A 69,927-nucleotide genomic window follows, 5' to 3' on the forward strand; every position below is an offset into this window, starting at 1 on the left:
TCGAATACTAGGATTATATATTAGTAAAAAAATGGAACCATGTGATGGCATCCAAAGCTTAGCTAGGGCATATGGGGAATATAAAAGTAAGAAAAAGAAAAGAAAAAGTTGGAAGAGTATGATCTGCTTGCAATATTGCATGGGTGTTAGGAAAGTTTTAAAAGAGTGGTCATCATGACTCTTTGCTTTTGGCTTTTTGGCTTCTCTAAAAATAAAAATAAAAAAGAACTCCCACCTTCCCACACACTCACTAACCAATTTATGAGCTTTACTAGATGCTTGCCTTGACCACCATATATATCTCTCCAACTATTTTGCCTTTCCTTCTTTTTTAACCTTTTTGTTTGTTTGTTTATACATTGTGGGGAAGGAATGGAAAAATGGGAAAACTAATTACCCTCTCTGTCCCAATTTATGTGACACATTTCGTTTTTCGAGAGTCAAACAGTTTGAGTTTAACCGGAATTTGCGCATGAAATCTTTATTTTTATAATTAAAATTTATATATTTGTCAACTACGTAAAAAATATTATAAGTCACAATAATTGACAATTTAAATATATAAAAGATATATGAAAAATTTAGAATAAAAATAGATTTATTTGAATCTCATAATCCGAAATGTGTCACATAAATTGGGACGGATTTTTTTTTTATAGAGAATCTACATCTTATAAATGAAGTTTCGCTCCAATTGGTATCATTAGATTATAAATCATGATAGTTTGTTTCACGTAGTAACTTTGTGTATTTTTTAAAATAAAAAATATGAACATATGAAAATAAAAATAAAGAGAAAACTTTATGGTTGGTTTGATATTGGTTGCAATCCATTAGTACTTCATAGTCAGCTTTAGAAGAACGCATTGTTTCCTTCCCACATATATTTCTTTTTGTGTTTTACTATATACCAAAACCCTAAAGCAAGCACTCATTTTCTTGTTAATAAAAGCTACGTATATTGTAGGCCCCTTGATACCAACATAACATCCCTATAGCTTAATAGCTCCTTAGCTTCTTCATTGGATGGGTCATTTCTAAAGGAAAATAAATAAAGATACATCACTTTAATGTCTCTCTTCAACTTCAAGACTCATCATTTCGTTTCAGTTTGTTTGTCTTAATTTTCTTTTAATCCCATTCCAAAAAGAACGTTTTCTACATAATATGTTTAAGACCATGTAATTAAAAATTCAAAATCTTATTTTTTAAAACTTTTTCTATGTTAATTAAAATCAGACAAATAAATTGAAACGGAGTGAATAGTAGGTTATTTGGGTGGCCAAATTTGAATTGTGGATTGAGTTTGGGATTACTCCATTTGCATGGTGCCGTCTTTTCTTTAATCTCCACTACTTTCTCCAAATTATCATACATAGTCAACTATGATATATATGTCTTTTTTGCTTTGTTTCTTTTTGTCTCAATCTCTTCCTCTAGTGTTATTGTAAACTTGATCACCAATATTAAGTCTTTTTAAAATTAGTTTTCTGTTCAAAACATGTGATTTTTTTCTTCTTTTGTCTCATTTATTAACTCTCATTTTTTCAAGAATTGTGACAAGTAAAAAGTGGAATGAGAAGAAAACAGAAGCAAGTTGATTTTGCTGAAATTTGATCCGTGATGATCTCCTATAACTAGTTAGGATTTGAACAAGAAAAAAATACCCTACAAATTCCATTATTTTATTTATCATAATCTATACTTTTTCGTTTCAACTTATGTGGTGTAGTTGACACGAAATTTTACAACTATGGAAAAACTCTGCAACGTTTCAAAACTATCTTTAAAATAAATAATTTTTCAAATAGTAGAGTACACATTTGCAGACTTTTTGATAAATAAATGAAACCCAACTTGAGTAAAATGTTGATAGTGCCATTAAATATTTACTTAATAAGGAGACAATTTTTTTAAAAAATTGGCTAAAAAAAGTATATCACATGAATTGAGACCGAGATCATATTATATTTTATCAGTCTCCTTTGGAAAGACCACATTTTAAAATAAGTTGAGTAATGAGACATAAAATCGATCTACCTGCAAAAGATAATTATGAAGGATTGAATCAATTTCTTACGAGTTACCTCCATCTTTAAAGTCAAAATTAATAATAATAATTTGGTTATGCTCTTCAATTGTCGAGTGAATTGACCGACCTTCTTCTTGGACACAAATTTAATGGTCTACCACAAGGACCAAAATATGTTCCTTTTCCACGTAAACGTTACCATTAACACAATTTTTTTATAGATCTATAGGTCAACATTCCCTATCTTAGATGAAGCATAATTGATCCATTATATTCCACATTATTATTCTTTCTTCTCCTAATAAATTGCCACCGTTTTCTGTTGATTTGATTGTTTAGTTGACACGTTGAGCATTAGAAAGTGACTTTAAATCCGACCTTAGTATTCATTCCGTTCCAACCTATGTGGCACCATTCGACTCTATAAGGTTTCGAAGAAAATGTGCAAACTAATACCTTGAGTAATCTTACATCAAAATAAGAGAGAAAATACATAATGCATATGCCTTTAGGCTCAACATGTGTGACTATTGGGCCAAAGCGGATAATAGGTACCAATCTTGAACTATAACAATTATAATATTAGAATCGGACTCTCGTTATATGATGGTAGGTTGAATTTTAGAGGTACCTAAACAAAGGGAATATGTAACATCCGTGTTGCATGGAATGCAGGTTAGGAAGTACTAACGTAACAGACTTATAAGTTGACAAGCTGAAAGAGTGTGCATAACACCTCCGCCTAATCCATCAGAAAAGGGATACAAATAAGGAAAAATTACATAAATCCACAACTTAAGATATCATAATCTCTGAAATTTCCTGCTAAATCCCTCTCGAATACATCCCTTCCATTAAGTAATGTATCATTTGCAATGTATCGAACCAGCCAAGAAAGGTATCCGAGAGCAATGGATAAGATGTAATTAGCCCCCAAATATATGAAATTTCTGTGCTTTATACAAAAAATAGAGTGCCACATGAAACATAATACAATTTCTGGAGCCCAATAAGGTGTAACCCAAGGGATATATCCATAAAATTTATTGGGCCAAAATGAACAATTCGTACCATGAAGAACAAATGTCTCGTCCATAAATTAGTATCAATGGCAGTTTTGTTGCTCCCCAAGCAATCTATATTCGATTGTAAAATGCCTTTTACACATTAACAATTTCAGCCTAAAAGACATGTTTAGAAATTAGCTTATAGAACAAACATACTCAAATCATTCAATGCAACTGACAAAAGTTGTCACTTCAATATTTTCATACATGACTTGGAAAAATGTTAAATCTTGCCATTTCCATTATTAAGATGTCGCGGCACCTGTAATTATATCAACAAATTAAGCAAAGACTGAATAAATCAAGATATAAACCTAATAATTTTTGCGACATTTCTAGAATACGAAACAAATATACACTCAAGAGTGTATCAAAATGATGCAATGATTCTAATATCACAATGGGGAGCTACTCAACACTGATATCCTCAAACATCATGTGGATTGCTGGATTCTTTCCCTGTTGTGTCACCCTAAAGTGCTGAAACTACAATAAACGTCACTTCCTCAATCTAGGAATCGGGTATATGAAACAGTAGAAACTTGTTGAGTTGCAATGCAACCAGAATTTTTTCGTGTGGAACTTAACTTACCTTCACAATCAAACCTCATATGTCGGATGTTGCTCTACAGTACTGATTATGTCACCTTGTGCTTGCTCCTCAGTTAAGAAAACAGCCATGAAGTATCTTTTTTTTCTTTGCAGGGAATTGTTATTAGGTTCATCAAACTCCATAAAGTGGTAACAACATTTTCACAAAAGAGTATGCCAATGCCCCCGTAAATATGTAGCTGTCCACCCTGTCCAGTATTCCTCCTGCAAAAAATGCATTAGTTTGCTCAAGAAAGACCCAAGAGATTTGCCGGGAGGCTAAGATAACAATGCTAAAGGATAATCATTTCGAATTGGGTAAGTATTTCATAAGTGTTAGAATAGAAATAGGTTTACACAATCCTATTAGAATAGGAATAGGTTTATACAATCCTATTTAGAATAGGATTATGAATAGGAATACAAATAGAAATAGGAATAGTAAATAGTATCCTACTTGGTAAAGGATTGTATTCTAGTGTCTATAAATAGGGTCTCAATGTAATAATGTAGACACAACAATAATTCAATAATATTTTTTTCCTATATTTCTCACTGGTATCAGAGCCTCTACGATCTTGGTAGAAAATCAAAGAGTTTCCGCTGCCAGCGGGTGGCTATTACCCATATATACTGCCTGTCCGGCCAATGATTATGTTAGCAAAAGTTGGGTCACCGTGTATCTTTCTGATGACTATTTTTTCATATCTAATTTGTGTAACACCTTGCCATCATTCCGGTGACTACTTTCTTATATCTAATTTGTGTAGCACCGTGCCATCATTCCGGTGACTACTTTTTCATATTTAATTTGTGTAGCACCGTGCGATCTTTCCGATGACTACTTTTTCATATTTGATTTGCGTAGCACCGCACCATCTTTCTGGTGACTACTTTTCATATTTAATTTGTGTAGCACCTTGCTATCCTTCCGGTGACTACCTTTTTTTGCATATCTTATTTGCGTAACACCGTGCATCTCTCCGTACTACTTTTCATATTTAATTTGTGTAGTACCGTGAATTTTTTCGAACTACTTTCTTATATCTGAGTTGCATAGCATCATGTGTCTTTTCAATGACTCGTCAGATTTGATTTGCATAGTTCCATTCGTCTTTCCGGTGACTCCTCAAATCTGATTTGCGTAGGGTTGTGCCATCATTCCAACCCTACTTGTATAATTTTTCAGGTCATGCCATCATTCCAATCCTACCATATTATTTCTCCTTTTCAACGGGGTTGTTCCATCAATTCAAACTATCCTATACAATTTCTATTTTCTAGTTGGGTCGTGACATCATTCCGACCCTACCCATATGATATTATTTTGTTAGATTGTGACTACTTTTAGCCATCAAATCTAATACTCTGGTGTATAAACATGTTCCGATCAATTTTTCGGTGACTTTCTTCTCTAATATCGACTAGATTTTGAGCACTTACAACGACCGCTACATTATGAAGAAGTCTATGGGAGTTTAGTAGCCTTGTATGTTGATTACGTAAGTACTCAATGGTCTGAACAGTCTTTGCAAGTTTGGTTTGGGAAGTTCAACACTGTAATTTTATCACTCTGTGTTTTATCGACATTATGCATCAAATTCAGTATTTCATGAGAAGATTAAGCACATTGAGATTGACTGACATTATGCATCAAATCAAATCCAGTATTTAGTGAGAAGACAAACACATTAAGATTGACTGTCAGTTTTGTGAAGTCGACTGATCAACTTGCAGATATCTCACCAGGACCCTCATTGGTCCTCGTATTAATTACATATGTAACAAGCTAGGTACATGAATTGTATGCACTAGCTTGAGGGGGAGTGTTAGAATATGAATAGGTTTATACAATCCTATTAGAATAGAAATAGGTTTACACAATCCTATTAGAATAGGAATAGGTTTACACAATCCTATTTAGAATAGGAATAGGAATACAAATAGAAATTAGAATAGTAAATAGTATTCTACTTGGTAAAGGATTGTATTCTAGTGTCTATAAATAGGGTCTCAATGTAATAATGTAAACACAACAACAATTCAATAATATTCTTTTCCTATATTTTTCACAATAAGAATCTAGTATAGCTCTACCCAAGGTCATATCAGATAGGATTTGAGAAAGGTAAGAAAGCGAAAAAAACCCTACAGGAAGTAGTAGGTTTACAATGATTGTACATCCCGGGATTGTTATGCTCAAGTTTGACAACTCAACATATGGCATCAATTTTTGGAGTTTTAAACTACTCTTCGGCCATGCCAACCCAAAAAGTTTTAGTTACTGGTTCCATAAGATAACAATGACACCATTCAGAAAATCATTAATTTCCTTGCCATTTTTAGTCCTGTTCATATCAAACAACAGCAGCTCAATGTCTTTATAAATAAGGCATCCGTCTTAGGCCCCCAAATTTGAGGGCCCCCATTTTTTAGCAATAATAGAATTATTAAAAGTATTTTTTAACAAAAAAATTTATATTGCGTCTTTCTTTTAGTTCATTTCAAAACATTAAAGAATGTTTCTTTTTATTTTGTGAATCATATATATATATATATATAAAAGAGAACCCTAAGCCCGCCTACGTAGCGCCACCACAAACCATGATTCCTTTTTAAATTTATATATTTACAAAACTAGCCTTCCCCTTACATGAAAAGTTGCGACTTTAATGAAAAGTTGCGACTTATATGAAAAGTTGCGACTTCTATGAAGAGTTGTGACTTTTATGAAAAGTTGTGTCTTTTATGAAAGGTTATGACCTTTCCAAAGGGTTGTAACTTTTCCAAAGAGTTCTGACATTTCCAATAAGGCACAATAAACATTTGTTCACGCTACCCTTTGTTGTCTAGCTATAAATAGAGGGATTTACTCTCATTTTAAAACAACAAAAATTCTGAACTTCTTCTTCCTCTTCTATACAATTAATTATTCCTGTACAATTTTTTCCTTTCTATTTCACCCTATTTTTACAGATCCTGGTATGTTTTTTTACGGTCATTAATTTATGCTTATGTTATTAATTGTTGTTTTGAGTACATGTTTTAAACTTTGTTGTTTATGTTTCTGCAAATTATTGTTTAAGTATTTGTTAGTACAGATTAAACAACACATGTTAATTGAGTATTCACACAAGTTTTCTCTACTGAAATTGTTGAAGGAACAATAAAAAAATTCCTTAAAGATCTATACTATTATCTCTTGAAGACAAAATTCAAATTTGGTATGCCATTGTAAGGACAAAAAGACCTTAAAAACTTTATCGCACCTTGATGTGCGAAGTGAACCAGGAAAAGAAGACAAGAATTAATAAACTTTTGAAATGGGTTCAACGATGTGCCGAATGACCTATAGAGGAATATGACTAGACTGGAGCCTCTTTTAATCCCAAAGACATAGATAACTACACAATAAATTAATTGCTCATATTCAATATGAAGTATGGACAGATTCTCAAGTTTACTGCAAGTTGTAAAAACTTTCTTGAAGTAATAGATGTGTTTTTCGACACTGTGATTGGAATAGAGGTATAGTTTCAAATTGAACTTTATCACTCTGGTATGTTGATTTTTAAAAAACACCCAAACAAACTAAATAATTTGTGTAATCTTTTTCCCTTTCAAGTATATATAATAAGTTGAATTGTTGTCCAATATGATACATTCTCCCTTTAATTTTTCATTTTAATAATTACTTATGATACATTTAAATGGGGAACTTTAAAATGATATATGTAAAGCAAAAGGTAGAGCTGAATTTTCTACACGTTAGAATTAGAATATTTGTTCATTTTTTCATCCTTTTAAAATTTATTTATCCCTTTACCAACGATTTTTTATTTATTAGAAAATTTAATATCTCCAGTATAGTTGATGTTCATTTGAATCCCCAAAAATATCAAGTACTAACACTTCCTGGGCAAAAAAGATAAATTATAAAATCAAATTAAAGATGATTGATTGAAGAATAAATGATAAGATATTATAATTATCATCTTCCTTTACATTATGAATGTTTGTTATATGTAATCTTGTATGTAAGATAATAGTGTTTTAGTTTTAATGACTCATAGGTTTTAAGTATTATTTCATAAATTCAGTGATATTAAATTCCCGCGCGAAGCGCGGGAGATTTTACTAGTTTTAAAAAAAAAAACACAAAAAACTATGCCTCCCATTTGTTTTTGGCTTTAGGCCAAAAATTAACTTGAGCTGCCACTGATAACAAATTAAATGAAAGTTGATAAATGAAGAATATCAATACTCCGTTCACGACACATTAATACATCAGAGATTCTTAGATGCAAGGATCAAAGAGGAAGTTCCTGGAGTTAGACTTTGAGAAGGCATGGAACACCGTCAGTTGGGGATTTCTGAATAAATTCATAAAGGATATGGTTTTAGAAGGAAACTGAATTGAATTAAAATTTGCAATTCTGAAGTCAAGTTTTGTGGGCTTATTATACGTGTCCAAAGGGATCCTTTCATTCTTAGAGGAATTTGAGGCAGAGTAACCTTATATTCTCATTTCTATTTGTTAGTAATGGAAGGACTAAGCTGAATGCAGAATACGGCAAAAAGGCCTTACTGGTTCAACAATCTTCAACTTGAAATTATCAGTGGTACACCAGTTACAATGACCCACATGTTATACGCTGATGACACACTTACCTTATGAGGCTAATGAAGAGGAGTTGAGGAATGTCAAAGTATTACTGTTATAAACATTAACCTGAGCAAAAAAATCTCTATAGTTTAAGATATGCCTACAGTCAGTACTTCAAGTAGGCTCTAGGTAGAGATTCAAAGTTCTTTAATTGATCTCCTCAATTACTTTAAGGCATTGGAGTAAAGCCACATTACTTTTTCTTTTGACATTTATAGTAAAGCCATGTTACTTACTAGGTGAATTCATCTTTTTTTGCTGAACATTTTGGCGTAACATGGCTGATATAATGATAGAGATCCAGTGTCTTTCCGTAGTTCGTTGAAAGTATTATAGTAATTGATTTTTGGTAACTGTAATTACGCACCCCAACGTCTCCTTTTCGCTGGGCAGTTTCTTCAATCAAATAACCTTATAAAATAGGTACAAGAAAAAGCAGGTGAACTTACCTAAACTGTAATTATACTGCATATTTTCTCAAATTCATGCATATTAACCAATTCATTCTGAATAGAGATGTATTACAGCAAGTACCTGATGTACTTCATAGTAGTGAGGCTAGAAGTCACCTTAAGATGGCAAATTGTTAAATAGATTTAATTTCCGGAGAGCCCATACTTATTGCTTAGGGATAAAACAGTATGCCTACTATGTTATGGCACCACTACAGAGATCAATTTATCACTGAGAAGTGCAATAAGAGGCACAGAGGTAGTTACCGTGTCCAGGAATGAGAGATCCCGAGTCTTTCACACCCGCATCACGTTTGATCATCGACTCAGTGAGGTCACCAAAGAGAGATCCAAAAAAGTTCAGAAATCCAAAAGCTACCGCACTGAAATGCCGTTAAGACACAAATATCAATTCAGAAAGCCATAATTTCACAATTTAGAGGTTCATACAATTTTAAGGCTCAAACTGCACCAACCTACAATGTGGAAACACCCACAATAAAAGAAGAAAAAAACTCTTTCTTCTATGTGATGTACTCGTTCAGAAATTAATGGATGGAATAAATTCCAAACATGGATTTTCAAAACAAAAGTTGAATCAATAGAACTCTTAATATGGTTTTTAAGCGCTTGGCAACTAAAATGCTAACGTGATGACAAGTTCATATGACTTAATAGTATCCCACTACACCTGTAGAATATACCAACTTTCCATGAATATACATAATTATATATTGTTATAAAGACTTAAAATAGCACTTGGAGAAATGCTATGGAAACAGAGCTTGTGCCAAAAGGTGAAAGAGCCACTGTATATCATTCCATTCTTTGAATTTTCATCAGAAAAAATTTATTAGCTTACCTCCCTAAAATGGAAAAAAGAAGAAGATAAAGATGAGATCAATCAAATCCTTTTCCCACCTTAACCCACCCCTATCTATACTCCCTCCTACAAGGAGAATATTCCTTACTGCAGGCTGCAGCTATAGACATATCAAAGGGTCTAAAACAGATGGCACTGCATAATGACACCATTGAAAAGATAATTACCTTAATGTGGATGTAGGCCAACAGAACGTTCGTGATAACACCACAGAAGTGGCTATACAACCTCCTAAGCCTGCAAGAGCTCCTTCCCAAGTTTTCTTTGGGCTAATGTTAGTAAGTGGTGTCCGACCAAAAGCCTGAAAGGATTTCAACTCTGTTATGTGCTTTTTCTTTTTTGATGAAGTAAGTAGATTCATTTCAAGGCATCAAGAAGATGCAAGCTTAACTCTGTTATGTGCTTTCCTCATAAGCCCACCAAAGAGACATCAGAATTACTTGGATTAGTTCCACTACTCCATATAGAAAAACATTAGAACTAACAAATATTCGTTGTATTTCCAGCATGCAATGATTAAGGACAATAAGAGGAATGAGATAAGAAAAGGGGAAACCAAGAGATGCATACTTCTTCATAGAATCATTATTACAGTACTGTGCTCATTTGCTAGCATTAGTTTCTAAGTTGCTTAAAGGGCCAATGTTCCAGGCAACTTTCAGACAAAACCAAAGAAGGTATATCTTCAATAGTTAGAATGGATCCTAAATAATCATTTAAATCTATATTAAATAACTAATACTTCCATGGTTAAGAACAGCAGAGGATTCAAGACAAGCCAATTCAACGTTTTATCAAGTCCATCATATTTCTCATGATAGGATGACATCAAAGATAGAATGACATCAAAGACAGATGTACTAATAATTATGATAATGCCAGGTTAAGTTCTGCACTTTTAACAAGAAAAACACCTTCTTTGGAGGGTTAGTCAGAGACATCTAAACAAGGATAGAACTGATTTGAAGGAAGAACATCAGCAGTGAAAAGTACCTTGCCTCCAATAAAAGCAAATGTATCTGCTGCAATGATACTACTGATTGAAATTAAGGTTGCCACAAGCCCCACGGTCCACTGAGTTGGGCCTCCAAGAATGACAGGCCATGATGCTCCCAGTCCTGTGTAAACCCATTGAAATGCCAATAAAAGTCAGAAGACCAGTAGCTGATCAGCTGTTGGAGAAACCAACTGCAAAGAATTTTCAAATACAACATCAGATATCAAGTTAAAATTCTAAATAACAGTAGCGCCTAGGCCAGCTTGCACGTATCTCAACTAATTCAATGGATGCTCAGTACATTCAGAATAAGAAAAAACATAAGTGTTCAAATCTAGTGACAAATCTCTTTCACCTTTCCACTTTGTGCCATATCGACTAAAGAATTTTAAAATTAGTCTACTCACAAGATTTTTAGAAAGTACTTAAAATCAAAATAATAAACTAATATGTTTTTTTATGAAGTAAATTTAGTTAATTTACAAAGTATGGATGTAAACACTCGATTGGAGATTATTCTTGCAGAAAGTTAATAAACTCTAATCGCTTCTCTAGCTCAAAGCAACTATTCAGATTACACCAAAAGCTAGTAATAGAGGCAATATAGAACCTTAATTTTTTTCTAAGAACATTGTTCTATTTTGTACCCAAAGAAAACAATTTTGGAAACAGCAAAAGTTTCGGAGATCTCGTGTGTGCCCAATAGGGTGACACTCATGTCTCAAAGACATAAGAAAGCATACTCCATCAATTTATGGATTCTTAACATCCTGCCAACAATTTTTCTTCAATATTTTCAGCTCGATCTAGTTTTTTCTTCACAACTTAAAAAAGTTAAGTTTGGTCCCTAACTAATAGAGGAAGGCAATACAACAACATACCCAATGTGGTCCCATATGTGGTGTTTGGGGAGGGTGGAGTGTATGCAAACCTTACCCCTACCTTGCGTGAGGTAGAGAGGTTGTTTCTGATAGACCCTTGGCTAGTAAAGGAAGACAATATAAAACACAATATCCTTTGGATGGGCCATTTAGGCATACTTTTTTGATAAGGAAAAAAAATTATGCAAAAATGGGTGAAGGACGGGAGATTAAGGAACTTTATATTCGACGGAGGAGACACTGTGTCTGGAATTTCAAAAGTACATACTTGTGCATGTCCAACACATGTCAGTGTCTCACTGGAGCACATTGATGAGTAACTTGAGTACAGATCATTGTGTGTGCATGTACTTGTTTCATAACTGAAAAATGCCCATAAATTACGGTTCGAGACCTGGTGGATACGAGTCTTCCCCTCTACCTTTCTCCACTTAAATACCAAGCTTCTGTATGCTGCAGTTTTCGAATTTGTAACAAGCACCTAACTCATACATAATGTGTTGTGCTCTTACCACTAGACCAAAGCTACGAGGGCTAGCACATATGTATACACTACAATTTCTAAACAATCAGAACAAAGGGCATCGATTCTTACTAGTGTTAAGAGCTGGTACTGCCAAACCACATCTCAACTTAACCCAGAAACAAGGGAGATAGCCACAGTAGAAGAGCCCAAACATGGCACTGGTAAGTTGAGCAAAACGAGGAATTCGCCTTTGCATCAGCAGTGCCATTGCAACAACAAAGGCCGCAGAGGTAACAGAAACATCAATGTGACCTAAATATCTGACATAGTTAGAAGATCAATCAATAAGAAAATCTTCAACTTAACAAGTTCCAGAAAATAAATAACTCATAAACAAACAAGAAAGAAATAATAACTAAAACAACTCTAAGATATTGCATGCTGCCTTCAAGATTGCTTATCAAGCTACTCCAAATTGAAACCACTGTCCATTTACTGGGGGGAGAACAAAACCTAATTGCGGAAGAAAATCATATAGAGTCTGACATTGGAGAAGCATGATGAAAGTATTCTTTCCTTCAAATACATAGCATAGAAAATTTGAAATGGAAGAATTTTAAATCCATCTCGCATTTAATATATATAGTTCTTTCTTTCCGAAATATAACAAATACATCTCTCATCTATTCCCACCAAAGAAAACGTCATGCTACATCCCCAGGACAGTTGCAAGAAGTAGAAACTGAGTTTAAATTTTGCATATGAAGCATATCCAAAAATAGTGATAGTGTGATCAAGAGAATTTCACTTACTAAGTGCATGGAGAAGACCTTCTAGATGTCATTCATAGCTCTGTAAATTTATATCTCTTAATTCTTTTTTTTTATGACAAGGAAAACCCGTAGCCGCTACCCTTTGGGTGCGCACAGGGTAAAACCCCTGCTCCTATGCAATAGCTCGCAAACCACATAGGACAGGTAACCCGCATTAGGCTAGCCCGATGCGCCGAGTTCGACCCAGAAGGCAAACCCCTTGCTTTCGTTGGCAAGGGGTTTCGAACTTGAGACCTCCAACATGGAAGTCCCAAGCCCAAACCACTGGGCCACCATATGTTATGTCAGAATATAGGCTGGTTTAGACTTCTTTCAAGATGTTGAGTATATCTCTTTAGGTCCAATGAGAGGACACAAAATGAGGGATATGATATACAAGAGAGATTCATGGGGTTCTATTCCTTGAATATACTGGCAAGGATCAATGAGATAGCAAAATGATTTTGCGTAAATCTTAATTAGCAAAGGATATGCATAGAAATCTAACACTAGATAACGGGATTCACTTAATGAAATGGCTTTGGAGATGCAACATTGAGAAGCAAGCTTTATGGAGACAGGTCATCAGTATGAGCAATTGGGATACTGGGGTACCAAACCAGTAAGAACAATCATATGGAGTTGGCAAAAGGAAATCCACCAGGAATCTTTGTGAGGAGTTTGTAGCAAACACAGAGTTTCAAGATGGGAAATGGGAGGAGAATTTCATTCTAGAATGATGACTGGCTTGGTCATGGAACATAGAGAGAGACCTCTTCCCTGATCTATTTATCCTTTCAAGTTTCATCTTCACCTTATGCCACAATAGAAGAAGCTTGGGGCTGAAGGGTTGGAACATATCTTTCAGAAGAATTCTCAATGACTACGAAATCACTAGTGTCACCGGATTCCTCAAAATGTTATAGGGCTTCACAGGATTAAATGAGGAGGACTCTCTTACATGAAAAGGATACAGCAGCTCAAAATTCACAGTCCAAGAAGCATACAACTATATATCATCTATAGGGCAGTCACAGCACCTTCTGGCACTGGAGATAGATTTGGAAGATCAAAGCACCTTTTAAAGTTGTCTATTTTTCATGGCTAGTAATAAGAAAAGCTTGCTCACGCAGGAAATTCTTCAGAGAAGAGGCTTTCAGTACAGTCTCAGATGCTTTCTATTCCAACGGGAAGCTGAAACCAATGGCCATTTATTCTACATTTGGCCTAATATGCACCTGGAACAGAATAAGGGGAAAAATATGTCACAAGGAATAGTGGAAGGTTGTTCTAGCTTGCATATGGTGGACAATCTGGAAGGAGAGGAATGCAAGATGTTTTGAAGGCAAGAGCCGCTCAACCCAGAAAATCAAGAGTACCTGCATTTCTCTTTTTCATTTTTGGTGTAAAAAACAGTTTATAGATGATGAAGAATCATCGGTATACTTTTGTGACTCCTTGTAAGAATTACACGGGATTTTGTCCTTGAAGATATTAGATACCAGCCCTAGTTCGGGTGTTGATAAATATAACATGTTACCATTCTCAAAAAGAACGAATATTGAATTGGTAATATGAAAGTAAATGCCAAAAATAAATTGTCCAAGCACATACAATTTTGTTTAAAGCAGTCTAGATAATAGCAATGATCCATCGACATACAAAAGATGATGCTGGCATGAAATCTTATTGTTATTGTTCCAGTTTCTAAATATCTGTGGCAAGAAATTAATGGCACAGTGTCTTCTGAGGTTTAAAGTGGTTTACCAGAAAATCAGAAGTATGTTTACTTAGTAAAGAGAGAAAATTAAGAAAGATGTTAATGACTTACAGTGTGACTACAGGCATGAGAGCACAGATGACAGAGCAAACTCTTGATACGTATCGAGGAGGAGGAGTCATTCCATCAGCAATTCCACGACTCCTAACCAGTTCAAAGTACTCTCGTGCACCCACAAAAACAGCAGCAGCAAGGGCAACAGTGAAAACCCATCCTCCAGTCAATACCACACCTCCGACTAAAATACCAATGCCAAGTCCAAAGACTACCCTTTTCTTCAATTGACTATTTTTCTCCTTAAGTTCAGCAGTGGGAATTTCCCCCACCGGTGTACTGTTGCGTTTGTTAACTTCCTACAACATAATTATCTCAGTGGTTCCAATTCAATTATCTGAAAAGTCTGAACATAACACATGTTGTCTTGCGACATTGACTCTGATGCTAATCTTGGAAGTAGCGACCCCAGAAGTTAAACAATCACTTGGACACTTACCCAAAAGCAAACAATGAATACAGGATCAAAAAGCAAAGGCAGATTCCCATATTTAATGCCTTCCCCATGAGCATTACAAAAGGGACAACAAACTAACAACTGACACAACCAAAGATACTCCAAAATAAAGAAATGGTTATAGTTTCTCTTTATTGGTAATAGAAATGGTTACAGGCTTATAGATATTTATAGTTTTCTAGTCAGAACACCACACTAGATACTCACACACATTCTAAATACAGTTTCCAGGAAAAGGTGAATGTTTATCACATTGCACTTCACCTAGTATCACACGTGAATTTTAGGAATATCAAGTCAGCAATTGCACTTAGGCTATACACCTTTTTTTTACAACTGATAAATACCCGATGACCATTCGACACTCGGTGGATAATGGACCCTCCCCCCTACTCTTACACATAGGCTTACACACCTACATTAAACATTATACCAGTTTTCAAAATAAACACCTGTTGATTCACTTTTGTCCACCATTACATAGGTTTATTTCACTCTGCTGCATCCCTCAATCACTCAGAAGCCTTTAGTCCATTTATTGTTATAAATTATAATAGATCCCGAGAAATACCCTTTCCCTTCTTGACTGATAAGAGAATATGGCCAGTAAAGATATCGAGAACTTTTAATATTTTTTTACCAGGTATTACTATTATTACTACTATATATATATATATATATTTTATTTTATTTTTTACTTATTTTTATTTGGTATAAGATGACATAAATTAAGATTAAATTGATTCATATGGCTGACTCCAACTAATTTGGGACTAAGGCGTAGTTGTTGTTTTATACTCTCACCTTAAATGTCTCTCTCCAATGAATAATCTTATCCTCAAAAGTGTTCCCCCCTCATCTTTTCTCTTAATGGCAGCAATACACTTTTTTTTCTTTCACCAATTAGATACATCTTCGACTATCGACCTTCTCCTAATAAAACACAAACTTTTGACTTCTAAGTCCACTAAAATAACCACTCTATTCCTCTGCATCATAACATCATAAAGAAATGAAAAAAAAAACTTTGATGGAAGAAAAATTAACAACACTAGCGGATAAATTAGAAACCCTATATTAGTTCAAGTTTTGCGCTGCAAACTAACTCTCTTTTTAAAAGGAGGGATCTTTGGGAAAATAAAAGGCAGATCATAGTTTATCCAACTACAAACTAGTTCTCCTAAATCATATTTCTCCAAAGCTGCACTCAAGTTGCACCCCTCTAACATTGATGGATTTGCCAGACAGTTTTGCTTTGACCACGGCATGCATAGATCAAACCAAGATAAGAAAGAGAATCTTAAGTAGCTCCCTAATGTGATTAATTTGATCAAACAGCCACCCATACCCGTTGGTTAATGAACAGTTAACTTAGAACTAGAGCTACTGTTAAAATCTGAGCCACTCAGTATCATCAATGGCAATTTTGTTTGTCCTGATAGACAACTAAAATAATTACTAGCATGATCTTTGCAGAAGTTCACTTGTTTCTTAATCCAAAGGACAATCAAAAGTAGTAGACAACTATATTGATGAAATCAATGAACAACTATACCTCAATGCCAAACAAAGGTAAAGTCAAATCATTCTATTATTATTTCACTTCATGAAATTTGTCACATATCAAGAATTCTTTAAAACTAGAGATATCAATCATACTTATCCCTACACTGATAGAGAACACTCTAGCCAAACTTGAAAAAAAAAACTAGATAATGTTTACCTCTTTGGATTCATCATCGAAAAGGTGGCCCGGTTCAGCACGAGCAACAGCTGTGATAATTCGAGGGTGTTTCAAGAAGATGCTTCTTGGTATACCCGAAACCTCTGTAACTCTGGACCCATCAAGAAACAACCCAATTCTTGAAATTGAACATCTGGGTCGGCTTAAACTTAAGGTTCTTGTGGAAGAATGATGAAATTGAGATGATGTAGAAGGAAGATGATGAGAGTGGCAACTGCAGATGGAAGTAAGGGAGAGTGGAATCACCTTAAATCTATCAAAATCTATAGAAGAAGCCATAGATGAAATGGGATAATGGGTATTCATAGAGGTTAATTTAAAGGATTATTAGAAGTGTATTTGAAGGAAGAAATCAAGATTCGACATTGTCAATGGGAAGTGGAGAGAGAAGGTCATGGATATATGTATAAACACAGGTAATTGATAAAGACGGGAAGGGTTGGTATTCTTGAACCGTGTGCTACACATAAGAATAAGCCCATCCCTTTTCTTGTTTTTAACGGCCATGCTTGTTGCCTATACTTTTTTTTTATTATTTATAGAAATCATATTTGTATGTTATATTTATAATTTGTATAATTGCGTTCCATAGCAAATATATTAATATGTATATTTCAGTATACATATACAAAATAATTAATTGTATAATCAGTTTCGGTATACATATACAAAATGATCAATGGTATAATCTGTTTCGGTATACATATACAAAATAATCAATTGTATATTATGTGTTTGTATAAAACGAAAAGAGAGAAAGACAAAAGAAAATTGAGCAGGGAAGATTTGTATTTGTATAATTATAAGTGTATATGATGAAAATATATGTATTTGTATTTATATATACAATTTTATCTCACTTTATACAAACATAAATGCAATTTATATATTTGTATTTGTATAAAGTGAGAAAGGCGAGCGAGATTCTCTGGGGAGAGAGGCGAACTAAAAGATATGCATATATACAATTTTCTCTTGCTTTATACAAACACAAACACATTTTTATACATTTGTATTTGTATAAAGTGAGAGAAGTGAGGGAGAGACTGCCTAGTGAGAAAACGAGAGTGGCGAGCGAGAAATTCAGGGAGAGAGGCGAATGACAACTGTTTGCTACGGGTTACAATTAAATCAAACTATGGTTATAATATTTAATTTGAAATAATAGTTTGCTATTTTATACAATTTTTCCTTTTTTTACCATGCCTTATTAAAGGCAAATAATGCTCCCAATAAAACTATTTTTTCTTTTTTATAATTTGAATTTGAATTTAACTCTCTAACTAAAACAATAAGGAAATTTCAATTATTCGACCACAAAATATAATGATCAAGCCTTCCGTTCTTTTAAGAAAAGTTTAAAGTAAAATACAAAAAAAATCACTTAACCCTATTATAAATAAAACTTATAATATATAAACGTGTCTTAATTTATATTCAACTAGCTTTATGTATTCCAATTTTGAATGTGTCACAAAAAATATATACTATTTGTTTAGTTTTATACAAATTTAAGTATATACTAATGCACATTCAAAATTGAAAGTTATAAATGCAAGTTGACATTAAATTAATTAAAAAACACATTTAGATATCGAACAAGGAGTAGGAAATAAAAAAAAATAAAAAATCATACCATATTATCCTTCAAAAATGATAATGGTAATTTGAATTTAGGATCCCCTATCTAGCTATGTAGCCAAAATTATTTTGAAAACCAACATTTTTGAAATCTTCTATAAAGTTGAACATTTTTTTGTTTGATAATTTCGATAATATAACATATTAAAATATTATTTTTTATTTAACAAACTTCTCAATAATATTAAAGTGACGCTCTTAAATCCTTCAAGCCTTTTAAAGTACCGAAATCGAAGAAATTTTTAAAAATTTTGGCCAACCAAACATAAGAAAAAACAACTTAAAAGCAGCCTAAAATACACAAAAGCATACTTAATGAACTACTACTTTAAACATAAGGGACCATTTTAGCTATTTGATTTTCTTTTTTCGGTTGTGTTTTCTATTCGCGGATTTGCCACTGTTACAACCCTTGTGCAGTTCCCGCGTTTACGAGGCAGCAACCCTTTAAATCCAATCGAAAACCCCATATTATACTGTCAAGAAAATGGCAAAATCGAATGTCTCAGACTCAGAAACTGAAGAGACAAACTCAGACTCAGAGGAGTCCCCGGCGGAGCCCCAAAGAACAGGAAAACTCACTGATTATGAGAAACAAAGAATGAAGAGAATCGAAGAAAACAGAGCAAGAATGAAGGCTATGGGTCTGCACAAAATGGCAACTTCTTTGATGGGTGCTTCCCCAAAACCCCAGAAGAAAGACAAGGACAGAAAGGGGAAAAAGAAGGTGGTTGATGAAGATGAAGATTACGAGCCAGCTCAAAGTGAGGACGAAGATGATGATGGGAATTTTGAAGTTCCAAAGTCCCAATTGAAAAAGGTACAACCTTTTTTCTTTTAAGCAAAAAAATTATTGATCAACTAAAACCTGCACTAAGATAATATGTTATTTGCATCTGAATAGTTAAATTTTTTCAAAAGGTACAATTTTTTCAGATGGAAAAGCACATTATACAGCAAGGAATTGTAATGCTTTATGTTTTACTTAGTTTTTACTTCTTTGTGCCATTTTGGGTGCAGTGCACTGCTTGTATTTTGATAAGAATATTGAATGCTTTGGCTTGATATAGATTTACATGTTGTAGAGGGAAACTCTATAGTTTGTTGTTTGTGTTTTGGAACGAATCATTCTTTATGAGAGGACGCCATTTATTCTGCTAGGTGATATGCTAAGTTAATCATGTATACAGAAAAGGATCATAAAGTTTTCTTCTTCATCGGTAACAACTCCTTCCCCAAAACAACAAAGTGGAAGTGTGTGATGAAATACTTTTTGATATTGAAGATTTGACATATAGAGCACTCATAATCGAAGTTCAATTTAACCTTTTATGTTAAACCCTCTTCCAGAGAAAAAAACTGCTGAATGATACAGGGAGGAGAATGTATTGTGATTTTGTTTTTGTGCTTATGATTAGTATATAAGAAAAGTAAGGGAACACAACAATGTCATACATTTCCTTTTATACTGTCTAGTAGAAAATCTTAACTAACAATCTAACCTCTTAGAACAGTTATGTTTGTGATTATTGTTTAATGAGTGAATTCTATGCCAATGATGTCGACAACTACTATCAATAGAGCCTATTATATGCATCTTGGGCTCTGAAACATTTCATGAAAACAGGCTGCATTCCTTATGTTATCGTGTGTTGACATTTAGGAAACTGATGTTCCTGAATGTTGTTAGCTGGGGCAAACAATACATGAATGATATGAATAATACAACTATCTAATATTAATGAATCTAAGTACATCTGATCCTACCCTTCAGGGTGGCCCAGTGGTTTGGGATTGGGACTTCCATGTTGGAAGTCTCAAGTTCGAAACCCCTTGCTAGCGAAAGCAAGGGGTTTGCCTTCTGGGTCGAGCTCGTCGCACCGGGCTTGCCTAGTGCGGGTTACTTCTCCTATGTGGTTTGCGAGCTATTGCATAGGAGCGGAGGTTTTACCCTGTGCGCACCCAAAGGGTAGCGGCTGCGGGTTTTCCTTGTCATAAATTTAAAAAAAAGTACATCTGATCCTTTTGCTTCACCCACGAGGTTTTATTTGTATAGAATATTTGGTGTCGTCCGTAGAAAACCATGTCATTTTGTAAGGTTTTATACTTTTTGGTATACTTCTTGTATGCAGGTTTGTTTTTGCCCTTGTTTTAATGAAACTTATTACTATTGAAAAATGAGTCCAAGTAAATCTGATTTCTGAGTTGTGGAGCTGTCTGTTGGGAAAGGCTGCTATTCTAATGCGCTTGCCCTGCATTTAACCTGTTATATTTGCTTCTGAAGTTGGATAGACAAAATATTATAGTTTGGTATTTTGTTAACTTTTCTTGGATCTCTTGTTGCAGTCAAAGAAAAAAATTCAAACAACTCAGAAGAGAGTGTCTAACACAACGGTACCAACTGACATGGATTTTGTCGACGATGATGTTGCCTTAATGCAGGTGACATATATTATTATTCAGTCTCATTAACATGCATATTATACATATATAAAAACAGAGAGATACATCTGCATCACCCTTATGTGGGAGGCTGAATAAAACATTTCCTTGCCAATAAGCCTGCAGCTTTCCTTCAGCCATCCAACAGTAAAGTATTTATTTATCTATATGCAGGCTATTGCTTTGTCCCTACAAGATTCAGCAGGTTTTCTGAATCTTGCAAATAAAGTGCCTATGCAAGGCACTGATGCAGATTCCACTAAAAAGGACAGCAACGAAAAAGCTTTCTTGAAAAAGGTCAGCAATGAAAAAGCTTCTTTGAAAAAGGCCAGTAATGAAAAAGATGTAGGTACCTGCAATCAGGAAGATGTTACTGGGAAAAGGAAGAGAAAACAACAGGTATATTTTATCATTTACTTTACTAAAAGCAGTGAAAATTCTGAACTTTCTCATACTCCTTCCTCATACTTGGGTACTTTACAAATGTTTTCAGCAGGCAAGAAATCGAGAGCAGATGACTGAGGATGACTTGATTATGCATTTCTTTCAGTTCGATGGTAATGCTGAGTCTGCTTATTAGGTTTTATCTTGTACATGTGAAAGTGATAAGCTATACAGTTTTTTTGTCCACAATTGAAAATCATTATCTGATGTGTCATGCACTTCTACCATCAATTTTTTGCTAGCTATTCTAGATTGATTGTATACGCCCATTAATTAGTTGGTACTCTCTCACAGAAGCTGGAAAAGGGAGTATAAGTTTCAGAGATCTACAGAAAATGGTAGTTTCCCATGATTTTACATGGTCAGATGAGGACTTGGCAAATATGATTCGTTGTTTTGATTCTAGTGGAGACGGAAAGGTACTTCTCTCCTTTTAATCTTTTGTTTTTTGGTTTAAAAAAGTATTTGATAAGACCCTAAGTGTTCGATAAGATTCAAATTTTTATGTATATCCTTCTTAAAAAAAAGAATGTTTTAACTTTCTAACTTCTCTCCTTTTTTATCTTTTTTTATAACTGTGGTGTCCGGTTCAACTTGCAACTAATTCCTCGGGTACCTACTACCCTCCACCAACACAGATTCCGAGAAACTGTGTACACCAAGGCTTGGACAAATAGAGGAAATCACCTAGTTTTTTTTGCCTTCACTGTATTTGAATTTGAGACTTATGGTTCTCAACACACTTCATTTACCTCTGGGCAGTGGGCACACAGTGCTAATACCTTCTTTTATTCAAGGGAAGTACGATATGTAACTCCCATGGTTTTTGTTCCTTGTTGCTACACTTATTTACACACTGCTATTTCGTTGTCTCTTTTTCTTTCTTTTTTTCCTGCATTAGCTACTTTTCTTTTGAGAGGGTCTATCTGAAATAGCCTCTACACCCTAAAGGTAGAGGTAAGGTCTTTGTACTTCCTACCTTCCCCAGAACCCACTGGTGGGATTACACTGGGTGTGTTGTTGTTGTGATGGTTTTGTTCCTTGGACACCAAACCCATGGAGGTTACTGTGAAGTGTTTGGGGACTTATAGATTAAATGGTAGTATTTAGTTTTGTGGAGGTAGGTTATTAATCATCTGCAACTGAAAAGGAAAAAAAGTGGCTATCCTGTTTGGTGCTCTGATAAAAAAAATCCATGAACTTCAGTGGCAAAAATCCAAAAACTGACTAAAGAAACTTGAGCAGTTGTTTGTGGCTATTTTTATTTGGGTTCTTTTGGTGTAGTTATAGTGTTATTTCGTAAGTGCTGTCTACCAAGATCACAAAAATGATGACAATATCATTTTTACTTGGTAAGATCCACGACTATCTGCCCTCAAATGCCTGTTTTAAAAGCTGTATGCTTTTTTAAGTTGGGTTCATGTTTTTTCTTAGTCCTTCATACCTTTTGATACGGCATATTGCAGTTGAGCCTGGATGATTTTCGCAAGATTGTGGTCAGATGTAATATGATACAAGGTTCTGAAGATGCTGGTTGATGATGCATCCAAAGAGTAGTTAAATCTTCTTAAGAAATAGAGGACTATGCCATATTGGACATGACTAGCTAAGAAGTTGACAGCGTGAAATAGAAGGTACTCAGAATCTTGCACAAGATAAATTGACGGTTGCAACAGGGTTCAAATAATGGCTTTCGCGCTTGGATTCAGAAGAAACGTGATATAATGGCTTTTGTTAAGAATGGAAAGAAAGAAGGGCAGTCCATTTGTATACTTTATATATTAGTAGTAGTTAGTTTTTTATCCTTGTTTTTTCAATTCGTCCAGCTAGCATGTTTTCTTCAAGAAGACGAGACACTGGATATTGGAACGGGATGACCTCACATTAAGTTTCTCTTCATAGGAGATCATGTCCTCCATCATCTGTAAGTAAGAGATTCTTGTTTTGTCATCTTTCTGAGAGAGTTATGCTCATTCTTCTATATGCATTATTTGTGTAAATATATCAACGCCCCTTCTAATTTGATGAAATTATTAATTTGTGGCATCTTACTATAATGGAGTATATTAGTCTGTGAGCCAATTTTATCTTCCTATAGCTCGAGTTATCAGATTCATTCCTATCTTTATTTTTTTTCTGAGTCGATCATTGAACTAGTTGGGCACCTGTTTGAAACCCGCTCTATCCATTCTGCTCAACTTAAATCAATTCTATTCCAATATTGTTTTTCCTCTTAACGATAATAATTGAAAAATTTTGCAGACTTTATACCAATAACAATATAGTGCTTTAGAAAAAGTCCCTTAATCGCCATTATGCCATGGTATATACGCTGTAAGTCCAGAAACCGGAAAATTGCAGGACTTGTAAGGATGAAATCTCAAAAAATAAGGTTGTAATTGTAAAACTAGTCCAAGTAAATCCATGCCAATAAGATAACTCTGATAACTATTAGTGGACGGACAAAAACTAGCTGCAGTCCATAAACATGAAGTATACTTAATTGGCAAACTAAAATGTCTCCTTCGCATGTTGGCAAAGGATGTCAAATGCAGTTAGTCACACGATGATACTCTCGAGCTCAGGCATTACAAAAACAGATTAAAACCTGTCTTGTACATTTTTAAGTCAACCAGACAACTAATGATACAAAGCTTTACTGGATTAGTCACCTTTTTCTTCAAGGTTCTAGATTTTAAACATTTGGCTCTGCACTGACCATGTAGCAGCAACCTCTTAGCCATCATGTCTTCTTGAGAAGATAACCAAGAAAGAGGCCCACCAGTCCAACAATAATAACATACATAAATGGGATTCCGCCACGACGTCTGCTGCTTTCTCGCCTCAACAACTCCTGCACCCAACAAGGTTCGTGAAGTTTAAGGATAACGTTCAAAAGGCTACAATGAATTTCTTGCAGCGCTAACAAACGCAAAGCTGCTAATCAGTTCCATGTCAAACATTTTTCCAATACAATTTCAGTTCAAGAACTAGTGATTTCAAAATGCAGAAGCCTGACACTTTCCTTACAAGCGCAGCATCAAAAATAGCAATTAGCTAATCATACAGAGCTCATGATTAATCAATTCATTACCAAAATAATGAAAATATCTCACTCTCTAATCCACCTTTGAAGGTAGATTTCAGGAAACATTAACTGATGACGAGGTTGTCTAATTATCTCCTGTTTTCAGGTCCACTGCACAACTTATAGAGCTATAAGCGTCATTTCCCCTAATAAAAATAGACTTTTGATCTTACTCACATCACTAAAAGAAAAAAGGCAATGCTTTCATATAGCAGCTGATCCAGCCTTATCCAATTGAGAGGCGTGCAGTTATCAAACAAAGGAAACAACATATTTAATTCAAAAACCAAGATAGCAAAAATCAATCAGGAAGACAAATAAAACAAAGGAGGCTCGCCTCATCATGCAGGAAGTTATACAGTGGCTAGGCCAACAAACAGAATGGCTATCCTATGCATGTGTACAGACCTCAGGACCCATTTAGGTAGTAAACATATCTGACCAAGTCAATAGAAAGATCTTATTTCTCCCAACCACAAGTACTATAAGGCCACATTTACGGGTGAGCAAAAAGCAAAAGGAGAATCCCTATAGGAATAAGGGGTCATTTGGTGTGAACGTTAGCTTAAAATAGTCTTGGGATTAAATTATAGTGCCACTTAATTTGTTGTTTGGTTGACAAATCCGGGATAACTTATCCCCGGATTAATAATTAGTACCGGGATAAGTTATCCCTTCCCATGGGTGGTATAGTAATCCCGGGATAAAATGATTAAATGACAAAAATGTCTCTTTAAACACTTTTTATACATTACTTTTCACATCCATGAAGGGTATTTTTGTAAACTTATATGTTGTTCTTAAGATTTATTATTTTGAATACAACAAACCAAACACTCAATAAAAAATAATCTTAGCATAACTTATCCCATCATGACTAATCCAACATTACTTATCCCATCATAACTTGAATTCAAACCAAACGACTCCTAAGAGGCTAAGTACTGATTTTGCTTCATTTACAAAATTCCTCCTTACACCAAAAGGAAAGTGGAAGTATATAATTGAACTTGATCTATTATGTTGAGTTAGCTTTATCTTAAAAACATCTGCTATTCCTTTCTTTCCCAACCACCCTCTGTCATTGCCTGCATAAACGAACATCGTTATATGTTCGGTGCCACTTAACCCCCGAGGATCATCTCCTTCCAACCTACCAGTAACGTAGTTTCCCTCCCTCCTGACTCTCACAATAAGCTAGATCTCCGCTCTCTCTAAAAGTATGATTTTTAGCCCACCCCTCTCTAATCATCAATGGAATAGAGCTCAATCCTTTTTTTGAGAACCCTTGAATCTCTTTACAGGAGAAAGGGGACAAAAAGAAGAATAAAAAGAAAACAGAAACATTTCAAGTCTGAGATTGCTGATGAGTGAAAAGTTGCAAAAATTCTGATAAAGACACTGACAAAGAAAACCAGTAACATAAATTTATATCTTAAGGCCCTTACCAATTCTTGCTGAAGCTTGTTATTTTGCTGTATTGCAGATTTTTTCTCCTCTGACAGCTTCAAAATTAGTGCTTTTGTCTGCAAATAAAACAAAAGGAATCCTCAATATTCTTTTTCTTGAATAGCTATGCTGCATCTTCTTCATTTTTCCAAAGGGAATAACAGTGTACAAAATCGGTCTGGTTATAACGACAAACTTTGCATAACCTCCACCTTGTATTAAACAAGTATTCATTGAACGAAAGAAAGAAAAATAATAAAGAAATGCATTTGCTGAAGCCAAAACAATGTAGGGGAGAAGCAGTCATTAGCTACTTGTAATTTACAAAAACCTAAGAAGTGACTAGAGCTTCAAACTAGAAGTTTTATATAGCTAACCATATATGCAAGAAAATGACAGTGTCTTTTACCAAGATTGAACCAAATGATTCCACTCAAAAACTTCAGAGAGAGATTTTAGGCTGACAGGTTTTATCCTACTTATCGTGAGGTGAGGTACAAAATCATGTAAAGAGACCCTTCGGGGTGGCCCAGTGGTTTGGGCTTGGGACTTCCATGTTGGAGGTCTCAAGTTCGAAACCCCTTGCCAGCGAAAGCAAGGGGTTTGCCTTCTGGGTCGAGCTCGTCGCACCGGGCATGCCTAGTGCGGGTTACCTCTCCTATGTGGTTTGCGAGCTATTGCATAGGAGCGGAGGTTTTACCCTGTGCGTACCCAAAGGGTAGCGGCTGCGGGTTTCCCTTGTCATAAAAAAAATCATGTAAAGAGACTACAATCAACTCCACCAGAAGAAAAAAGAAAAGGAGACTACTGTCCATGCCCTTAACCAGGGTAAAAATCTTAAACATCCCCGCACGCCCAAGACTGAATATTTGGAGCGTGGGTAAGGCTCCATTGAGGATGTATTTAACTAATAGACCTTGGACCTGAGCCAACCCCAACGTTAGCTCGTAAGATAAGGATCATACTAGACCATATAAAGACAATATGGACCACCCCTCAACCAATGCCAGGCTAACACCTTGCAATCACAAACTCAATTATAGATTCAAATTTAAAACATAGAATATTTCAAGATAAATTTTGGCCACTGTATAAGAACACAACACAGGAAAGGTGTAAAAAATGGACACAAACCAGACAAATTCTAAATGTTCAAATCACAGAGGCCCTAAAAGATTGTAGTCTTAAGATCCCTACGTTTTTTAAGAATAGTGACAAAGTCTTGCAGGTTGCAATGTGTAATATTCTTTTTGCTATAATACCCCTCGGAATCCTTATTAAGATGCATCTAAAAACTGGATAACTACCTTCCGTTGTTTCATTTGGACTTCAATTTTGGAAGTTTGGATTTGATGTAATCATAGCACTTTTCCATTCTTGTCTCTCATCCCCTCTAAAATTCAAGTAATTTGATTCCGTTTTGTATAAGGTAAAGTTTAAGTTATTTGGCTCATAATTTCAGCATTTGCTTAATTTGACAAATGAAGCATTTTGCTATTCATGTTCTCCATTTAGCAGGTGAGAACACAAAGCTTCTCTACCTATTCATCAGGCATCACTGGATGATGGTAGATTTATAAGAATAATCATACAAAAGAAACAAGTAGTATTCAGGAAGATTTTGTCCAGTGCTAGCCATATTGAACCTTAATTCCCATCATGGGCAACCAATATAAAATAAGTGTCATCCTAATCTCTTTATCTTCAAACAGCCTACACTGGATGACCAAAACAGACCAAAATCTATCTGTAATCCCCTTCGAGAACTACTTATTATATACGGATGTTTCCTATATAACATCTATAAAACATAGCAGTTATTTTTTCCTTTTTGTCTTTGAGAGGGTATAGGGTGTGCTCACAGTTAAAACAAACAAGACAGGATGAAAATACTTTCTCAAGCTAACCAAGGAACACAAGAATTTGTTAAGAAAAGTCCCAGGCAGCCAAAATGCAAATCACTGAGGAAAAAAAACTCAAACCAGACTCTAAGAACAACAAGGTTTACGATGAATAAACATCAATAGAAATTCTCCATAAATGCACAGAAAGCAATATGGTAGATTACAATGTGTGGAAGTTAATAAACAAACAGACACCAATAGCTCTACCATGATGGAATAAGGAAAATTCTTGAAAACTGCAAAGTCATGGAACTCAAGTGATATATACCGACTATCCAACAATGTGCTACAGTAACAATAAGCAAAATGAATGCTAGCCAAGCAATTTATTGATTCCTAGACATAAGAAACTTAGTCGTTCTTGTTGGCGTGCGTATATACTTGACAACATAGACAATTATCAGTCACCATAAGAAACATCGTAAATTCTGGAAAAGGAAATCTACCTCTGATGAGTTGTCTTGTGACTCAGCATATGTCCTTGAAGCCTGCACAACAACAGGATATCTCATATTCCAAATGAATTCTGCCAGACTTTTACCCCCAAAATAAATCTTTAATCTTCAATAACATGAGAGAAAGATGCCTAAAACTCACATTGTGGAACTCAGCTCCATTTTCAGATATTGAAGCCCTAGGTGAGGAACCTTCCTCGGACCCCTCCCGCACAGGTGATGGTGGTGGTTGAGGTGGAACATAAGCCACTCTCAACTTGACCTCTTCAACATGATTCCCAGACTCTTTGTTGAACTAAAAGAACAAAAAAACGTGTATAAAACCCTGCTAATTCTCATCAATTAACAATTCACAGTGCAGAAACAACAATACGAACAGATTTTGCTATCAGTTAACACTTGAAACAACAAGAACACTACTTTAACAATCTTACCATTTCTGGAGTTATATCCTCAGCCGTAGTTCCGGGGCTTACTATGACACTTTGAAGCAGGAACTTATCCTTGCATTGCATGTCCGGTGGTGCCTCTTTTTGTGCTTGCATTGTAACTGAATCCATAAATTGTAAGAACAATTACAACATCAACTAATACTATGTCTCAATCCCAAACTACTACTCCCTATGTTCACTTTTAGTTGTCCACAATGGACTTTGTACTCCCCTTAAGAAATAATAAATAAAGTGCATAATTATCATAATACTCATATTAATTGGTGTATAGTCTCAATGGACTTGGGAAATGAGTAGGTAATGTTAAAGGTAAAACAAGAAAAAAAAAATGTTTCTCCTAATACACTAAAGTGGACAAGTAAAAGTGAAATTATTTTTAGTAGCGTTTGGCTTTGGCCATAAAAATAAAATATTATTCACTCTATTTGGAGTTTTTGAAGTTGTAGTTGGAATTGTGTTTGCCACACTTTTTGCAAAGAATATTTATAATTTGAATATACTTTATTCTAAATATGGTTTGTACCCCCAATTTCTAAAAACCCCAAATTGACTAATTTACCTGAAACATACAATCAAATCTGCTCTAAAAGAGTAATATCTCAAAATAGATAGTCACATAATGTCATAGATATGCGAGCTACTACATACTATTACAAGTATTTTTTCATTTTATTTGAAATTTTGAAACTGTAGTTGTGTTTGGTTATAGTTTTACAAATAATATTTGGTTGCTTGAATGAAATTTTACTAAAACTATGATTTAAACATAAAGTGTAGTTTATAAAATAACAAATTTAAGGGTAATTTGATAAAAAGTAATATAGTGAAAATGGAAAAGAGTGAAAGCAGGATTTTGGATGTTTTTCCAATTGCATAATACAATGATGAACAAACACTAATTTTTAAATAAGTGAATCAGTGAATAATTCTCATGGTCAATCGGGTGCTTAGTATAGCAAGTAAAAGTAAACGGAGGGAGTAAAAAGATAATTTAGCAAACTGAACAAATCAAACAGAGTATGCTTATTAAACGAAAAGAGTGTGAAAGAGAAAGACCTATGACATCACAGGTAGAGCGAGGCATCACAATTCCAGTATTGGGCCTTACACAGTACTTCTTTGGATTCGTCGTCTTCACCTGAAATCCAAAAAGCTCCAAAAACATAAAACAAAATTGTAGTCTCAAAAAATAAAAATAAAAGTAATTGCAGTGCATTTCCATGATACCTTGAAGGCTACATAGTCATCTGATTTGTTGCTCAATTGCAAGGAACATGCGATCTGCTTCTTCAATTCGACTATTTTCAACATCACACCAAAAAAAAACACCAAATCAAAACAAAGGGAACAACACACGGATCTGGAAAGCTCAAATAAGGTAGAAAATGTTGTACAAGTTTCTAACAGAGAGACGTTACATGTAAATTGAAGTTCTACTGGGTGGATTTGAAGTAGCTCCCCGTTACTCATTTCGACCGCGATCTTTTCAATAATTTTATAAATCAGCCGGGAATTATACTTCTACTACGGTTTCGGCCGGAGCAGAAGCGATTTTCCGGCGACGGGAGTGGGATTTCGAGATAGTTTCAGGGCGAGGATCTCGAGGATATGGTTAAAGTGATGCCAAGTAAGAAACGTGCGATAGTGTCGTTTGACTGACTTCCATGCTGGTTTTGTTTAAATTCGGTAAGCGGCTTTTTTCCTTGTTAGGTGGCTTTATATCTCTTTCCTTTTTTAATTTTCTATTTTTCACTACTCTTACTCTATCTATTTACATGATTATTTTTTTTAAAAAAAAAATGGGCTTGGCCGGGTACAATTATTCTTAAATAGCATGTGTTCGGGTAGATTTTATATCACATATTTAAACGTAAGATAAAAATTAATTTATTTGTAAAAATAAAGAAACAAAATTTACATTTTGTACCTAATACAACTCACATATTTGTTAAATTATTTTAGGTAAAGAAGCAATGTTATCGACGCCAAAGATCCAGTGGATTAGCATTAAAAAGTGAAGACAAAAGGTGATTGCAAAAGCACAATTAACAAACTAATGTATTAAAATTTCACTAATGGTTCCTTTTTAGCTGCCTTTTTTAATGAAAGCAAACCATCATCTTTACAAGCTGTTATTGTTGAAAAAACAAAAAAAAAAAACAAGTTGTTAATTATATGGACAATTCCCAAATAATGTGTTTGTTAATTAAAAATTCAGGAAGAATAGATTTGCTTGTTTATTTATGGTATTGGGTTTGTAACTAAAAAGAGTACTACTACTTGTCAAAGGTTGATATTGACATCACCATGTTGGATGGTGACTGAATGAAATATTCAGAGTATTAAATATTAAAAAATATAAAAGTTAGTTAGAGCTAATGATACGAGTAATTACCATGTAGCTTCGTTGATTTTCCTTTCTGCATATATATATATATATTAGTAAAGAAAGCCCGGGCGCTGCCCAGGTCCAACATTAATAAAGTTATATTCAGTGGCGTATCCAGTAGAGGGTCACCGGGTTCACGTGAACCCATGCTCCCCTCCTGAAATCATATATAGTAGTGTTATATTTTTTAAAAATATTTAAATATAGACATGTGAACCCACACTTGAAGTATTATACCGTACGATTATGTTGGGTGCACCTCTCTAAGTGAGGTTAGAAATTTGAATCTTTTAGTTATCTTGTTTTATTTTCCTTTTTAAAATTGGGTAATGTCTTTCTAAGTGGTTTGAATAGGTAAAAATAACTTTAGACCTATAATTTTAAAATTTTAATTATTTTTAGTGATAAGAACCTAAATGTTAAATCAATCAAATTTATATCTTAGATCCACCTTTTTGTAATAGTGCACACATCATCTAAAAATCCTGGATACGCCTCTGGTTATATTGTTACTCTCTCCGTCCCATATTAGATGAGAATCTTACTAAAAATATTTTTTTCATATTATTTGAGCACTTATTAAATTAGGATAGAATTAATTAATTCTTTTCCATTTTACCCCTACAATTAATATGACCATTCCTATATTGTATGTGTGTTTTTTGTAACTCATTTCAATGTGCATTGATATAAACAGGCAAAATGGTGAAATCTTCCAATGTATTAATGATTTCTTAATCACCGTGTAAAGTTGGAAGTGCCCATCTAATATGGGACGGAGGGAGTATAGTTTATGTATTGTTATAAAATTAGTAAAGATTGTTATAATATATTTGCTCATAAGTGAGCTAATATAGAAACTTATTTGTCATTTGTCTTTTTAATTTCAATTTTAAATAGCAAATAAATGTAGCGATAAGATTGAGGGTAGAAATGAAGCATATCTTTCTAAATTTAAGTAAAAATAAACAGAGTAAAAGTAACATTAGGGTTATTGATAGGATGATTCATTTGGTTATTTTTAAAAAAATTATATCATTCAATTTTTCGGCTATTTTATAATGTATAACCAAAATTAAAATTTTAAAATCATCCCAATCCTAATTTATGTGACAGAAGCAGTACAAAATTTGGTCTTTTTTTTGTTGTCTTGTAGATATTTTAAGTTATTATATATTGTAAATTATAGTACTTTTTATTAAAGTTTTTAATAACATATGTTACTTTTTATGTTTGAGAGTTAAACCAACTTATTTTTATATGTCTTCTAATTTCATATGTGTTTTGTCCTTTTCCATTTTCAAAAACTAATACTCTCTCTATTTCATTTTATATGTCATTTCTTTTTATAAATATACAGGTTGTGGTGCTTGGTTATTCCCTCCTCTTATATAGTAATTTAAGTTATTATTTATTGTAAATTATAGTACTTTTTATTAAAGTTTTTAATAACATATGTTACTTTTTATGTTTGAGAGTTAAACCAACTTTTTTTTATATGTCTTTTAATTTCATATGTGTTTTGTCCTTTTCCATTTTCAAAAACTAATACTCTCTCCATTTCATTTTATATGTCATTTCTTTTTATAAATATATTGGTTATAGTAATTCTTATTGGAACACATGTTGACTTGTGATGCTTGATTATTCTCTCTTCTTATATAGTACTCCCTCCGTTTCATAAAGAATGACCTCATTTCCTTTTTAGTCAGTTTAAAAAAGAATGACCTCTTTCCTTTGTGTTAACATTTTACTTTTTGCTTTCCACGTGGCATGTTTAAGACCACAAGATTAAGGGCAATTTTGTACATTTGACATAACTTTAATTTAGGACCACAAGATTCAAAAGTCTTCTTTATTTACTTAAACTCCGTGTCAAATCAAATCAGGTCATTCTTTATGAAACGGAGGGAGTAATATATATAGGAGCTTTAGTGAATTGGACTATTCTTTTTAGTAGTCTTTTTTTAAAAAAAATCGAAAATGTTTCTCTCACCTAAAAGGCTATAACCAATAATGAGAAACTAGAGTTTTCTAATATGTGCTGGTGAGATTTATTTTATTAATTAAAAACATGTGATAACTTTGAAAGCTAGCAAAAGCAATAAAACATTTGCCAATCATATCATGACACACTTATTTTAAGTCTAAGGAAGATATAGTTTGGTCATATTTCCACCACAAATGATTTCTTCCAACCATATAATTTTTGACTGATCAGTCACTAACAACCAACAGCAATCAGCCCACCACCTTTTAAACAAGTTGTGTATTTTTTTTTTTACTCTTATCTTTCAAGATTATTACGTATTTTTTAAATGGTAATGTCCGAACCATCTTATAAGTACCTCAAACTTTTTAATAATAATAAAAAATTACTTAATATTTTTTGTTATTGTTAGGATTTTTGTATATTCTAAAGATTATTTCACCAATTCATGACATCTTTTGTTCATAAGATTTTTCTTCTTTCTTTTCGTGCGGGGTGGAGGTTGGGGGGAGCAAGAACACCTCTATCAGAATTATCCCTTTCACAGTTCATGCAACAGGCAATCAGCACAATGTTCATAGGTAGACAGAATCTGCAAGCATATTTCAATAAACAAATATCTAGTTGAATAAGCTTTTTTACTGTTTCTTTTCTGGTATCATACATCATAGTTGTAATATCTGAAGGCCAACTTCTTATGTATAACATAACAATAACAAGAAATGGAAAGAAAAGGGGGAAAATGAAGGAAGTGTGTAACAATTGAATTACATATACAATCCTTTTCGTTAAACCCGAAAAGGAAGTTGCATGATTCGGACCTAATCAGTGTTGGGCAAGGCATGGAGCTGTTTCTGATGAGCCCGAGCAGTGAAACCAGCATACCAAGCGACTCTCATGAGCTGCATGCCGAGAATGAGAACCCACCAGCAGACTAGCCCCCTAATGGTATGCAGCATCCATGATGGTGCATTGAGTTCTGCACTGAGCTTTAACCCCCTCATTAGTTGTAAAACACGATACGCTTCATAGACTACTGGTGTCACCAACCATACTGGTGACTTCCAATGCCATGTCAGCATCTCTGTGAGTATCTGTATAGATAGAAGCAGAAGATAGGGACCCAAGAGCACAGCATAAGAAATGAAAGGAAGTTGAGGCTGAAGGAAACTGTTCTGAGAAGCAAAATATACTATCAAGGGAATGACTAGACCCATAACGTTTGCGACCATGTTCCATAACTGATAACCGAAAGGCGGCTTGCTGGTGGAATCTTGACTGCTGTCTGGTGAGCGAGCACAAGAATCGGCTAACAGGAGAAATAGGTTTGCCCCAAGATTGTAAATACAATCAAGTCCAGTCAAGGAAAGAAGGCTGGCTATATTGGGACCAATGAAAACTGATGAAATAGGTAACCACAAAGTGGGCACCATCCCAGTGGCTAAGAGAATGACAGGGCCAAGAAGCCACACAGGCCATCGAAGGTATTGAAGCTGCAATGGTGGCTGGCTTTTTACATCAGTGAGCCCTTCAGCCTCAGTTAATGAAGATTCAGCTGGTTTACCGGAAGACATGGTTTCAAATATATTGGTTGTTCCTTCCAGAAATTTATCTTCAATATTATCACTAGGAACATAAGTGACAGGTGCAGGTTCCCATGGAGATTGCTTTGAGCAGCAAATAGAGAATGGCTTATGTCTCATACACAGAAAAGTCATTCTACTAGGCACTTTTTGGGTTTTCACCAATTGCAGCTGTTTATGACGTGCATGTTGCAAAGTAACTGCCGATGTGGCAGATAGCAGGTGGGTTAAAGATGCCATTACCCTCTGTTCATAAACTGAAAGCTAGGTGACCAACGGAGTAACTGTGAGTCTGTGGACAAATCATCATATTACTTTGTAAATCAAAAAATGTAATAATGATATAGACGTTTAGGTGGTTATCTCATAAGAGATTCAAGTTCTGATACAAGGCCAAGCAAAGAGATGAGTAGTCTGCAGATAAGGAATTTCCCTCATCAATCATTGGGCAAACAAAGGACCCTTCACAAGATGACGCTACTTGTCTGAACACGTACATGTCAGAACAATTCATATGCTTGCACCACTATCTGAATTTTAATATTAGCACATCAAACATCCAGAAATTACGTCTAAATTTATTTTAGGCATAAACAGTGTTATCAAAGGCACGCTTAAGCCCTGAAGCGAGGCTCAAAACGTGTTGAGCGCTTCGCCTCGCTTTATGTGCGCTTCAATGTTGTTATCAAGGTTCAAAGGCAAACATTTCCTTGCCAATGAGCCTCTTATGAAGAAGTGACACTAAATAACTGATATTTCAATTTATCATAAAAAATTTCAATTTCTTTGGTCATATATTTGTCATTCATATTTATAATTATTAGTCTTNATCATTGGGCAAACAAAGGACCCTTCACAAGATGAAGCTACTTGTCTGAACACGTACATGTCAGAACAATTCATATGCTTGCACCACTATCTGAATTTTAATATTAGCACATCAAACATCCAGAAATTACGTCTAAATTTATTTTAGGCATAAACAGTGTTATCAAAGGCACGATTAAGCCTTGAAGCGAGGCTCAAAACGTGTTGAGAGCTTCGCCTCGCTTTATGTGCGCTTCAATGTTGTCATCAAGGTTCTAAGGCAAACATTTCCTTGCCAATGAGCCTCTTATGAAGAAGTGACACAAAATAACTGTTATTTCACTTTATCATAAAAAAAATTTCAATTTCTTTGGTCATATATTTGCCATTCATATTTATAATTATTAGTCTTGGATTAAACATATATATTTGTGTTCTTTTCTCCCTTTGCGCCTTTTTTCATTAAAGCCCACACTTTATTTGCACTTATAGCCCCCACAGACCTTGGAGGTTTTTTGCGCTTTTCGCCTTTGATAACACTGGGCATAAAATGAAGTTGGATGAAGCAAACAGAAACAGAGTGGGTATTAATCAGCAAGAAATAGCAGTTCCATGGAAACAAAATTAGAAAGAATAACAAGGTTAAGGCCCTTTCCTACTAGGGCCTCGAGAAAAGTCTCATTTTGTTGAAATGTTTGAAATTGAAGTCATCAGACACATTAGCAAGCTTAACAATCTGGTTGGAAGGCTCAAATTTGAAATTAGGAAGGATTTAACATGTAAAAGACTTGGCTCAGACAAAAAATTATAAATTTGTAACCTTTCACTTCATGTTTATCTATTGGACCCAACATCTTCATTCTGCAGTCTACATGATATACAGAGAATAGAAGCTCAAGAAGCAAACTAACTTGGTTTATCTGAAATCAGCTTAGCCCTATACGTAAATTGCTAACTGGTTTATCTGAAATCAGCTTAGCCCTATACGCAAATTGCAAACTGGTATAATGACACTAGTACTTAATCAGGTTATCACCACATCTATCTGTATATTGTATTGAACAAATTCTATTGATACTGAATCGATTTGTTGGGTAAATACTATATTCAGAACTTGCAGACCAACAGCAGTGAGATCATTATTGCCAGGGAGAAATAGACTGGATTCGGTTGGACAATAAAGGTTGACACAAAGATACCAAGGAGTATAGATAGAGACCTCAGACGAGGGACTGAGATGCAATAGAAATATATTATGCAAATATGCCATTTACTTTAAGAAACTTGGAGATGAACTGCAACAAAAAATGGATTCCCATATTTTAGTTACAGGTAACAGGGAACCTGCACTCTTTTCTGAAGTTCTCAATGTAGACATATAGAGATTAGTAATAAAGAAAATTAAATTACTAATCAATAAAAGGTATATTTAAGTCAAAGGAGAACACAAGCACATGAAAACATAGGGAAAGTTTTTCACAATGGAAGGAAAGGCAGTAAGGCACCTGCCTCACAATTTGTTTTTACCTCAAACACTGCTAACATTTTTTCCATATTTCAGTTATTAATCCTTGACACAATATATCTTTTATTAAGAGAACATGATCGGACATCCTCACTAAAGATTGAGAGAGAGATAACACTAACTAAGTCACGTGTCCAAAACTTGGCCAGAGTAATTTCTGCAGCATTACTGTCATAAAGGATTACTTGCTCCAAGACTCAAAATTAGCACAGATACGGTGGTAATTATCAGGATTAGGCATAGCCAATTATCAAGTATAAAGGTTAATGCTAATCCAGTTGAAAGAAACCTTGTTAGACTATGGGAGAAGAAGGAGGAATCTAGATGATGAGGGGATTCTGACTCGTGAGGTGTGTTAGTTTATGGAGAATTTGAGGAGATCTGATGACAATGTTGTGAATCTTGCTCTTGTTCAGTGATTCTTTTCCTTCAAAACAAGTACAGGTTAGCAACAATCCTCAAAGTTGTCTTTGGAGCAGCAGCTATATGCCTATATCAGCTCTTCTAATCTAGGATCTATCTATTTAAGATAATAAGGTCACTAATTTATCCTTAGCACCAAAAGAAGCCTATCATAGTATAAAAGGGCGGAGCTACAATATTAGGTACGGGTTCGGAAGAACCTAGTAGCTTTTGCCTAGACCTTATTTGTATTAGGGGATCCATTAAATATAAATAAACATCTACTTAATTGCGAACCTAGTAATTAAAACAAGCTACAGGTCAGTAGAAAGTTTAGAACCCATAAACTTCAAATTCTGTCTCCCCCAATACCACATAATTTGCTTCTTCATTGGCTTTAAATTGTACTTGATCTTTTGCTTGAGAATGAGTAAATTATCGCTTACCCTCGAAGCCTTTGCAAGGAAATCCATTACTCAGCTGATTTCCAAGACAAAGATTTCATTTTCGTCAACATTTCCAATGTCATTTAGCTAAAAAAAAAAACACTCATGCGGGTGATAAAATATTGTGTTATATTTATCACTTTACATCATAAACTCTTCTACATATGCATCCACTACGTTAATGGTGTAGGTCGAATCCTCGGTGGAAGAAAAGGGTTGACCAAGCACAGAAAATCATGGTTTTTACAGAAACCTTCATCAATCCAACTTCCAATTTCCAGACACAAGAAAGATAAATCAAACTAGTTGGCTAAACGAAATTAATACCCACAAAAATAGAGGAAAAAACCAGCTCCTTCATATAAATATTTAGAGAAATAAAAAACAGCGGGTACAATCTAGTTAAAGTTGCAACGATTGAGAAAACAAAAACAAAATTAGTAATTCGTCATACCTCTACTGTAGCGGAGTGAAATTCGATATTACAATCAATCAATAGGGGTATTCACTTTCAAATTTCTCCATTATTTTTCACTAATCTGGAGAAAGTGTAGACAAATAAGAAAGGAAAATGCCAAAGAGGAGGAAGAAGAAAAGAATCGAGGAACACCGTTAATTGTGTTGCCATTGTGTCAAAAGGTTAAAAGGTATGTTATTGTTTAAATGTTGTTTACAAAAGTGACTATATTTTAAATATTAGAATGGTTCAACTTTGAAGAGTGGAGTTTCAGCCCAAATATGTTTTTGACATTATTAGACTTTTTTTGAAATCTTTGTCATTATACTGTAAGCATTTCTTTATGTTAATCAGATTCAACAATTAATAAAAAGAAATGTTTACATGTAATTTTCTAACAAAAGTAATTAATCATGCCACTCCGATACATCAATGTCTCGTTCCAATCTCTAATCTCTATTATATCACACTATAATTCATAAACTTTAAAGTAATTCAATGCCTCTATTTTTTTTTTTCTATTTTTCCTATGGAATTCAAGGCATATTATGTTTTAATGGTTCATTTCATTTCTCTTATTGCATTTTTTTAATTAATGGATAAGGTGTTATATTTTGAAAATGACATTTTTCAAGGAAGAAATTATCTTTTTAAAGCATGAGCCATGACTACTTGGACCAAGTCACATATATAATATATAAAAAAAAAATATTATATGTGGTACTACTAATTAAATGTACTAGGTCTCTAATCAAAGATTATTGATCCGTTTCCCACACTATATAAAAATAAATAGTTCTGATTTCCCTAATATATTGGAACCTTAAATATTCGAAGGCCAATTCCCAAAAAGATATACATATAGAAGTGTGCAGTGCAATGCAACAGTTCAATTTATTCCTATCAAAATTGTAGAACAAATCATTTATCTTCCTTTAGGTAGGAGAGGAATTATATTTTCTAGGCCTAAGTTTGCTTGTATCTGCAACAAATTATGTACATGTACATGTACACTAGCTAGTGAATGTTATTATTTTTTAACGATCAACAAAATGTATTATAACTTGCCCATAAAATTAAGAATTACTTGATGGATAGTGAGATCTAATCATAGACGTGGCAGATTACATATGCCAATTAGTAAGCACGAATTGCACAAGTTAATATGTTCAAGATTTCAAATTTAACTAATGGTGGACCAAATAGTTAGGAAAAGATGTATGATCCATGCTAAAATGGACAATTAAGAAAGACTTGACAAAAACATGCATATGGCCCAACAAATGCATGCAGTGAGGAAGGAAGTGGTAATATTATTAATTGGAAATACTTGAAAGATTAAATAAGATAAGTTTTTTATATCTTGCCCACTTTCTTTATATTATCATTTATTTGCTCTCATTTTTATAATTAAAAGTGCATGTAACCTCATTCATGGGTGTGTTTAGGTCGTTCTTTTTTACTCTAGTGGCGTCGAACACTCGTTTTATGAAGATAACGTAAAAATTAAGGATTATATCCTATGTTTTCTGTACTAACAAAAAAAAAAGGTGAGAAATTTCAAATGTGGATGTTAGTCCTAATTAATAAATTGATAAAAAGGAGTCATCATTTCTAATATTTTAATTAAAACAAGATATTGGTTTCTGTACGTCTTAATCAATTAATATAAACTATAACTCAATTCCAATTAGTTAGATTAACTGTTGAATTGTTTGAATCCATTCTATTCTATTTTTGTTTTTATACCAATAACAAATTGAATATTTCATTCGATCTAATTTATTTATTGTTCTTTCCTTTTTAATCCATTTCAAAAAAATATATCTCTTTCTTTATCTGGTGGTTCTTTAATATCAACTTTCTACACATTTCATGATTAAGCTTACGAGATTAAAGAATATTTTGATACATTCTAGATATAAATCTTGAATTTAAGACCATGAGATTCAAAAGTCTTTTTTAATCTATTAAGTGATTAAACACTCATCAAATCAATACCAGACAAACAAATTGAAGCGTAAAAATATTAAAGTATGTGTGCCAATATTAAATAGGCAGATTGAGCTAAATTTGAACAAATCAAAATATAGCAAATTAATAATGGACAAAAGATTAACCTGTCCAAAGATTACTTTGATTGCAGTTGAGATAAATTTAATTAAGATGAGCTTACTAATACATCAAATCCAACTTTCCTAACTTATATCAAGTTCAAATTTATTTATTCGTTTTTTATAGCTCGTTTTATTACATGATAAAATTCTAATGCATTTTCTTCATTATAAGGTCTATATAGATATATATCAAATAAAACATAATTTTCAAATATATCTTAACAAGTTAACTTCGGTTACATATTTAACTAAACTAGCCAATTTTTAGATAGATCATGTGTATATCTACATGTACTAATTCTCAACACCCTTAAATTAAAAAAATCATCATGGCTAAATAATAAAAATAAAAAGATTGTAAAAAGTTTGGTATAGAGAGGAAAATTACACTTAATTACATATACGAAAGTTACACACTCTAATAATGGTGGCATCGCAACATGGACATTATTATATATTATAGACAACATTAATTGAAAGTAGTAAAATATTCAATTAAAAATAAGATAATAGATGGGTGTGTCATCAAAAAAGATGTAAAAGTACATTAGAAAACTTATGAGAAATGACAACAGCTTAATTAGGAAGGAACTTTGTATAGGTTAATTCCTTCCTATAGATTATTTTTGTTAATCTATGCTTTAATTTTGTAGATTAGAGGCAAGGTTTTCTATGTCCTCCCTAGTCATTTGCTTTATGTTTAATATAATATAATATGGTAATGGTCAAACCTGATCAGAACCTAATGGTGATAACGTAATATATAAAAAAGAATGTGTTTATTATCTTTATATATATATGTTTCTTTTATTCCCTCTTTTTCGTTTGCTTATGTCAGATTTTTTAGGTCTCGTCATTTCTCTATATATAAACTAATCTTTTTACTTACGCGCTCTTAAGAGTCGTTTCGTAGCTTGAAAAAAAAAAGTTAATAGTAATGTATTATTTTTCATTTAATTTATGCTAATTTGGTAGGTATGTTCATAAAAAATAAGCTACTTACGTATCAAATTACTATAACGCCGTTTGGTTGATAATTTAGAAATCATCATCATAACTAATGCATGTGTGTATATAAGTTATGAGAAAATCTATGTATTATTTTATACATGATATATAGATTGTTAATTGTCAATCTCCTATGAAAGATCATGTCTTCGATAAATTGAAATTATTTTATATGGCTTAAGTCATCTATGACCACCTAAAGTTGTCCACATATTTCACTTGGACACCTCAACTTGGGCTTTTACCTATTCAACACTTTATTTATTCAAAAATCATTCTTATTAGACACAAAATGCTAACATGGCAAAAAAAAGTGTGTTCCACACTCCTCGAGCGCGTATAGCAATTAAAAATTATATTTTATTTATTTATTTTTCAACTTATTTTTTAAAAAATTTATAAAAAATAATATGGAAAATCTCTATCTTCTTCTTCACTTCTTCATTGCACCACCCTCTAAACGTCTGCCTCTCTTTCTCTAACCCTTTTTTATTCTTCTTTTGCATTTTTTTTAAAGTTCCATTTTTTTGATAAAATTAATATAAATTGATTATTTTTTTCAGCAAAAATCGTTATTCTTTATTAGATAATTATGATAGTAAGTGATTAGAAATCCAAAATGGTGAAAAGCTTTGAAATGGCAGCAGAAGAGGGGCGGGAGCGGGGGCGGGGTAGGAGTGGACGTGGGTTGATTGGAAATAATTTGTTTTTTTTTTTAATTCTTTTATTATCTAATTGTCACGTGTCATCATGTTATTGGTCTATCTGCTATGTATTTGTGTTTGAGACACACACTTATGTCTTTCACCAGATTTTCATTTTGTGTTTAATAGATATAAATTTGTTAAGATTAAAGTGTTCAATAGGTACTGACCTAAGTTAAGGTGTCTAATTGAAATATGCGAACAACTTTAAGGGGTCATATATGGCTTAATTCTATTTTATATCAAGCTGCTAAATAATCACATGTGCCATCCNTCTTTATATATATATGTTTCTTTTATTCCCTCTTTTTCGTTTGCTTATGTCAGATTTTTTAGGTCTCGTCATTTCTCTATATATAAACTAATCTTTTTACTTACGCGCTCTTAAGAGTCGTTTCGTAGTTTGAATAAAAAAAAGTTAATAATGTATTAGTTTTCATTTAATTTATGCGAATTTGGTAGGTATGTAGATAAAAAATAAGTTATTTACGTATCAAATTAATATGACGTCGTTTGGTTGACAATTTAGAAATCATCATCATAACTAATGCATGTGTATATAAGTTATGAGAAAATCTATGTATTATTTTATACAGGATATATAAATTGTTAATTGACAATTTCCTATGAAAGATCATGTCCTCGATAAATTGAAATTATTTTATATCCAGCTGCTAAATAATCACATGTGCCATCCCACCGAAAACACAAAATGTAAAAGTTTAATTTCACAAAGATAACTGGCTTTTTTTCAACTTTATTTATTTTATATATACTGGGCCCTAAAAGGTCTTAATTACACAGGTATACACCACAGCAAAAATGTCATGTTGCACTCTTACAGCAAAGCAACTATGGTAAATTCCGAAAAGGTCCTCTTGACCCTAAGCTCCTCTAATATATAGTAATATATATATTATAATGACCATACTAGGTAATTAATTAAGCCAATATTTAGACATGGAAGGTGTTAGAGAGGGAAGAATAAAGAGTGCAAGGTACTGGAAAATGAACAAAAGAAGATGTACTTCAATTAGAGGCAATCTTCTTCCTTATTATCACAATTCCAGGTTATTCTTCTTCAAGTTTTACTTTTTATATATACACTTAAGGGTTCGTATGTACGAGGGATATATAATATATTTCAAAAAAATATTGTATTTGATTTTTAAAAAGTGATTTCTAAAAAGAAGAAAGAAGAAAATATTACTATGATAAACAAATAGATAGAGCAGCACCAAGCTAGCTACGTTTTTATCTCACATATCATATACAATATTTCCTTTGTTTCATTTTACGTGACTTGAAAAAAATTAAGAAAAGATTTCTGCATTTTGTAATTTTATACTAAAGTATAACATAATGTATCAAAATATGCATCATTTGACTTTTATGATCTAAAATATATTATATAGGATGTTTGAATCGAAGAGTTACTAAATAGTAGATTCAGTATTATATTTTTTTAATTTCTAAAAAATTGAGACACGTAAATTGAAAGAAAGTGAATATCAGTGTATAAAGGTGATTGAACTCGTAGCAAATATAGTTCCATTAATTAGTAATGTGTTGACCGTTGTCCATGCATGCATGGGGTGTACTCGGATTTTTAAAGTACTACTAACCTACGTCTATATGTCACATGCGTAAGAACCGGAATTTTTCATTGAGTATACATATAACTAGATACAATAGTACGTGCAAGGACGGGCCCAATATATGTTATTTTACTTATTTTAATTTATGTGATACATATGAAATTAAGTGAATCAATTAATTTTTTATATTATTTTTAAATATTTTAAATTGTTAATTATTGTAATTTGTAGTAATTTTATTTAACTAATATGTGTTACTTTATATGTTTAAATTTATGTACATGCCCCACGTGAAATTTTGAATGTAAATCTAATTTTTAAAATATCTTAAATTGTTAATTATTGTGCTTCTTGATAATATAAAAATACAAAATATTTAATATAAAATAACTACATAAGTAGTAATAGTCGTTAAATTTAAAGTTTCAAGATATTATTAATAAGACGTATTTAGTAAAATATACCTTTAATTAACTTTTTTAGTGCATATATCAAATCAATAAGAATCAAGTAATATAAAACGAAGTTAGTAAAAATAAAATTAACGGGCAAATCAAGTCCACATATGTAGAAAACAGTGACGTGTTTTTATTAGTTGATTATTTTTGAAACGTTTGTATAAGAAATATATAATTATAATATTTAGTTTTATCAAAAATGTTATTTGATGATCGTGCTCATGCATTTATATGATTTGTTCCTTTAGTTATATAAAATTTTATGATATTAAGTACATTGCATGAAAAATAAGATGATAATTATATTTTAATAAAATCAANTTGTCTTTATATTCATTAAAATTAGGAGAACAATCTAGTATAGTAACGAAAGAATTTTTTTCTAAAGTAATTTATATACCCGATGAATGAATGTTTTACCTCAAATAATGAGATGTTAAAAATATTAACAAAAGTTAATATAATATATATTGCAGTAATTTAACATAAGGTAGTTAAAATAATAATTTATATAACTTGCTAAAAATGATTTTAACTGATGATAAAATAATAGTAATAAATAATATATATTACTCAATAAATTATATAATGACATATATGTTACGTGAAATTTTGGGATTATACATAAAAAGAGAAATCAAGTAAATTACATACTTCAAAAAGTATCATTACAATCCAGAAAGAAAAGCAACACCATGAAATTGAAAAGTCTAAAGTGAACCAAAGAAAAGGACATAACATGCTCCGAAAATTTTGAAAATTTTGTTCTTGAAGAGCTTGCTCACTGATTGCATTCCTTATGAATTACACCTTTTGAGAATTGCAATTGTGATTGATATTGGATTTAACATATTAACTGGTTCATTATCATATTCATTAGAATGTTTGAAAAATGTGGATCAATTGAATTTTGTTGAAAATTTGTTATATGGACAAGTTCCAGAAGTGATGTTTTCACTAAGAAATAGTGAATTTTACTTTTGTCTTCTAATTGTTTTACAAAAGTAGGGCCATTAGGGAATAGATGAAAAATGAAGTTCTTAGTGTTGAAAAAACTATGTTATTGGTCTTCCTAATAAGAGATCTGTACTGAAGTGTGTAATATTTAGAACTATTTAATTTTCTTGATATCATTCTTGGTAGATTTTTGTTAGCGTGAAATTACATTTTTATTCTTGATCATAATTCACTTAATATATAAAAAGATGTTTCTAGAATTATTTACTATCTTTTTAATAGATTTTTGTTAGAATGAAATTACATTTTTACCCTTGATCGTCCTACATATTATTAATTTTTATCACACTTATTTCTTTTCAAGTATATTAATTAGAGCCAAATAAAGGTGAAAATAATTAATTCATAATGAATTTTTATATTAAAGTAGGCATTTTTGATCAGCATAATGAATAGAAAAAAATATTAAGCATTAAATTAAAGTAATAGTAAAATAGAGTAATGAAAAGATATTACAAAAACTCACAAAAGAAAAGAAAGTGAAGTAATAACGAAAATAAGTTAATGGTAATAACAATAACAAAAGATGTTTCTAGTACTATTTAATATTCTTGATATCATTCTTGGTAGATTTTTATTAGTGTGAAATTACATTTTTACCCTTGATCATAATTCACTTAAAATATAAAAAGATGTTTCTAGAATTATTTACTATCTTTCTTAATAGATTTTTGTTAAGATGAAATTACATTTTTACCCTTGATCGTCCTACCACTTCACTCTTCTATATAATAGAAATATATATCGCTGCACTATAGTAACTGTCTTTATAATGGAATCAAATTAATTAGCTCATGAGTCATGAACCTCTCTTTTATATAATTCTATTCCCTCCATCTAAAGGTCCTTTTTGCCACTCCATGTCACTTTTTTAGTCCATTTTAATAGAATATTGCATTTCCTTATTTGGTACCTAGTTAACGGCACCATCCCACTTTACCCTTATTGGGCCAACTCAACCCATGCATTATTGTGAAGAACAAGTAACTTTAATCACAAGGACAGTTTGATAAATATATACTATAACAAACTTTTTGCTTATTTCTTAAATTCTATACCCGATCAAATAATGTCATATAATTAATCGGGACGAAAGAAGTGTACTTTAAAGAAAACTTTTTTTCCTTTATAACAATATCATTCTACAATAATGTTTGGTTTAGCATTTCAAACGACCAATGCATTTATATATAGGATGTAACTTTCATATATAGAGAAAGTGTAAAAATTGAAGACAGCTACTTAAGGTAATGGTACTGATTCTAATCTTATATAGTAAAATTAGTGCTTCAAATTCCCAAAGTAAAAGATGATATTGACTCCTACGAATATTCTTAGCTTGTAGCCCATCAGTCCCATATCACATAATTATTTTATTTACGTTGTAGTAACAATATTTTGATTTATAATTAATGATGATGTACATTGTTATCTGTAACTGTAAGCTAATTAGGGCATACAGTAAAACCTCTATAAATTAATATAGGTGGGATCATCAAATTTTATTATTTTATAGAGATATTATTTAATCGATAAATTAATATTTATTAATTTAAAGAATGATTTTAGATTTAATGAAGGTTAATTTTGATTATATCAAAATCATTATATCTTACTAATTTATGTATCATTTTTATTGATTTCACATAAAAAACAATATTATATATAAAGAACAACGCATATATTAAAATCATTGAATCTTACTAATTTATGTATCATATTTATTGATACTATCGTGCAAACAAAAGAGCATGGATGACAAGTGTGCTTTTTTATGAATATATTCGTTGGTTTGACCACAAAATGTATGGTAGATGAGTTTTGCTTATGGTAGATAATTGTCCAGCCCATAATAGAAATATTGAAGGACTACAAAATGTTGAATTGTTTTTCCTTGCCACCCAAAATGACATCCAAAAATTAACTTTGTGATGCTAGAATAATAAGAACTTTCAAGATGTATTATCGTAACAGATTTTATCGTAGGATATCAGAAGGCTGTGAAGTGGGACAAACTGATCCAGCAAAGATTAATGTTTTGATGCTATCAATTTTGCAATCCTTGCTTGGACATCAAATGTCAATAAAAAATTATTTTCGATACTGTAAAATTCGTTGGGGGATGCAATCTCAGAGAATTTGAATGAACCTACTTGTGAAAACATCATTCATGAACTTGAGGTCATGATTAATAATCTCGGTTACCACAATAAAATGGATGTCAATAACTTGTTGGATTATCCGGGTAAAAGTGATACATGTTTAGAGGTCCAGAGCTTAGAAGAAATTGTGAATACCATCAAAACTCGGATAAGTAGAAAAACATCACATAGTGTTTTTGCCTTCATCGGGAATAGCAATTTTGAAATGGAGCCAGAAGTACTTGACAGTTAAGTGTTTGGGATTTTAGTGCTTTTGAGTTACAAAGTTCTAGTTTAATAATTTATACATATTAAATGAATTTCCTATGAGACAAATAAACAGTTTGAACTAAAACTATATTAGGATTTGTCGAACTCACTTTCAACACTGAACGTCAGACGTCGTGACTTCTAAGTCACTTAACTTAAAAGATGATCATCACATGATACAAACACAGTGATCAAAATACCAAAGCGATTCATTCATTTAAAACAACTTGCCCACATATATATATACTACTAATTACCAAATTAAAAGACTACACAATCATACTAATTATAAATACTCATATATGTAAGTGTAACATGTATAAAAAACTTGCTAGGGAATTGCAATTGGAGAATTGAGCTGCAAGGATTGTGACTGAATGACATCAGTCTGATCAGGCAAATTGAGTGGTGGCAAAGAGAAACGTCCATAAGTAGAGCTTCCTTTTCTTATTTCTTGCATAGTAAGCAGAGCTGCTACTGTGATTCTAAATATTCCTTCCCCTGCAACTCCTGATCCTAATACTAATCCTCTTTCTACATCACACGGAGGCGGAAACACTGAATCTATCGTACTTTCACACTCTTTTACAAGCTTTGATATCAAATCTGTTGTGAAGAATGGCTGCTGAAGCACCTTTTGTATATACGGCGAACGCAGTAATCCACCTGTTCGCTTGTCGTATTTCTTCAGTATCTTAGCCAATCCTGTAAAAATAAAAGATAACTACGTGTAACTGTCTGTTGTCTGTTGATAATAATTATAGTTAGGAGTAGAATTTAATTATATACCTGTGTAGTTAATGTTACTATAGTTGATTAAGAGCACCATTTCACCATGGAAATCAACAATGTCTTTTCTGATTTTTGCTAACTCTTCTTTGCAATCTGTCTCAGAGGGTTGGCTTCCATTTGGCCCCCATCTATCAATCACTCTCCCGATCCTCTGTTGCAACTCCTGAATATCAACAAACATTAATTATTTTATCAATCTCTCTGTTTCTAAAATTTTACCCAAAAATATACTATATGTCATGTACTACTTATTTTGTCTCAATTTATATGATACAAATAAAATTCAGAGAGTCAATCAAATCGTTCATATGTTTTTTGAAGTTGTTTATTATTGTGAATTTATAGTACTTTTTACTTAATTTTTAAATATATAATCAAATATTTTAAATTGTTAATTATTGTGATTCATAATACTTTTACGTAATTTTTAAATATATATAACCGAATATTCTAAGTTATAGTTATTGTGATTTAAATATTTTTTAAATGTAATTTTCAAATATATAACATACTAAAAAAAAAAAGATAAAACAAACAAATTAAAATGAAGATAACAGTCGAAGGATCCCAACATTTCAAGAAAAGCACAATTCAAGTACATAATGTTGTGGCATCTTTGAGCTTATTCCGTGAAGATACTTTGTCCTCTCGTGTATGTGACAAGCCTTCTAGAAATAAATGTACTAAGTGGCATGTCACTACTTTTGGACTATGTACTAGGTTGCTTCATCAATTTGCTTTTATGTGCCTTGATCGGGTCGATTGAGCTAATTTTGAACAAATTATAATAAATTGAGTTAATAATCAAATGAGTCATTAACACGTTTAAAAATTAATTGGTTTGATATGAATTTGATAAAAAAGGCTAAATAATAAATCATAGCTCAACTCGCCAATTCTCATCAATTTGAAATCTATACAACTTTAGCTAAAGATATTAAGTCAAAGAAAAAGATCCATATAAGTACTAGTTGGAAATAGGTTTTAGAGAAATTCGATATTACTGCTACTATTTATTTATGTATATTATAAAACTTATTTTTCACTTTTATTTTATTTAGTATAATAACATGAGTTAAAATTAAATTAAATATTAATAATTCATATAGTCAATCACAATTTATTTAAAATTAAGGCGTAATTATTATTGTATTGGACTTTTAATTCCAAATTGTACTAATCTAATTTGAAAAAAATCTCTTTAACTCTACGAGTTATATAATAAGATTTGCATATACTCTATTCTTTAAGATCCCATTTTATTGGATATGTTATTATTGTTGTGACTAACTCAAACTACTTAATTCACCTCATTACAATTAATCACAAAACAAAAAAAGATTAGAGTTGGAGTTATAATTGGTGATCCATACCTTATGTCTTATAATGAAATCCTCTTCTTGTTCCATGAAAAATGCATTGAATTTATCAATCTCATTGTTCAACAAATACACAAATTCAGCCTCTGCCTTACCATACTCCAATGATCCACTCATCATTTGTGGTGCATATGAAGAAATCAATTTCACCAATTTCTTCAACTCTTTATATGACAAAAACTTATCACCCCACCCAGGTAATGTTTCTTGAATTTGTTGCTTCAATCTTTTCCCAAATTTCATTCTCTTATATTAAAAAATTAAAGAAGTTCAAATTGCTACAAAATGAGAAAATAAATATATTGAGGGAGAAGAGGAGTATATATTATAGTGTGTGATAAGTGAAAAAAAGGCAAGAAAATGGGGTTGATTTTTAACAAGTAAAAAGAATATTTAGCAGCATATGCTTGGCGTGTTGAATGACAGTTTTTTTTTTTAAAAAAAATAATTAAATGAAAGTGAAATTAAAAGGGGTAGCTGAAGTAAGAGAATTCTAAGCATATTCGTAAATGACTTTTTTTTATTTTCAACACTAATTAATGTGAGTGTCATTTCTCACATGGTAGTGATATTAGAAGAACATCATAGCCGTTGAATAGTTAAGTGGACTAACGTGGCAAAGATCAAATCATGGCTGTGAGTCTGTGATTGTTAGATTAGCATTAGGATTATGTAATTGGGAATTGGAGAAATGGATGATCCTTTGGAATCTACCATAAGGAAAGAGAAAACCAAAATTGGGGATTTGAGAATATGTTTTTTCTTGTTTTTTAAAAAATAAATACGAAATGCTCTCTCTAACGTAGTTTAAAAATGTACTCCTTCCGTCCATCTTTATTTGTTTACTATATTAAAAAAAAAATTCCAACAATACTTATCCAGTTTAAAAAATCAAGAAATAATTGATCTTTTATGTCTATTTTACCCTTGATAGTAAATACTATTCAATATCTACATTTTTCAATTTATTAAATTTAATATATTCAAAGGGTAATATAGTCATATTATCATATTATTTATTATTTCTTATTCATTATACCAAGTTTATTGTAGACAATTACTATTAGACGGAAAGAGTAACTTGTGGAGTCTACTTCTATATTGTTCAAACCTTTGGGGTTATAATTTGATCGGAGTGACTTTTTCTTGCCTTAAAGTTTTAAGGATTTGAAGAATTGAACAGTTTAAAACAAAGACTAGTCTCCAATCCTCTAGTAATAGTAGTAGACATGTAGTTATATCAATGTGTACTATTACTAGGATGGATGAGATTCCACCCTGTATATATAGAGGTTTTGTGTTTAATTATGAAAATGAGAACATATCTCGTAGAGAGTGTTTTTTTCTTAAATTAATTTATACGATGTGAATCTGAATTAATCGAACTAATGAATTTCAAATATGAAATGGTTATAAAATAAAATAAGAAGTTAGACTAATAGTTATACTCTCTCTGTTTCTAATTACTTGTCCATTTTTAAATTGAAATAGTGAATTTACTATTTTACCCCTATTAATTATGAAGTGGATTATTTAAAAATTTAAGATTTTCAAGAAGTTATATTTGTTTCATAGTAATTAATTGAGAATATAATAAGTAAAAAGATTATCATTTCTTGATTAGTTAAAATAGACGAGTAAAAAGGAACAAATAAAAAAGAAATATTGGACAAGGAACAAAATACTAATTTATCCACCCACAGGGGAAAATATTAAAAACCAAAATCAGATAATTAGGTTGGCGTGTGTCCTTAACTAATTATATTGAAGGCTTGGAGTGATGACTTCTTCTCTTTCTCAAGATTTGGTTTTATTCGTATATTTGAATTTTTTTGTTAACATGCATTTCACAATCATTTGTTTTTATTTTTTTTAATTTAGAAAGTCAAGATATTTGATCAAATTTATGAAGAAAGTGATATTAAACAATAACAAAAGTGAAAAAGGTAATTACTCTTAACATAAGTTATGTTTTTAATTGTTCAAGACAAAATTGTCATTATAAATAATTTTCATCTAATATTATTTTTGCATGTTATTTAAAGTCTCTAGTCTCTCCTAATAACCATTTCAAATAACTTATCTATTTAATTAAATACTAAACAATAATGGAAATCTTTTAAAATGCTCTTTTTCATGATTTTACACTCAAATTTATCTTTGAAAATATTGTCCCAAAAAATTGCCATATCCATTTCCAATATGCTTTTATTGAAAAAATATTGTCCCATAACATCTTCGCATGGCGCATCTTTTAGCAGCGGTAAGCTTGCCGCCGGTGACATTTCGACCGGCCGGAGGGCACTATCTGCGATTAACTACAAAAACTCAGGCAATAAGAGCAGTATCGCTTGAGGAAATTCCCCCAAATGCGGTTCGACGGAAGCTCGATTCAACATGGAGAGGAGGTTTCAGTCTTGGGGTAGATTTGGGTCTTGCCCGTACTGGACTTGCCCTAAGTAAAGGATTCAATTTTCGACCCTTAACGGTAACCCAATTTCATCCGCAAAGCTCTCATACACACCCACATTCATATACTGGAACTTTGATTTGGTGGATTTTAGGTTTTGGAGTTGAGAGGACAGAAGCTTGAACTTCGAATTATTGATATTGCCCAAAAACAGGTATACAGCTTCTTCATGTTTTATGTAGAAAGATTTAATTTTTATGGTAATTTATAAGCTGGTTATTGATGTTATTCTTCTTGAATATGATTTAGTTACTCTTTTCATTTTATTTTTGTTAAGAATTAAATTGATAGTCCAGTATCTGGAGCTTCATGAGTATGGTTTTGTTGGGAGGTTAGGAAGTGGATGAGTTTATAATTGGACTCCCTTTGTCAAGTGATGGAAAGGAAACTCCACAATCTAACAAAGTTCGGAGTGTTGCTGGTAGGCTTGCTGTTCGAGCTGCTGAGAGGTAGTAGTCATTTAGCAGTTTTTGTCTGTTATTGTTTTCTTTGTGAAATCAAGCTAAGAAATGAAACAAAGAGATAAAATTGCAGGCTAAATAGATAATAATATCTCTTTTCTGTTGGTTGATCTGAATTGGCAATGTGGGCCAATTTCAACATGCTGGTTTTAGAGTGATCAAGTTGGTTGTGTGAAGTATGCTGTGATGTTGCATTCTATACCTCAGTAGCTTCAAGTGCTAGTGACATTGCATATTTGTCAAATTTGACGATGGTCGCTCTCTCGTAAATAATAGAGGATAGATGTTCGACTCATCTAATGAAGATATTGTTAGATGAGATAGTTTAAGTCATTAAAACTGCAAGAAGGTATCATGCAACATGAAGCACTCACTTGAACAAGAAATCTTGTCCTGCCTTGAAGCTTAGTACATGTCTCTAAGCCTAATGACAAACGGACAGATCAAATATTTGGAAGTCTATTGGTTGAACTATCTAGAACATGCTTGCTTGCCATGCTTTACTAACCAAAACTGATCTGATTATTACACACTGGGGCTACTAGTTGACTTCCTTTTTTCAGAAACCTACCTTTGAGCTAGTATGCTTTGGTTTTACATTCTTTTTATAAGTTTGTTTTACAAATTATTGACACTAAGTTCATCTTGTAGTTCACTAGTCATTCTCTCGTGACATGTTTAAATTCATTTTCTTAAGTGGTGAGGAACCTTCTGCCATAATTTGTCATCTTAAATGTCAATTTTGTCCTTTTAGGGGATGGAGAGTATATCTGCAGGAAGAGTACGGGACAACAATTGACGCAATGAGCTACATGGTTGATAGGTAATAAGTTCTTTCGACTTCTTCCTTTATTTATTGAATCAGTTGCGGGGAAGCTCTTTCATTCCATCAACGGCCAATTCTTTCTCTTACGTGAGGAAATATCTAGGATCTGCAAGGAGGAATCATGATCTCATTTGGACATCGATGAAGTTTGTCTACCTCTCTTGCTAATAAATTGATTGTCAAATGTATATGAGAAGGGAGGGTATCCTTTGAACAGTCTGTTACAACTTGCAAGAAATTATTCTGAAGTGGTAGAAACATCTATTAGTAGTAGATCTTCACTTTTTTTCCCATTATAAGCAAGAAAAATTATCTAGTTAGGAGCTAGAATGAAGATCATTAGACCACAGTCCTAATCCTAGTAGATGGAAAAAAACTACTCCCTCCGTTTCACAAAGAATGACCTAGTTTGACTTGGCACGAAGTTTAAGAAAATAAGAAGACTTTTGAATTTTGTGGTCCTAAATTAAAGTTATGTCAAATGTACAAAATTGCCCTTTAATCTTGTGGCCTTAAACATGCCACATGGAAACTGAAATTAAAATGATACCAAAAAAAGAAAGAGGTCATTCTTTTTGAAACAGACTAAAAAAGAAAGGAAAGAAAGAGGTCATTCTTTTTGAAACAGACTAAAAAAGAAAGGAAAGAAAGGAGGTCATTCTTTTTGAAACGGAGGGAGTATGAGATTTTTTCTCATATGTGCTGGTGAGAGGATGCAAGTAATCAATGGAACTATGATAGCATGCTAGTCCCACGGGGTTGATCAGTTATACAGAATGAACTTTGATCCGTTGATCATTAAATCTAACTTACCTCAGATATTATATTCCAATGTGAGCAAATTCAGAAACATTAGCAATTAGTGTGTGTCGTATATTTGTTCTAATATTGTAATTAAAGTGTCTTGATGAAAATTGGCATAAATAGGTTGTTAGATAAGGTTCATGATGGGGCATATTAGACGAAGATAAATTTATTTTGATATCAGAATATTATAAAAATAAAATTCTAAATGAACCGAACAACTATTTTTAGGGGCCTCGGAAAATCTGCTCGTGAAGGGAAACAGGACGCCTACGCTGCTGCTGTATGTATTCAGTTCAATTCATTGTCTTTTTTCTACTTCTCCTGTATATTTTTTTCAGAGAGACTGAAAATAGTAACTTATGATTAAGAACTGAACTTTATTATATAATTGTAGATGGTGCTTGAGAGGTACTTTTTAGAGTCGGGTCGGAGAATTGAGCTAGTGTTACCCAAGCAGTTGGATCTCCAAGAGAGACTAAAGAAGGGGTGTTCTAAGGATGCTGATTATTCTACCGATGAATCTGATTAGTTAAATAATTTGCAATGCTTTCAGGAACCCCTCCCAAAACTTCCTAGTTGTAGGAAAGAAGGTTGAATAGATCAATACAGTTATTGTGATAGCTCTAGCCACTTGAAAAGTACTTGTACCTTTAGAAGACATGGATGGTTTACCCTATTAGATATTTTTAAAGTATCATGCTCCTGTATATCAAGTTCGATAGGAAAAGCACTCATGTATCTTGTTCGAGGAAACGGTATAGGGATGGTCATGAATGTGATAGACACTGTATGCGATGAACTTATGAAATAACATGCTTGTTGGGCATGCTGATTCCTCAAATTTGCTACTGCTGTTACATATTTGCAAAATACATGCATAGAAAGGGATGTAAGCTATGTTGTTCGGACTCTTATAGAATACAACTAGGTGTGTGTCGGATCCTCCAAAAGCTATGCATATTTGGAGGATCCGAGCAACATAAGTTGTAAATATAAAGACATGAGTTGTGCTCAAACAATAAGATAAAACAGTTTCATTATAAGAGTCTCTTTGGGGTGTTAACATTGTCCTCGTAGCTATTGGAAAACAAATCCCTGCATAGCTCTCCATAGAACCTGCTCACCAGTTCAATGAAGACAGAGCTTTTGAGATTCTTCCAACAGTACAACAATTCTTCCACATCTGCCAAATCCCTCATTTTCCCCTCTTCCACAATCATCTCCACCAGATAATTCTCAAAGCTCCTGCATGCATCTTCCACATCATCCAGAACTGGCACTTCTTTTCTAGTTGCTGTACTCAATCTCACGTAAGCCGGGGTGAGGGGTGATGGAAATGGTGCTTTGTTGTGAAGTTCCACTTCTGAGAAACTCTTGAGCTCCATGACTTGGTCCTCCTCTCTCCCTCTTCTTCTTAGCCGTTCAGTCTTATGTACTGAACGGCAAAACTTAAGTCTTCTTATAAAGAGGGGCTTTCTGAGTCTGAACTTGAACAACCTTACTATTTTCTTGCATGGATTGAAAAGCTTGCATTTGAAGCGACCAAACACTTTCACTTTCATTGTTGGAACCTTTATTTGTTGAGGAAAAGAGTACTGATAAAGCAACAAACTTGGGAAATGATTGTTTTCAGGTTTATCTTTCTTTCAATTTGGAAATGACAGGAGAATTGTTGATGTTCTGAGACAAAATGTTAGTTTGTTGAAAGGTTGGTGGAAGGGGTACCCCTTTTTCTAAGGTTGGGAAAATGATGAGTTGTGGACAACACGTTTCATATTGAACTAACGGTGGCATGCATGAAAGAAATGTCTTCAAAACTTTGGAGTTGATAAAATTCCTGTAGAGATTAATAAATCAACATAATGTGCCTATTCGATTCCTGGAAAAACTAGAATTTTAATTATAATTCTTGATCCGTGTTGTTGAATCATTCAAAAAGAATGGGTAAATAAATGATAAGAAATCAACTAGGAAATTAAGCTCAAGGTGAGAAGAAATGTACATCATGAGTGTGCACAAATATAAGATGAACATTGCGTACCCAGAAAGAGTTAAAATATCTAATTGTTATTTCATACGATTTATTTGGACGAGGGCTGGTAATTTAATAGTCACCAGGCTATTATTACACCATTTATCAACGAAGAGAATACACAACAAAATACAACAATGACGACTACGCCTCTATGTCAAACTAGTTGAGAACGATTACATAGATCTTCTACGTTGACTCCATTCTAGTTGGACGCATTTCAGTCCAAATATAATACCAAGAGTTCACCTTTAAGCATAAAGAGCACCAGCTCAGCATCATTTTTATCACCATAAAAGGACAACGGTATGCCTAAGCAAAAGTTAATGAGAATTTATACAGAACTCCTCCTCTTCTTTTTTCTCTCTTTCTTCCTTTTCTAGACTAAAATTTGGCCTGGATCCTCTAGCACAAATGAAGAATCTTCTTATTGCAACTGCATCGCCAGAGTGAAATCACTTCAGAACATTATTATTTGGGATCCTCCCAACTGAAATAATATGAAACAAAAACAAGAAGGCAAAATTTAGGAAATAGACTCTTAGGGGAGGGGCCTCTGGAGGAGAGAGGAAGGGAAACGTAAACAAAGACAAGTGGAAAAAAATAAACCAGGAAAAGAGAAGATCCTCTACCCTTGGAGCCAGCAGAAAATGCCCAGTTCCCACCCATAAATTAGAAGTCCAGGATGCATTGCCAGCAGAAACATAGCATAACTTCAATCACTCAGCCCCCTCCTGACGTAAGGTATCTTCAATCCGAGGATGCTCAACCTATCAGAAGCAGCTAAAAGGTTGCTTTCCCTATTGACTGAGAGCCTGCTCAAAGCATTCGATGAACTTAGCTATAATACATGACTCCTAATAATTGATTATGCAGTGTCAAGATTATCATTTGCTTAAGCCTAGGTGGGTAGAATTATCCAGTACCTGCGCTGGTGGAGGATAGCATATACTTGGTGAAGTATTGGAGGCCCGGTCACCACTGTTATCAAAGAGAGCGCGGACACCACCATTTCTTTACATGGTATCAGAGTCTTCGTTTACCTGATCTTGGCTCCCATGTTATATTGTCCACGCTCTAAATGTCCAATCCTGGGTGTATAGGGGGTGTTAGAGTCTCACATCGGTGTGGGTTGGGGTTGTGTGCCTCATTAACAATCCTCACCTCATAAGCTAGCTTTTGGAATTGAGATAGTCCCAAGGTTCAAATCTTAACATGGAGGTTGGAGATATGGTATAATGCCTCAGAATGTCCATTCAATTCTAGCCAGCACCTGAATAATGCATGAGAATAGAAACTTCTCAGAACCCAAGGACTCTCGATGAGCAAGTAGAGTGCTATTTCACTTCAAATCTTATGAGCCACGATTCATCAACTTAAGAAAAAACAAAAAAAATGTTAGAAAAGAATATAGAAATACCACTTATTAGACTTTTCAAAAATCTCTTTTCAAGTAGCAAATTGCCTCATTAGATCTAGTAGTGCACAATTCAATACCACAATGATGATATGTACAAATTCATTTCAACAAGGGCATCAAAAGTTCTTTAAATACAAAATTCTAGTTTGGTGAAAATTAAAATTGTAAACGAGTGGAGAGTTCTCTAACTTTGGAATAACTTTCAAGACGAACCAGGTAGCATAAACTGTCTCCAACATGTCAATGTGGTCATAATACATTGACATGGTCAAGTTCAGACAATGTTTGATTCTATTGAATGGAGGAGCTCTTTAACTGTTCCTTGATTTTGACATCCAGTGGAAGCTGGTCCCAATTTTTGAAGGCAAAATCCCAACCTATATTCATAACACCAAACAATTTAATTGCAATTTGCTAGAAGTTCGCAACATAAATTTGAAAACCAAATCTACAAAAGCAAAAACTTAATATCAAGCAACTGTAGGGCAAAAGAAGATCTTACCCAATCACGGCAGAATGAGCGGCTGTAGAATTTAGTCCAACTCTAGTAGAGGCAGTTGCAAGTTGAGATTGATCATTAAGTCTTTGATAGTGATAACAATAAGCTGATACCAAATAGAAGGACACAAATGATTGAGACAAACCTTTGAATCTTTGATAGTTATAGAAGCTAACAAGAAACTAATGGCAAATAGAAGGAAAGAAAAGATTAAATCATTAAATGCAGATACTTTAGAGTTTGAAGAGTACAACATCAAACAAAAAATACCATGTAATATTCAGATTACTCAACTTATGAAGACCCAAACTTCAATGTTTAGCATAATGTCTTTCCTTCTCACTGGTTTCATGGAGATGCTTTTAAGAAAAGGTAAAATTCACCCGTATACAGGAAGAAACACAACTCTTTGATACCTTCGTGGAGATACTTACAGCCTATTTGGATTGGCTTAAAAGTGGGTCAAACCTACTTTTAAGTCATTTTTAGCTTTTGGGAATGTTTGACAAAGTTAAAAATAACATAAGAAAAAGTCATAAATGACTTGAAAAAAGTTAAAAACCAAAAGTAGAACTCCCCCTACTTTTTATTTTTTGACTTAAAAGTCATTTAAAGTTTCACTTATTTTTTGGACTCAAATGCTACTTTTTTCAGCCTATCCAAACTGGCTCTCACACTATCTTTATGAACATTATTTCTAGTTTCTAGAAGCTCTTTTTATACAATCAAGTCATTATAAGTTTAAAACTTTATTCTTATGCAACCAATCATTTCAATCTAAGAGGATGGAAAAAGACACAAGAAAATACTAATGGCATCTTGAAAACTATACACGTATTTATGGTTTATCTGAAGATAATGTATGAGCTTAACATACCTTCAAGATGTAAACTTTCTGATATTAAGATACCTCAGAAGCCTCAATGCTTGGAACAATTCTTGGGAGCAGCTTAACTTGAGGTACTGAATTAGATTCATCGTTGCATGGAAGAGAAGGTATCTCATTTTCCAAAATAGAATAAGCATCCGCAAATGCCTACAGAAAGTAACTTTTATTAGAATAGTTATATGCAGCCAATATTCAATGATCATAATTTTTAGTGCGTATTCTAATCCATTCAGTAGCAACTTCAGTCCCAAAATAATAGTGACTTAGGAACACCAACTTTAACCATATGTCAAACAGATGCACCCAAAGAGAATACCAAGAGTTTGTTACTTCAGGCTATATTAATTAAATGAAAAAGTAGACAGTCGCTTTTAAAGGACAGTATTTTTAGCTGACTTTTACATATTTGAGGTGTTAAAGAATGACAGAAGTCCCACATTGGTGGTTAATGAGATGGGTGGACTCCTTATAAGGCTTAGGCAATCCTCCTCCCTTTGAGCTAGCTTTTGGGGTGTGAGTTAGGCCTAAGAACTAATTTAACACGAGGGCATAAGAGGAATTAATGCTTTTCACTTTTAACTGACATATGCTACCTTTTCAATTAAAATAGATCCCATGTAGTGGTGGCAAATGGGCGGGTTGGGTCAAATTTGGGCGGGTTGAAAATGGGTCAACATAAAATGGGTAATAATTCAACCCGCCCATATTTGATATGGGTAAAATTGATTGGGTAACAAATGGATTGGGTAAAATACTAGTTTACCCATGTTTACCCATATTTTCATGAGTAAATAGTACTCTACTTTAGAATTCAACATGGAGAAAATATTTTAGTTTTTTTTAGATGAAAAATGTTGAAAATGCTTCATTTAGTTTTATTGTATCATAGAAGTCAAAAAAAAAATCCTAACTTTTCAATATAAAATAAATTTATGTAATAACGAAGGGAAAATATTTTTAATTTCAAAGTAAAGGAATAGTTGCATTTTAGGACTAAAACATGCTTAATGCACTTTAAGGCTTAAGCAATGTTAATACTAATACATGATTTGCTTATTTTACACTATTATTTATTATCCAATATAAAATTAAACAAATAAAAAAATATAATTATAATTAACAAAAGAAATGTACATTTAAAATATATATTTTTGTAGGGCCAAAGACTTCACCTTTTCAATTATAGAGAAAACTAATTAGTTCTATAGAAGAACATAAAAAGGAAGAGAAGTTACAAATTTTTTTAGTGATATCATGAATTTTGAGTGAATAAAAGTTAGAAGCTTAACCCATTTGGTTAATCCATATTTTACCCATATTTTTATGGGTTGAATGTGGGTATCAACCCATATTTTACCCATGTAAAAAGTCACTCACCCAACCCATTAAAATATGGGCGGGTTGGGCGGGTTACCAAAATATAGGCTCATTTTGCCAGCACTAATCCCATGCCATTTGAGAGATGTAACAAGAGATTTCTGATTCAAGCTTTTACATATGCAAATTACGCTCGAAGTAGAGGAAGTACTGTGTCGAGATTGAAACTTAACAAATTAGTAGAATAGCAGTAAGCAAACTGATAGAGGGCACCACCAAGAGTGGAGCCCAACACTTAATTCACTTGCATCAACTGTATTAATATAATAAAATTACCCAATGAAAAATCGAAAGCTCCTTTAATCTACGGGTGATTGAGGGATATGTCTGGTTAATTCATTAACCAACACGGGACCACTGCTAGCCAGCCTAGAAGGAATTCCTTGTTGCCAACCTCTTCGGAGATTCAAATACATTTTACCCTATTGATTTTTAAAAGCTAAGAAACCTGAAGTATCACAAGTTCTCCATTTTCACCCGACCCACAAGTTTTTCTAGTTCTACTAACATCGTGATCATAACATGGACTTATATTTCTTGCTTATTATCCAATTTCATAACAAATATTTTCTAGAAAATTTATTACAAGTAATTCTAACTAACCTTGATGCATTGGTGTATGCGAAAGCAGTTCCGCCCCACATTATTGGTTGGGTACAGAGGATCATCAATGCAAATTGGATCAATGCTACAAAATAAAACCAGGGAATAAGAAGGAAGGAAAATCATCACAAAAACGAAGCAAGAGATTTACAAGAAACAACATCAGGAGGTTCAGCAATTTGCCACACCTGCACCCTCGTTCTCTATTTATGTATAAGCCGCTTCCCTGTATTGAGACACGTATTTGACGAGGATCAAACACATTCCTGACAACAAAAAGAAGGCTTTACATCTGAAGTACCCTTTTTTGCATCTTATTTTTTCGAGGGGAGCAGGGGTATCATAGTGGTTTGGACTTCAGACATATAAGTTGATCTAAAATGTGTGACTGCTGCTTGTAAGAGCGAAATATGAGATAAAATAATTAAGGAAATACAAGCAGCTCAAACTCACCCAAAGAAGTAGAAAAAGTCCATCAGGAGGCTCCCCAAGTTCTACAAGATAAGATCAAAGAAAGTTGCACTCAATAACTGTTATGCATCAGAAGGAAAAAAATAAACGAAGCGTAGTTCTAATTAATTGAAACAAAGTCAACTTCTTCCATAGAGGCACTGCAGCATTTAACAAGCTCGTCAAGTATAAAATTGTAGGAGCAACCCAATCATATTGCTATGAAATTAGAAAGGCATGAGCCTCTGTACAAGGCTATCCAACTAACCTGCACATATCAATTCTGTACAAGCACAGAGCAGGAGGAGGTGGATTTTTTAATTTTACATTGAATATACTAGCAGTTATGGATGATATACACAAATGTCCCTTGTTTAAGCGATCATTTAGATTTCCTCCCTAATATTAAAAGTTTGTGCAAATATCACCCTTGGGAAATTACCCTTCCGGACAACATTAGACTCGGGTCTAATTTGTTCGTATATTCCAACAAAACACCAGACTGTCGTCTAATATTTGCAATAATAGACAATTTTAGACCATGAACGTTTTCTCATAAGATTTCAGTTTGCTCAAAAGAGATCTTTCGATTGTAGTCTAAAAGGTTCACAATTGAAAGAGGAATAAAAAGTGGGTCACTTTCTAAACAGATGTCCCAAATAACCGATGAAAATTTCACAGTATTTACCCAGAAAATCGTCTTATGTCGTATCACAGGTTCTTCTTTATATTGTGAAAGGTCTTATGAATGTTTCCATTACAATATGAACAACCCATAACAAAAACAATGGAGACATCCATCACAATCTATGTTGAACATGTCAGGCTTACTGATGATTCCATTAACAATAAAACAGGGGTCAATCGCCAAAAAATTAAATGTACAATAAAGAAAACAAAAAAGAAAAGGAAGGATTCAATCATACTTGGTCAATTGGTCGACTGTGATGATGTTCATGCTGCAAAAACCGTGTGATCAATAGTACCTATTAAATGGTGAAGAAAGAGACATTCAAACACATTAACATCAGGAGCTAGAATGAAATCAAGGGAAGCAAAACATCTGAGGTAAGAATGCCAAGAATTGGAAGACAATTGAATAAGTTTCACTATTTCACTTTTGCTTGAAACAAATGGGTGAAAAGTTTGACAGATGACTAGATTGAATAGATAATGACCACAATGCAGATATTTCCACTTCCCAACGAACAAAATTTCTGTTCGACTTTGAGTTAGACTCAGAGACCACAATCTTATTTCCAGATATTTGCCTCATTCAAGAACTGAAAAATAATGAATCAAGATAGGGAACACTAAAGTAACTCCAGTCAGTATTTCATGCAATATAATCTTAGATTCTAGAACTTCATCAAAATGCTAGTTAGAATAAGTCACTCGTCTCTAAATGGATTAAATGGATACATCAACCCACCCACGAAATTCTAATTACATGTAAATCAAGGTAAGGACGTTTAATCTTCAGTCTTCACTACTAGAATGAATCAATTGTGAGCATAAATATACCTTATGCTGGGAAAATAGGAAAAGGAAGAGAAAGGAGGGAAAATGGTAGTAAAAGAAGAGGAGGAGAAAGCTAAGAAGATTTCTGTTTTCGAATGCATGGTTTGGATAGAAAACAAGAATGGAAAGGAAAATTGTTCGACTTTTTGTTGTCAATGATTTTAATTTCAGGCAAAGAAGAAAATGGTACTCTCTTATTTTCATCCCCTAATTGTTACAGTACCAAAGCAAGAGAAAGGAAAACTCTCTAAGCTGTTCCTTTCTTTCTCTTTTTTTTCTCTTCCTTCCAAGCAAAGGATAAGAGTAGCCGGCCGACCTCCATCTCTTTTGCTTGGTTTGAGTTGAAACATGGAATGAGTGTAAAATTGTTTGACTTATTTGTAATTGATTAAAATTTTGGGTCAAGATGAAAATGACTCTCTTATTTTATTCTCTAATTTCTACAGCACCCAAGCAAGAAAAAGAACTCTTTAATCATTCATTTTCTCTGCTTTCTAAGCAAAGGAGTAGCTAGAAAATATCCTTCTTTTGCCTCAACTGCCCACACATAATAGAGTGTCAAGAAGGGATTGAAGCAGCTTAGCCAAGCAGTCAGCGCAGGAAATGAGTAGATGGCAGCAAAAGAAGTAGGTGCACTGTATATTCACCATTCATAAATCATAAGATTGAAGGCACTCATAAATATACCAACGTAGCTTATTTTTTGAAAAGTTGAACAGTTTAAATGTGCAATTGTGGGAGATGGCAGAAAAGGCTAGATTTTGACATGATAGATGACTTGGCAACTCTCCTGTTAAAGACATATACGGATCTCTTCAGCATCACCTCTTCCAAGACCTCTTACCTCAGATTTCAGATTAGAGCACTGTTGGCATATCACTTTAGAGGAACTTAAATGATTGGGAATCGGATAGATACCTAAGCCTTTTAAACTTACTCAGCAGCACTCCCGCAGCCTCTTCTTCATCTGATTGTATGATTTGAAAAGGTAAATCAGAGGGCACCTTCTCTTTAAAATCATGCTACTCGATTTCTACTCAAGTTTCATCTCAGAACACTCTCTGGCAATGGAAATCCATATGGAAAGGCATGGCTCCACTTAAGGTCAAATCTCAAATGTTTCTCTTGGTTAGTGTCCAAAGTGACATGTGTCACACAAAGCAACCTTCAAAGAAGAGGTAATGCAGCTATGCAACAACTGTGTACTATGTGAATTGTGAAGAGGACAAAATCTATCGCTTTCATCATTGTAAATTTACTGAAATCTGGAACGTTATTCTCAACATATATGGCATTGTTGGTGTGCCCAAAACAACCCTACAGTTTTTCCCAGGATGGCGGAGAAGAGTGATGTATTTAAGCATAACCAAAAGAACAAAACTTGAATATCAAGTCAGAAACAAGTATATAGACAACTGAAACACTTTTAGGTAACTCTACGAAATATTGATGCTAAGAAAGCTTACTAGACAATATGAACTTAAACCGCCTGAATATGACTGGTCAAGACTGCGATCTGCTAGGAACTGTTTTAGCACCAAAGCAAGAGGTGTGGCAGCAGGAAACTGTTCTGTGAGCTCTTTTACCTATCATCGACAATGGAAACACATCATACGATAAATCTACATGCATAACCAATTGACAGGCTCGACATAACAAATATCTAAGTGATAAAGATTAAGAGAGTATAGTTCTGAATTTGATCCCACAAGTATTCAGATGCAATCTCTTCAACATATACCAGCTCTGTGGTCTGTAATCCTGTATGAGAAGGCGATTTGAAACTAATATCAAGTCGAACTGCTTTTACATCCTTCACAGATTCATTCATCTTAGACCACTGTGGTGATGATGAGGAATCCGAACAAGTCGAATCAGCCTGAAAAGTATTGTCTTCTTCAACAGTCAACTGAGTTGGTTCAGCTTTTGGTGTTTGTAAATTTGATAGAGACGACGAAATGAGGTCATGTGGAACTTCCACCACAAGCATTATAATTGGTATCTGTAGAAAAATGGAAGCAACATAGCATGGAACAATGACTAAGGAAGGTACTTTTCTTGTGATAAAAGAGAGAAGGAAAAAGGTATTGCGATTAACATAAAGAAAAACACTAAGCTGATGAGAACCCAGAAGGAAAAGGATTTTGGATTTCAGAGACATTACAGCAGTATTTTCCACGATCTTCAGAGAATCATTTTTTACCCACTCCTGGTTAGCCAGATATCTAGCTGCATGCTGCAAAGTGTTCGATGTCAGCAACAAGGAGCTCCATTTAGAATAAGCTATATTTGTATCAAATTGGACAACCAAGGGTGAAATAAATACAATGTTCTTGTCTGGTACCCTTTTGTTCTGTCCATTTTTTGGGACATACTTCCCTTTTTAGTTTGTTCCAAAAAGAATGACATATTTCTCTTTTCTGAAACTATTTAATCTTCACATCACCATTATACCTTAGTGACTTGTTGAGACCCACATGGTATAAAGTTCACTCTTCAATAAGATAGAAAATGAAAATACATGTGAAACTCTCACCACCACTCATCTAAGAGGATAACTTTGATATTTTGTATATATTTGATTTATACGTCAAAAGTCTTCTTTAATTTCTCAGACTGTGACTATATAGACAGTTAGACATGCATAAAATGGGACGGGGGAGTTGCATCCAAGGGTGTGGCCTAGGGGGCAATGAAGTGGGTTGAGAACCATGAAGTTTTAGGTTTGAATCCCAGCAAAGACAAAAACACTAGGTGATTTCTTCTTATATGGATTTGGAGGTTGGGTTAGACTCAAGAGTCATATCTTTATATAGTATCAGAGCCAGCCTCATCCATGTTTGGGCTCCCAATCCATGCTCTAATTGGGCCTAGGCGTGAAAGGGGAGGTGGTAGAGTGAGTTAGAGTCCCCCATTGGTTGTACAATGGATTGATGGTCTGCTAATAAGGACTCGAGCAATCCTCCCCTCATCAGCTAGTTGTTAGGGTTTAGCTAAGCCCATCTGTCATATCTTTACTTCTCTTCTTTTTTTTTGTGTGGGGTGGGTGGAGGTGGGAGCAGTTAAGGGGTCATGAGGAAAATATTGGTTAATGATTAAAGAATCAGCAAGAAAATTGTTGTTGTATGAAAAGTTTTATGTTAAAGAGGTTCTCTCCTCTTCTTCTTATTTTTAGGGGGCGGGCTTTAAGTTTACTCGCTCTTGTTTCACTTTTCTAGAGTCAATTTGACCATTTTTCAGAGTTAAATTAGATTACATTAATTAAATATTTTAAAATCACAATATACATATTCAAAACTATACACGAAGTATAAGTTGCAACTTTTTTCTCATATCAATATGGTGAAAAAATACATCATAAAATGTTGGTCAAAGTAATGTAGCACTCTCAAAAGTGAAACATGACAAGTATTATAGGATGGAGGGAGTACAAAAAGATCATGACTTTCAAAGCAAGCATAGCATTTCCTTCTTCAATTATTAGAGAAGAATATTTCATGTGATCCTGGTTACCTGAAGGCATGTTTCTTTGATCCCATTTCGCCCCTCTAAGATCCCAGCTTCTTTAATTGGTTCCTATGGAGGAAAGAAAAGAATATAACATGATCTCCTTTCTCCAAAACTCTTTTTCTCCATGCCTAAAATATATAACGTAAGCACATATTATGCAAGACATGCTTACCAGATTCCTCACAGGAGGAAGAGAAACCACAAGGTCCACATCACTCGATGGGAGTGACAGCCCAGTAGCGTTTGAACCAAAAATGTTTGTACGAGATCTAGGCCATAATACTTGTAGAGAACGTGCAACGCGCTTTACAGCCCAATTAATGTAAGGCTTCCTGATCAAATTCTCAGAGGCAACCTTGAATATCATTAGAGATAACCAACAATAAGCATCAGGTAATAGCCAATTGCCGGATTTTTTACCCTGAAAATCTGGTTAAATTACTGAAATGATACTGCAGAAGCTACTACTCTCTTGGGACTCTACCTGTTTGCAGAAGTTCTCAATTTCATTGTGAAGGCGACTATGGATCATTGAAAGACATGCCTTCTTTGCAGTAGAGTTCAGCGTTTCGGGAGGTTGAAGTGGGAACGCAACATCTGGCTGGAAAAGAAAAAGAATGAACAAAAGTATAGCTTTCCATTCAAGCAGACAGAAACATGTGAATAAAGGAGTTATGAAACTGCAAACCGGATTCTCAGATTTGAAATTTACATGTTCTTGATCGCGAGTTAACTGTGAAATTGCGATGAGGCGATCCTGCAGCAAAGCTCCAGGTAGAGGTTGCGTTAACTGATGGGCTGAGAGACTTTTACTCCTCCAAGCAGGCCAAACTACTTCACTACCATCCATGCGTATACAGGCTTCTTCAAAATTAATTCCATCATGGAACCAACCTTTGACACCCCACTGCCTAGGGCTGGAGCTACCAGACCGAACCGTTGGAAAACCTCTGTGCCTTCTAGAATCACCAACTGGAGAAGGAGGAGGTGGATGAGGGGCACGTGGAACACATAGGACAACAGGTGACGGAGGCCTCTTGATCCTAGGTTGCTCCCGCCTGCTGGGAGGAACACAAGGACTTTTATGATCATGACTGCGCTTAAAATCTGATCTTGATCTCTCCCTAGACATACTGGGAATGACAATGGGTCGTAGAATGGGGTATGGGAGTGAATCCAGAGACTTTGCTTCACCTTCAGCAGGCAAATTGGACAAGGATCCTGAAGCATTCTCTACTGTCACTAGATCTGCTGCCGATGATGACTGCAGGACCTTGCTGGTAATCTCACTTCCTGGTATAACATAACCAACAGCCTGATGTCCTGAACCTAAAGGATCGAATGGAGAGCAAAAGGAAGCACCAGAAGGAGAAGTCAAACCATTTGTACTGTAGGAAGAAGAGAAGGCAACCATATCATCAACTGCCCTATTCATGTCTGCGTCCCTCCATGCCCATGAGCTGTCATCCGAGCTAAGGGAGGGAGGACGTGAAAAATTAGTACCAAGATGATCAGAAGGATTCCAGTACATAACACCACCTCCAAAGTACTGATTATAGTCCACTCCGGAAACAGCATGTACCTCTAACTCTTCTTCAGACAACCAGTGATAATCATGGTCTTCACCCACATCATGTGAATTTGCAAGATCGGAGAAGTCCATTAAGTCACCAGAATACACCCTTTCATCCTCAGTACTCACCGCATTGCAGTGCATGCTTTGAGCTGCTATATCTTGCTGGAAAGACGTTCTCCTAGAGATAAACCCAGCATCATAATTGCATGTAAGTGATGGAGCAGCTAGTCTATTGATACTGCGCACCATTGGGGGCCAATCTAAACTCATTGGCAAAGGTCCAGATATGATTCCAGGGCACCCTGTTTCAATTGAAGAATTTCTTACATGACGTACATTGCGTAGAAAAGAATGACGAAAATGACTTTTCCAGTTGTGACTGACATCAAGGTGCAATCTATCAGTAGCCCGTGGGAGATGTGAATCACCGCATGGAAGATGAACAGGAGCTACACTGGGCCACTCATACGAAACATAAGATGGAGAATTCATCGGCCCTGTATCATAAACATCAACACTTCTTTTCTCCTTTAACGAGGTAAAATTTCTGTTGGGATCGCCAACTTTAATTTGCTGCTCAAGAAAACCTGATCTGTTCAATTTTTTAAACTCCTTGCCGTTTGAAAGAGTGCGTTCAGATTCAATCGCAGGCATTACAGAAGATATAGCAGAATTGCCTTCCCTATTGGTAGTTTCCACTGCAACAGCTTCCGTTCCATTTTCCATCACCCCCTCTGTGGGAAAATGGTCTGTCAAACAAGGATTCCTGCAACCTTCAAAAGAACCAGCAGAACCACAATCCCTACTGGTTCGACTCAGAATGCTCATTTCTGGTTCACGTTTCTCATTGTCAATACAAGAATCTTTTGATCCGCTTTGATCAACCGAATCTATTACAGTGACACAATCAGAACTTGGATCCCTATCTCGGGAGTTGAAAGAAATAAAGGACTTCTGAGAATTTCTTTTCTGACATTTACCATCTTCTCCAGAAGTTATCAAGCTAGTGTTTTTAATCTTGTTTCTTTCTTTCCTTTTCTTCCTTGAAGCACTTCTAACAGTTTGACTATCTGGTCCTTCACCCTGTCCCTGCAGAAAGTTAGTCAGTTACAAACTATTTACAACATAACTTGGATATCTGATGCATAGTGGAAAGATAATTACAACCATATCGATCAAAGATGGAAGACTCTCTTTAACACGATCCTTCTGTTGTTCTCTGTTGACCGATCCACTAGGCAAACTGCTATGTACATTATCACCACAAAATTTATCGACCAAACCAGTAGACGAACTACTATGTACATTATCACCACACATGGATGTGTCTCCCTTGTCCTGCATATAATTTTAAAAGAAAGTAAGGGAACACATGGTATAGATTTTTTTTATTTCTAAAACGAATTTCTATGGGAAGTCTTCAAGATCAAAGCTGTACCTCAGTGCTTTTAACAGGCCTTAAACCATCTGCTTTAGGTTTTGGCAAAGAATTTGATTTCTTCACCTTACGGTTTTTCCCTTTTTTCTTACGGTTAGAAGCACCAAGTATCTCTTTGTTTTGCTTTGGTGAGGAATTCAAGTTTTCATCCTCTAGTAGCTCATACTTTGTACAGTCAAGAGAAATAATCATGAGTAACCCCCGTAAT

At 33.7% G+C, this 69,927-nt stretch overlaps 8 protein-coding genes across 18 annotated transcripts in view; 2 read left to right on the forward strand and 6 right to left on the reverse strand.

Moving 5' to 3' along the window:
* Positions 1 to 3,290: 3,290 nt before the first annotated feature.
* Positions 3,291 to 17,350, reverse strand: LOC125845080 (phosphatidate cytidylyltransferase 4, chloroplastic). Of its 2 annotated transcripts, XR_007444227.1 has the most exons (8): positions 16,862 to 17,313; positions 14,679 to 14,980; positions 12,165 to 12,355; positions 10,685 to 10,809; positions 9,859 to 9,992; positions 9,076 to 9,191; positions 3,692 to 3,915; positions 3,291 to 3,361 (listed from the first exon to the last, which is right to left on the reverse strand). XR_007444227.1 is itself a non-coding variant. In XM_049524506.1 (7 exons), exons 1-7 carry the CDS (start codon positions 17,186 to 17,188, stop codon positions 3,824 to 3,826), a joined length of 1,287 nt encoding a protein of 428 aa, XP_049380463.1. In that variant the 5' UTR covers positions 17,189 to 17,350; the 3' UTR covers positions 3,291 to 3,823. The 2 variants fall into 2 exon arrangements, 1 of the variants encoding a protein (XP_049380463.1); XM_049524506.1 differs by having other exon boundaries at positions 3,291 to 3,915; positions 16,862 to 17,350.
* Positions 17,351 to 18,886: 1,536 nt separating this feature from the next.
* On the forward strand, positions 18,887 to 23,427 carry LOC125845233 (uncharacterized). Of its 3 annotated transcripts, none has more exons than XM_049524700.1 (6): positions 18,889 to 19,343; positions 20,870 to 20,965; positions 21,140 to 21,364; positions 21,459 to 21,522; positions 21,704 to 21,828; positions 22,876 to 23,427. In XM_049524700.1, exons 1-6 carry the CDS (start codon positions 19,011 to 19,013, stop codon positions 22,945 to 22,947), a joined length of 915 nt encoding a protein of 304 aa, XP_049380657.1. In that variant the 5' UTR covers positions 18,889 to 19,010; the 3' UTR covers positions 22,948 to 23,427. The 3 variants fall into 3 exon arrangements, with proteins under 3 accessions (XP_049380672.1, XP_049380657.1, XP_049380665.1); XM_049524708.1 differs by having other exon boundaries at positions 18,890 to 19,343; positions 21,462 to 21,522; XM_049524715.1 differs by lacking the exon at positions 20,870 to 20,965 and having other exon boundaries at positions 18,887 to 19,343.
* A 456-nt stretch (positions 23,428 to 23,883) lies between these two features.
* On the reverse strand, positions 23,884 to 30,444 carry LOC125845407 (vesicle-associated protein 1-1). Its single transcript, XM_049524910.1, has 8 exons — positions 30,176 to 30,444; positions 29,985 to 30,055; positions 29,814 to 29,895; positions 28,740 to 28,855; positions 28,448 to 28,600; positions 28,297 to 28,338; positions 25,946 to 26,023; positions 23,884 to 24,263 (listed from the first exon to the last, which is right to left on the reverse strand). The coding sequence occupies exons 1-8, from the start codon at positions 30,225 to 30,227 to the stop codon at positions 24,153 to 24,155; spliced, it is 705 nt and encodes a 234-aa protein (XP_049380867.1). The 5' UTR covers positions 30,228 to 30,444; the 3' UTR covers positions 23,884 to 24,152.
* Positions 30,445 to 33,752: 3,308 nt separating this feature from the next.
* On the reverse strand, positions 33,753 to 35,005 carry LOC125845187 (uncharacterized). Its single transcript, XM_049524634.1, has one exon. It carries the CDS (start codon positions 34,957 to 34,959, stop codon positions 33,958 to 33,960), a length of 1,002 nt encoding a protein of 333 aa, XP_049380591.1. The 5' UTR covers positions 34,960 to 35,005; the 3' UTR covers positions 33,753 to 33,957.
* A 12,911-nt stretch (positions 35,006 to 47,916) lies between these two features.
* Positions 47,917 to 50,164, reverse strand: LOC125845331 (SPX domain-containing protein 3). Its single transcript, XM_049524819.1, has 3 exons — positions 49,835 to 50,164; positions 48,459 to 48,624; positions 47,917 to 48,374 (listed from the first exon to the last, which is right to left on the reverse strand). The coding sequence occupies exons 1-3, from the start codon at positions 50,081 to 50,083 to the stop codon at positions 48,001 to 48,003; spliced, it is 789 nt and encodes a 262-aa protein (XP_049380776.1). The 5' UTR covers positions 50,084 to 50,164; the 3' UTR covers positions 47,917 to 48,000.
* A 1,884-nt stretch (positions 50,165 to 52,048) lies between these two features.
* On the forward strand, positions 52,049 to 55,231 carry LOC125845417 (uncharacterized). Its single transcript, XM_049524922.1, has 6 exons — positions 52,049 to 52,328; positions 52,405 to 52,464; positions 52,647 to 52,759; positions 53,526 to 53,594; positions 54,633 to 54,684; positions 54,799 to 55,231. The coding sequence occupies exons 1-6, from the start codon at positions 52,083 to 52,085 to the stop codon at positions 54,931 to 54,933; spliced, it is 675 nt and encodes a 224-aa protein (XP_049380879.1). The 5' UTR covers positions 52,049 to 52,082; the 3' UTR covers positions 54,934 to 55,231.
* A 156-nt stretch (positions 55,232 to 55,387) lies between these two features.
* Positions 55,388 to 56,106, reverse strand: LOC125845472 (transcription repressor OFP17-like). The gene has a single exon (XM_049524988.1). It carries the CDS (start codon positions 55,964 to 55,966, stop codon positions 55,442 to 55,444), a length of 525 nt encoding a protein of 174 aa, XP_049380945.1. The 5' UTR covers positions 55,967 to 56,106; the 3' UTR covers positions 55,388 to 55,441.
* A 314-nt stretch (positions 56,107 to 56,420) lies between these two features.
* LOC125844799 (uncharacterized) overlaps positions 56,421 to 69,927 on the reverse strand; it is a 17,450-nt gene continuing 3,943 nt past the window's right edge. The window contains exons 2-21 of one of the 8 annotated variants that reach the window (XM_049524191.1): positions 69,720 to 69,927; positions 69,446 to 69,619; positions 69,262 to 69,370; positions 67,418 to 69,171; positions 67,190 to 67,306; positions 66,878 to 67,060; positions 66,709 to 66,771; positions 65,360 to 65,431; positions 64,937 to 65,197; positions 64,662 to 64,781; positions 62,601 to 62,660; positions 61,678 to 61,718; positions 61,413 to 61,490; positions 61,225 to 61,309; positions 59,233 to 59,391; positions 58,359 to 58,461; positions 58,046 to 58,233; positions 57,363 to 57,811; positions 57,069 to 57,251; positions 56,421 to 56,926 (exon numbers count right to left, since the gene is read on the reverse strand). The exon at positions 69,720 to 69,927 is cut by the window's right edge and continues 350 nt beyond it. In XM_049524191.1, coding sequence (XP_049380148.1) covers positions 59,257 to 59,391; positions 61,225 to 61,309; positions 61,413 to 61,490; positions 61,678 to 61,718; positions 62,601 to 62,660; positions 64,662 to 64,781; positions 64,937 to 65,197; positions 65,360 to 65,431; positions 66,709 to 66,771; positions 66,878 to 67,060; positions 67,190 to 67,306; positions 67,418 to 69,171; positions 69,262 to 69,370; positions 69,446 to 69,619; positions 69,720 to 69,927 — 3,460 coding nt within the window. In that variant the 3' untranslated portion in view covers positions 56,421 to 56,926; positions 57,069 to 57,251; positions 57,363 to 57,811; ... (1 more) ...; positions 58,359 to 58,461; positions 59,233 to 59,256. Of the gene's footprint in view, positions 56,927 to 57,068; positions 57,252 to 57,362; positions 57,812 to 58,045; positions 58,234 to 58,358; positions 58,462 to 58,973; positions 59,392 to 61,224; positions 61,310 to 61,412; positions 61,491 to 61,677; positions 61,719 to 62,600; positions 62,661 to 64,661; positions 64,782 to 64,936; positions 65,198 to 65,359; positions 65,432 to 66,708; positions 66,772 to 66,877; positions 67,061 to 67,189; positions 67,307 to 67,417; positions 69,371 to 69,445; positions 69,620 to 69,719 lie in introns of those variants that run through there. The other 7 variants (XM_049524160.1, XM_049524183.1, XM_049524165.1 and 4 more) reach the window with 7 other exon arrangements.

The sequence above is a fragment of the Solanum stenotomum genome, chromosome 1, assembly GCF_019186545.1.
Source record: "Solanum stenotomum isolate F172 chromosome 1, ASM1918654v1, whole genome shotgun sequence".
NCBI lineage: Eukaryota > Viridiplantae > Streptophyta > Magnoliopsida > Solanales > Solanaceae > Solanum > Solanum stenotomum.

What these genes read in the sequence shown, in the direction of transcription:
- LOC125845080 (XM_049524506.1), bottom strand. Translation starts at nt 17,188, where the DNA reads ATGAATACCCATTATCCCATTTCATCTATGGCTTCTTCTATAGATTTT. An exon ending in CTCATGCCTGTAGTCACACT is followed by an intron (nt 12,356 to 14,678) that starts GTAAGTCATTAA and finishes TAACTATGTCAG; the next exon opens with ATATTTAGGTCACATTGATG. An exon ending in TTGCTTTTATTGGAGGCAAG is followed by an intron (nt 9,993 to 10,684) that starts GTACTTTTCACT and finishes AAATCCTTTCAG; the next exon opens with GCTTTTGGTCGGACACCACT.
- LOC125845233 (XM_049524700.1), top strand. Translation starts at nt 19,011, where the DNA reads ATGGCAAAATCGAATGTCTCAGACTCAGAAACTGAAGAGACAAACTCA. An exon ending in CAAAGTCCCAATTGAAAAAG is followed by an intron (nt 19,344 to 20,869) that starts GTACAACCTTTT and finishes CTCTTGTTGCAG; the next exon opens with TCAAAGAAAAAAATTCAAAC. An exon ending in GCATTTCTTTCAGTTCGATG is followed by an intron (nt 21,523 to 21,703) that starts GTAATGCTGAGT and finishes ACTCTCTCACAG; the next exon opens with AAGCTGGAAAAGGGAGTATA.
- LOC125845407 (XM_049524910.1), bottom strand. Translation starts at nt 30,227, where the DNA reads ATGAGTAACGGGGAGCTACTTCAAATCCACCCAGTAGAACTTCAATTT. An exon ending in ATGACTATGTAGCCTTCAAG is followed by an intron (nt 29,896 to 29,984) that starts GTATCATGGAAA and finishes TTTGGATTTCAG; the next exon opens with GTGAAGACGACGAATCCAAA. An exon ending in CACAAGACAACTCATCAGAG is followed by an intron (nt 26,024 to 28,296) that starts GTAGATTTCCTT and finishes TTTTATTTGCAG; the next exon opens with ACAAAAGCACTAATTTTGAA.
- LOC125845187 (XM_049524634.1), bottom strand. Translation starts at nt 34,959, where the DNA reads ATGGCATCTTTAACCCACCTGCTATCTGCCACATCGGCAGTTACTTTG.
- LOC125845331 (XM_049524819.1), bottom strand. Translation starts at nt 50,083, where the DNA reads ATGAAATTTGGGAAAAGATTGAAGCAACAAATTCAAGAAACATTACCT. An exon ending in ATTTCATTATAAGACATAAG is followed by an intron (nt 48,625 to 49,834) that starts GTATGGATCACC and finishes GTTGATATTCAG; the next exon opens with GAGTTGCAACAGAGGATCGG. An exon ending in TAGTAACATTAACTACACAG is followed by an intron (nt 48,375 to 48,458) that starts GTATATAATTAA and finishes TTATTTTTACAG; the next exon opens with GATTGGCTAAGATACTGAAG.
- LOC125845417 (XM_049524922.1), top strand. Translation starts at nt 52,083, where the DNA reads ATGGCGCATCTTTTAGCAGCGGTAAGCTTGCCGCCGGTGACATTTCGA. An exon ending in TTGATATTGCCCAAAAACAG is followed by an intron (nt 52,465 to 52,646) that starts GTATACAGCTTC and finishes TTGGGAGGTTAG; the next exon opens with GAAGTGGATGAGTTTATAAT. An exon ending in ATGAGCTACATGGTTGATAG is followed by an intron (nt 53,595 to 54,632) that starts GTAATAAGTTCT and finishes AACTATTTTTAG; the next exon opens with GGGCCTCGGAAAATCTGCTC.
- LOC125845472 (XM_049524988.1), bottom strand. Translation starts at nt 55,966, where the DNA reads ATGAAAGTGAAAGTGTTTGGTCGCTTCAAATGCAAGCTTTTCAATCCA.